Source organism: Chenopodium album, chromosome 15 (genome assembly GCF_948465745.1).
Source record: "Chenopodium album chromosome 15, dcCheAlbu1.1, whole genome shotgun sequence".
Lineage (NCBI taxonomy): Eukaryota > Viridiplantae > Streptophyta > Magnoliopsida > Caryophyllales > Amaranthaceae > Chenopodium > Chenopodium album.
In genome coordinates this window covers 9,347,519-9,419,607 of record NC_137848.1, presented here as the reverse complement: position 1 = coordinate 9,419,607, position 72,089 = coordinate 9,347,519, and the positions used below count along the sequence as shown (strand labels likewise).

The window sequence follows — 72,089 nt, the reverse complement described above, 5'->3', positions numbered from 1 at the left end:
TATAAAATGTTTATAAAAAGAAATTGTTATTATTATTATTTATTTTTTTTGAAAGAATTGTTATAATTATTAGAAATTATTAATTAATAATATTATTAAATATTAATTTTTAATATTTTGAATTATTAAATATTAGTATTGATAATTATTATTATTATGATTAATAAATATTAATAAATATTAATATTAATAATTATTATAATTATTTAAAATAATAAATTATTATCATCAATACAATATTAATTATTATTATTGAATATTAATTATTATTGAATATTAATTATTATTTGAAAATAGAGCAGATCAGATAAGATTTATTTTGAGCAGGGCAGAGTAGAGCAGATTTGATTTGAGCAGAGCAAAGAAAAGCAGGGCACAGTAGAGCAGCTCTAAAAAACGTGGCCTAAGAGTAAGATGAAAAATGAATAAGAGGAGGGAGAGAGGTAGGTAATGGCTTTTATACAATTTTAATATAGGGATTTATATTTGGGCTTAAATGATAGGTTCCGGTTTTGTGTACCCTACAGGGCCTGTACTAACAGGATACCCTACAGATTCTGGGTCTAAAATTATATTACCTGGAACCGGAACCTGTTGCAACATGTTTCCAATTTTATTACTCGGAACCAGAACCTGATGTACAGGTTCCGGGTATGAAACCCGCGATTCCGAACAGGTTCCGATTTCAAATCAGGGTACCCTGAATTTTTGCTAACCCCCATTCCCTACATATTATGAATGTGCCTAATTGACTAACCACGTAAATTCTTATGTTTTATTTGGTTATTATTATCTATCTATTTAATTATTCATTTATTATTTCATTTATGTATTATATATAGCTTCAATTGTTATACTATGTATTATTGACTACTTTTTCATCGGCACTATGCAAACACAACAACGCTTATTTCATTACAATCGGTACACTAGCAACATTTATGATTATAAATATCAGGTATTCCGGCCTACGTGCTGATAGTGATATGAATAACAATTGGCCTAGGAGCAACACTTATGATTATAAATAACAATAAGGATTGATCAAGTCAAGGTCGATCGTTGATCATAGCTTGCTGATGATATCATGAAAATCGTACATGATATTCTCCTCTAACTAATTGAATTGATACCAGATATTCTCTCCTTGATTCTAACCTCGTATAACCTTTGTTACAATTATTATAGTCGTTTAATCTTACTCTCTGAGATATGTAACGTAAGGATATTTAATTTTCCATTAAGGATATTATATTATAACACATATGATTTACAAGATGTTAAGCAAACTATGATCAAGGCTTGACCTTGACTTGATTGAATTTTTTTTTTTCTATATACATCCAGGTACAAGATGCATCGATCATTTGTTACAAATAAAAGCAATTTTATTGGAAAAAAATTATAAGAATTATTTTTTATGTTGTGACCCAACTTGAACTCCATATATGATGTATCCGCCACTGCCTTCGAGTATCTGGTCTAGATTGGGTCTCAAGTCGGATACTCGAATATGGATCAGTTTTTTCCAGATCTCAATATGTACTTTTCAAATACGTAGTATGTGAGAATGCCATAATGTTTATTCATATATAACTAATGATCGATGTTTGTTCACATATAAACAAAAATTAAAACTTTCATCAAATGATCAAAAAAATATTTTTCTTTTATTCTGATTCAGACAAGAATTAGTAAATTATTGCAATATTAGAAGATCCTTCGATAACAAGATATCAAAACTATTCTACCACTTGGGGGAAAAACCCCTAATTAAAAAGTTGAGCTGGGTCACATGACACATGATTTATTGACTAAGTAGTATCACATGAATCACGTCCTACTATACAAAATTCATCATTAATTCTATAATTAAGAGTCTAAAAATTACAGTAATTAGCATAATTCAAATCATAGAGACAATGTATGTAAGCTAGGCCAAATGCTGACGCAGCGGCAGTCATATAGCACCATGCCACCATGTAAGTTAATAGAGTAATACAAAATTAATTATATATTTCATATCATCAGATGCCTTTTAGGTGGGAAATGACAAAATGTGGTTTCGGATAAGACATTTCATAAACCAAATCTTAGCGTAAACCATAATATTATTGAAATAATAAGATTAAACTAAAACAAGATTTTAGCTGGAACTCCCGGAAGTAAATTCTATATTTGTATTTGTAAACTTTTTTTATTTTATTTTATTTATTTTTTGCATTTGTGTGTATGCGCGCAAATTATATGCCGAAGATGTTCATACAAAACCTACAATGTATTAGCATATCACAACATAGCCGCACAATCTACATATTTATAAATGTCAACTAGTTTAATTAGCAAAATCCTAACGTCACGAAAACCCTTAAAGCTAAATGAATTCTAGATTTTTTTTTTCACTTTTATCTCAACATATATAATTTAAATTATGAATTTTGGTGATAACATGTAGCAAATTTTAATTTGTTATTGGCATGAATTTCTACACTGTAATTACTTCGTAGCACATAAGCAACTCTCCATAATGCTTCTACCACCCGAGAAAGTACAATTACACCATGATAAGTTCTTGAAACTAACAAAAATTTCATCAAAAATTTATTTTAGATAAAATAAGTTTAGATATGATCAACTGAGTAAATTTGATTAAAATAAATAAATTGTACTAATAAGAAATGAGTCTATTTGATTAAAGTGGGCCAGCCAAACCCTTTTTTCTTACCTACTAATTAAAAAAACGAATTAATTTGGCAAACGCAGATTGGTCGTACATTAATATAAACAAAATTAAATAATGTGACTATGTAAGTACTCGTAATATGTTGCCCTTGCTTATATTGGAAATTCCTCTATAAATTGGCACCTTATTATATTGCACAATCAATTTACTCATCAAAAATATTACTTCCTCTACACTGAAGTTAGTGAGCATATCTATCCAACAAAAAAATTAAGTGAGCATCTTAAAATGGGTATTAAAGGGAAGTTGGAAGTTGAAGTAGATATAAAATGTCATGGTGATATATTTCATGAACTATTTAGTAGCAAGCCACACCATGTCTCCAACATAACACCCTCAAAAATTCATGGTTGTGATGTGCATCACGGTGAATTTGGCAAGCCTGGCTCTATTATTTTCTGGAATTATACCCTCGGTATTTCTTCACCATCATCATTACAATTATATATATATGTTGTCTAACCATTATATAGACCTAGCTATTTTCTTCGTAACTAATTTACTCCTTGTTATTTATCTATTGAAGAAATAATCATTAAAACATTGTGATAGTCATATACAATCGACCATTATTATAAATTTTCACTTTGAAGTAGGTTATTGTGCATTTGATTTTTTCATATATATTAAATTTGTCCCAATGATTATTAATTTTTTTTGTCAAAATCGACTTTTGATAATACAACCACGAAATGTATAAAAATTTGTTTTTTATTTGTGATGGTGGTTTAATACCTTTACTATTTTTCTATTGTTCAATAAAGTAATAAACTAGCTCATACTGTATATGGTATTAATCAGTCAGCACACATCACGGTCATTAAAGATAATCAGCCCATGCTTGAACATGTGTGAATAGTTTATCTTGTAAAAAAAAAAAAAAAAAATGGTGTGAATAATGTATAATTTAAAATAAAAATGTAGCAACTAAATATAAACAAAGTAACCTAGTGCGAGTATTACATTGTGTATCTCGATAAATTCATTGTCTCACTTTAATTTTTACACTATATATGCACTCTTTATTCAAGATGCTCACTTTATAATTACAGATGGTAAAAAGTGTGTTGCAAAGGAGCTAGTGGAAGCAATTGACGAGAAGAACAAGTTAGTGAGATTCAAAATCATTGAAGGAGATCTTCTAAATGAGTTTAATAGCTTCACTATCATTGTACAAGTGATTCCAAAGGATCAAATAACTGCGGTTATGTGGGCTATCGAGTTTGAGAAGAAGCACGATGAAGGACACTACCCTACTAGAGTAATGGACTTTTGCGTTGAGGTCACTCGAGATATCGAGGCTCATCACCTCAAAGCATGATTAGCAGCCGATGGGGCGCTCACATACATCTGCTTAAGTGCGTGTCATGAACGTGTGTATGAGTATGTATCATCTTCATCTATTGTATGCAATAAAATGGTACATTTTCGATTGTAGAAAATATGATGTGTTTCGATGGGACTCGTGTGTCTACTTAAGAGTGTGCGATAAATGTATGATATGAATGTATATCTTTATCGATCTATTGTTTGCAATAAACTTCCGAGTGTAGAAATTTTGATGTATTGAATAACGTTGTTTAAATTGCTGTTTATTGTAAGTACTTGTTAAGCAATAATAAGTCAATAAGAAGTCAATTATGCATGAATATGGACCATTGAGTATATAATTTTGATGTGATCTATAATAATTCAAAAACCTTATAACACTCTTTTATGCCATGTGTGATATAATATAATTATTCTAAGTAATAAAAATGAACTGAGAGAGCTAGAATCATTTTAGATTAGAAAAAAATAAAATCAATTGAGCAGGGTAAAAATTTATTTAACTGAAATAATGAATAAAATCAAGAATGTTGAATGATAATACTATATTAGACAGTAAACGTTATATTTTAGTTTGTTCTCAACTCTCATATACTACACATTTTTTCCAAAGTCTCTTGAAATCGGGAGGAAAGCTCTAACCACTTGAGCTGCTATCCCTCACTCTCTCATACACTAGACATTGAAATAACGAATCTTAAATTTTGGTCTTTGGACAATGAGTCTCAAATATTGGATCACAAATTTACATCACACCGAATACATGGTAGTAAGTCCATCTCATCCAATAATTGCGGAGTATAATTATTTCTATTATGCATTTAATATACAAAAATTATACGCGTAGTGTACATGAGCTTTTTTTTTATTATTTGTATATTTATTGTTTGCAATTTGTGACCATTGGACATGATCAGCGCTTAATAGGTCTAAATTTGTTTTCTTTTGAGTTTGATAAGTGTTTAATAATGAATCGATATTGATTTGTCAATGATTATAAATTAATAATGAATGATTGTTAGACAAGTGATTAATTAGGACATTAATTTTTTTTTCTTTTAACTCCAATATAAAATAATAACTCCAATACCTTGTTTTGAAACAGTAACATTATTCAATTGAATGTAACGTGTTCATGTTCAAAAAAAAAAAAAAAAAAAAAGGTGGGAGGGGGGGGGGGGGGGGTTTCGGGTAATTGCTATACCAAAGCAACATCAAACTTCTTTTTACCTACAATGCTATTGATCAAAGTACTTTTAAATGGATTTGCTAATTTGTTAAAGTAACTATATTTGACAATTAGTTACAATCATTCAATTTAATTAAATATTAGGTGAATAATAATGTTAATTTGATGGTAATTAGGGCTGCAAACGATCCGAGTTGAGCCGAGTTCTAGTCTGTTAGAGCTAAGCTTGATAAGAACTATTCATGTTCGAACTATCTCGAGCATGAACGAGCTTTTAAAAATCTTGTTCGTGCTGGGCTCGTTAAGAATTTGGCTTGTTCGAGCTTTGTTCACGAACGTACTCGTTTGCATTTCGAGTTTAAGTTCGAGCTTGAACGGGTCTAAATCGGGTTGATTAAATAAACGAGCCTTAATTTATCATTTAAAAAAATGGTTTCTTACTTTCTTTCAAATTTTAACACATCCATTTAATTTTATAAAAAATGTTTATATTCTTTCTATAAAAAAAGGTAATGATGGAGTTTTCATGCTTTTACATGATGAAATAATTAGTACTTTTTACAAATATGTATGAATAAAAAATATATAAATTTTTCAAATTTTAATTGGGCGTGAAAAAACTTATAAATTGACTTAAACGAGCTGTTCATGAACATTACCGAGTCGAACATGTTGTTCGAGCTTTGTTCATTTATTTGACGAGCTTAAGATTTTTGTTCAAGTTTGTTTGTTAGCTTAACAAACGAGTTTTGACCAAGCTTTGACCGAGCTTGTTCGCGAGTAGTTCACAAACGTATCGGCTCATTTACACCCCTAATGGTAATACCTCTAGCTGAATCTTCTTCAGTAGTGAATGAATATGACGGTTGAGCATTAATAATGTAAATAGGTAATAAATAAGTTTTTATAAAGTACTATATATGGTTTGTAGAGGTGGCAAAAATTGACATGACACGACAACACGATATGAATCGAACACAAATATATTAGGTTTGTGTTAAGGGTTTTCGACATGTGTTTAATTAATTAAATGAGTCAACATGACACGACACATTTTCTTTAGTACGTGTTAAGATTTCCAACACGAAATTAACATAACTTAACCCACTTAAGAAAAAAAAACCCTAATAAATTATGGAAATTTTGATAAATTTATTGAATTGGATGAGGCTAATATTTTTTTCATATTTAATTCTAAAATCAAAAAAATTATGGGAGCCAAACACGGAAAAAGCGAATTATTGTCAAGAGTTTTCGATAAGATTAATTAAAGTGATCAACACAACATGACACTGCCAGCAAGAATCAAACATGGTTGATGGTACCACTAATTTCAATAGAGTGTTTGGACAATATAGTGAAAACCAACTTAGCCAACACAATTTCATGGTATTTAGTGCAGTAATATAAGTATTTATATTTAATATATTTATTTCCTCAAAATTTTTTAAATATATTTCTATTCATGGGGCGGGGCTGTGGCCTAGGTAGGCCGCAGCCCGCCCCTAATTCCGTCTATGGATGTAGTACAACCAAAATTTTTCAAAAGTTTGTGAAAAACAATATAAGAAGAGAGCCACAAGGGTGAGTGATAAAAATCAATTCCGGATTCCCTGAAATAGAGAGGAAAGCTCTACCACCTGAGCTATGTATCTATCACATATGTTCTTCATCAAAATATAATAAGAAATCATTTTAGTTTGATCCTAAATATATAGCATAATTAGTGTGGTCGACAAAAGAAGATATTAGTTGTTGCCGATAATCAGCCATATCATAGAATAAAAACATAAATATATAATTAATATATATAAATATTTGGCCTTTCAGAATAAAATATGCTAGGTAATATTTAATGCGCTTATAAAAGGGAGCTATTAACACAAATAATTGGTCAACAAATCTCTAATTTTGTTTGCACTACTCTACTCTCTCAAAAATGGGCATCAAAGGGAAATTGGAAGTGGAAGTTGATATAAATTGTCATGGTGATATTTTTCATGAAATTTTTAGCACGAGGCCTCACCATGTCTCAGACATGTCACCCTCAAATATTCATGCTTGTGATGTGCACGACGGTGAATTTGGCAAGCTTGGCTCTATCATTAACTGGGACTATACCCTCGGTAATTTTCAAAATTCATTATTACAATTATATGATGTTTGTACGTAGTATATGAATTTCTTTGACTAGTTTAGCATAATTATGTGAAATTTTGTTATAATTATATAATTATAGCTGTCAATTATTAAGCTTATGCGTTGACAAACATGATAAACATGTGCATGCTAAAAAAGAGTGGAGGAAGTACTATTAACCCTTCCTCTTATTCAAATTAACTAGCTATTGGACCCGTTCTACGCACGGGTTATGCTTAAATTATAAATTTATTTGAAACTTTACAAATTATCTTGTCACCAAAAAATAAAAAAAAACCCCTTTACAAATTATTTGAATGAATTTATTTTATCGTCTTTTGACATATTATAATATTTTATGAATTAGTGGTAATAGACTAATAGTTGTAGAAAAAATGGCTTAAAATCGTAAAATCATATCTCTATCGCATGATATATTAATCAACAATTTGTATAAAAAACTACTTTGTAAATACCAAACACTTAATATAATTTTACAATTTTTACATCAAATGTGAAGGCATGATATTCTTCTTTAGTCTTTACCAATATATGTCTCTTATATTGCGCTTAATATCTTCAAAATTAAAGCCCCATGACACGCAAAAAATGTCATCCTATGGAATTTCCATAGTATTCTTGCCACCTCAATATTTTCCTTTTCAATCATCATCCTCATTGTTGTAGAAATTTCACATAGAATTTTGAGAGACGTTTCTCTAATTTTTTAGTTTTTGAAACTTAATGAGTGTGAAAAAATCTTTATTGAAAATTTGTATTTATATAAGAAGAGGGGGAAGATAAGGGGTCAAATTAAAGAAATGAATTATGAATGTAAATAAATTGAATTGATAGATGGAATAATGAGAAGAGGAGAAGGTTTAGGAAATTTAATTTGTTATTGAATTAAAATAAAGATTACAAAATATAAAAGTTATTGAGAAATAAAGGGGGAGATGAAGAGAGAATTTCTTTGAAAACATAAGAAGGGGGAGATGAAGAGAGAAAGGTGAGAAAGAATGATGACATGTGTCAATTTTGGTTTGTGTTTTTAAATACTAAGTATAGATTAATTGATTCAACTCCTTAATCAGGGCTATGTGTAATTAAGTAATTTAAAAACGTCTTGCCTACCCTCCCATCTTATTACGATTTAATTATTAGCAAGTTAAAAAGGCTTATAATTAAAGTTCGTTGAAAGGCTTGACTAGCTACGAAAATCAAACCTACTTCGCGTTATTTTAAAATTTAATTCGCGTTCACATGAATCAATCTCAATAATGGTGGTGGTTCCATGAATTGCAGATGGAAAAAAATGCGTCGCAAAGGAGCTTGTGGAAGTCATCGACGAAGAGAATAAGCTAGTGAGATTCAAAATCATCGAAGGAGATCTCCTAAACGAGTTTAAGACCTTCACTCTCACAGTCCAAGTGATTCCAATGGGTGACATAACGGGAGTGAAATGGACTGCCGAGTTTGAGACAATAGATGATAAAGGACACTATCCTACCAAGCTAATTGACTTTTGCATTGCAGTCTCTAGAGACATCGAGGCTCATCACCTCAAAGACGACAAGTAATCGACTAGCTCTACGTCGAAAACTACCGATCGATTGATGGCCTAAGGACTTATAGCCGGGTGTGTTATTATCGTTTGTTGTATGCAATATCGTTTGTTATAGCTAGGCTGTTTATTTGCTGTTGTTTTATGTTTGATTGTGTGTATCTTTATAAAGTAATAAGTAATTGTACTTTATGTATGCAATATGAATATATCACTCGGTGACTCCGATTCGTATTATTTATGAATTGATAATGGACTTATCAGTTATGTTTCACGGAAACAAGAGATGTAACGCACTTGAAAATGCAAAAGTTTTACGTTTTTTAGAGATTTATTTGGAAGAAAATGATTTTTTTTTTCTTTTTTTGTTTTTAAATGTTTAGAGAGCCATAAAGGCAAATGATGAGAATTGACTCCAAGATCTCTTGGAATTTTATCAACGACTACCATTAAAATAACCACTTTTGATAAGAGAAGTTTAATGACTCATTTTCAATCATTTTTTCTCCTTTTTCCACCCAATATTTCCATACCCCCTTATAACCCTTAATTTCCCTTCTCTTTCACTGTTAAATTAAGCACATGGTAGCAACTTACAACATTTAGTTTTTATAAGGTAGTTTCTTACAACAATTTTTTATAAGGTAGTTTTTTTAAAAATTTTGATGTATATAAGGTAATTTTTCACAAAAAGTCCCTTTTTTTTTTGTTTTTTTTTTGAAAAGAACTACCACAAGAATACAAAAAGTTTAAGTAACACTACCATATTTAATTTTCCAACAACAATCTCCGGTTGGTGGGGTTTACTTTACTCCGTATAGTATTTCAATCAATTGCGGTAGAGACAACAATGAAATTCAATGCTTAAACACAAGTATAGGTAAATTATCTTTAATTTCGCATTGTAGATGATTAAGTTTCTCAATTGAATATTAAAATTAGGGTTTATGTCAAAAAAAAAATTAAATTTAAGGTTCTACAAAATTAGGGCGGGAATTTGGTGCAATTAAATTGTACTTCCAATTTAGGGTTAATGTAGAGACAATTTTGTTAGTTCATATAGGTTTTTCGGGCAGAAATTTTATAAATTGGGTCTGTTTAATCGGAGAGACTCTTATCGGAAAACCAAAAATGATAGTGCTACTCAAACTTTTTGTATTTTTATGTTAGTTTTTTTTTCAAAAATAAAATAAATTAATTAGTAGTTTTACCCAAAAGTGATCATTTAAATAATAGTTATTGACAAAATTTCCTAAAACGCAATTAATTAGTAGTTTTTGTATCAATTTTGTGAGTTTTCAAGTTTCAGAAACCAAAAAACAACTTCAAAAGTTGATCTACATTAAAGTAAAGGACTACCGACTTACCGTAGAGGGTAGATAGATATAGCAATGTCTTATTAAGCATTATTAATTTGACTTTAGCATTACGCGGCAAAAAAGGCGAGGCTTGTCACCAAAAATCATGGTCAACAAGGTGGATCTGATCTGATAGGGGCTAACATATCATTTAGAAGTACAATGCATGCATGAATTCAGATGTAGCATGTGTGTATTACTGCATATTTTTCTTGCAATTAATGTCATTGCACAGAAATATGGAATTATGGAAGATATGGCTTGCAGAATATGGCTGATTTACGATCCACAAATTAAGATTTAGAATCATGCATAATATCATAAATGTAACTGGACGATTTTATGGTAGCCATGTTACTTGAATTCCCTTTTTTTTTTCGGAAAATCTTTGACGGATTCCGACATGATTTTTCCAAGACAATAAAAGCCACTTCCAAGGCAAATCTTCTACATATATCCATTACTTGTAATCTTTAAGTATCCAAATATAATTTATTATATCTTGAAGAAAAAAAAATTCGTCAAAGATATTTTAAAAAAATACAAACTATATAAACTTACAAACTTACAAATCACTATATATTTTAAGTAAAATACTCCAAAATAATCCAATTAAAATCTTCTAATTATTCTTGGTTCGTAATGATATACTCCCTCCATTTTTTTTTTAAATGCATCACTTGAGAATTTGCACTATTCATATGTTACATTTGACTTAATTTTTTCACTACTATATAATTTATAAACATGGTCATGTAATATATTGTTGGATTTGTTACAATATCTACTATCATAATATAATTTTGTTATAATTTTTACTAATATCTAATTAAAGATATTAATGGTCAAAGTTGTGTCTCGACAAGTGTGAAAACTCAAGTAATGCATTTAAAAAAAAAATAAAGGGAGTAGTCAATCCACCATTATTATTCACCACCATAACATTAAGGCTCTGTCCACTTCATCTTCTTTTTGTTGAACTGAAATTATTATTTGCTAAACTTAAATTATTTTTATTGAATTGAAATTAATTTTATTGAACTGTAATTATTTTTGTTGAACTGAAATTATTTTTACTGATTTTCTATTATATTTCTTCTTTATTAGGAAAATGAAAGTGATGAAACTAATTTATAACTTCCTTATTAGGAAAGGGATGCAACAAATAAAAAGAGGAAGTATTAAATTTGTAATTGAAAAAAAGTTTTTATGATTTTTAAAATCAAAGAAGACTAACCTTGGTAATTTAAATCATAGGTTTTAGTTGAAACAATTTACTGTTTGTCGACATTGTCATTTTCTTTTATGGTAAATAATACTTGTAGGAAAAAGAAAAAAAAAAGTAGAACACAAAATAGTCTTTCAACAAAAATATGGAACTGCATTACAGGAACAAAATAAACAGTAAAAGATAAATGATGACAGCATAAAAAAATTTGGATGAAGATTAATGTTTGATATAGTATATTTACAATAATGCATTAATCAAGCAATTATGTTTTTGTTTTTTTTTTTTTTTTTTCGCCTTGGCAAAATCAGCAACCTTATTTTAAACCACAGTACAAACAACTAAATAAGTTAATTGGATAATGATGGATGTTTAAACAACTTGAGTATTCTCATTGATTGATATAGATAGTAAGGAGTCAAGATTTCTTAGGTTGGTGGTATCTTTACAAACAAACCTAGGAATAAACAATAGAAAAATTAATTACCAAAATTAAAATAAAATAATTTCCAAACCTAATAAAGAGATGTTTTTATAACGATCTTTTGAAATATGACCACAATAAAAATTAGGATATTTTGATTTTTACCACCTTCCAATAACGACTTTGTCGAATTTACCACCTCCATAAAAAAAAGATTTACTTTACCACCTCATAAAAAAATAAAACATCAGTTTTACCACCAATCACCTCCAACTAACAGATTCCGTCCATAAATCCGTTAGTGGGGCCTACTTTGCACACGTGTCGCTATATTATTGGGTAAGTTTTAAAAAAATTAAAAAAAAAAAACAAAAAAAAATTAAAAACAAAAAAAAAATAAAAATAAAAAAAAATTAAATCCGGCAGCCCCACCTCCCCTACCCAATTCCGGCAGCCCCACCTCCCTTACCCAATTCCGGCAGCCCCACCTCCCCTACCCAATTCCGGCCACCATCTCTGATTCCGACCACCCCCTCCCTCTCCCTCCCCGTTTCCGACCAGCCCTTCCCTCTCCCTCCCCGATTCGGACCACCCCATCCCTTTCCCTCCCCGATTCCGACCACCCCTTCCCTCTCCCTCCCCGATTCGGACCACCCAATCCCTCTCCCTCCCCGATTCCGACCAGCCCTTCCCTCTCCCTCCCCGATTCCGACCAGCCCTTCCCTCTCCCTCCCCGATTCGGACCACCCCATCCCTCTCCCTCCCCGATTCCGACCACCCCTTCCCTCTCCCTCCCCGATTCGGACCACCCAATCCCTCTCCCTCCCCGATTCCGACCAGCCCTTCCCTCTCCCTCCCCGATTCCGACCAGCCCTTCCCTCTCCCTCCCCGATTTGGACCACCCCATCCCTCTCCCTCCCCGATTCCGACCACCCCTTCCCTCTCCCTTCCCGATTCGGACCACCCCATCCCTCTCCCTCCCCGTTTCCGACCAGCCCCTCCCTTCCCCTACCCGTTTACGACCAGCCCCTCCCTTCCCCTTCCCGTTTACGACCAGCCCCTCCCTTCCCCTAGCCACCACCTAACAGCTACGACCAACCCCACCACCATCCAAACCCAGACTCGAAACCACCGCGACCCGAAACCACCACCACCCAGACGCGAAACCCACACGAAATTTCGACCAACCGAGGTAGTTGATTTCGTTGCTGGTTGGTTGACATGGAAGATCGGGGAAGATGAAGAAGAAACGTTCAAAATGTGGGCCCTACTAACGGATTCATGGATGGAATCCGTTAGTTGGTGGTAAAATCGATTTTTTGGAAATTTTGATGGTGGTAAAGTAAATCTTTTTTTTATGGAGGTGGTAAATTCGACAAAGTCGTTATTGAAAGGTGGTAAAAATCAAAATATCCTAAAAATTAATATGCAATTAGCATGCAACTGCTTCATTCATGTATCTTTCTTTCAAAAACAAAACAAAATTAGCAATTATTGCTTCCACTATTATTCCATCATATCGGCACTTGGCCGACCTGCTGATAGAATTGATCAAGTCAAGGCCGATCATTGATCATAGCATGCTGATATCATACAAATCAATCATACGTGATATTCATACTATCCTTAATTAATTGATCCCGGATATTCTCTCCTAGTTTATACTAGCCTTGATAAGTTGATATTAGTCTTGCATAACCTTTGTTACTATTGTTTAATTAACCATTAAGGATATCATCACATATAGGATTTGCAGTCAAGGTATCTGTTGGGGTTATTCATCCCAAGTCTCACATGGAAAAATTAAGGAAGTGAAGAGCTCTTTATAAGTCAATGTACACTTTATTAGTATGAGGTTTTTGAAAAGGTGCTCCAAAAACAAACAAAAAAAAAACGTGCAGACTAGTTTCAAAGCGTATAATAGCATACTAATGTGAAGTGTAGTATGTGTGTGGCCCAACAAAGTGGGTGACGCGGACCCAATAATATCAACAACCAATAGAAATGTGCACCAAAACTTAGGATATTTGGATAGCATTGCGGTATAAACACAAAAAAAAAAAAAAAAAAAAAAAAAAAAAAAAAAAGAAAAAAAAATAGCATTGCGGTATATGTATTGGCGTATTGCACTAATATATAAAAATGACTATATTATTATGGCCTGTGACTTCTTCTTTTTTTTTTTTTTTTTTTTTTTTTTTTTCAAATCAAATTTCCAACCATTTTTTAAAAAGAAGATAATTTCAATTATTTATGAATCAAATACTCTGATAAATAAATGTAGCAATCATTCTCTAATTACCTAAAAGCAAGATGATTTGGCCTAATTAAATTTATTAAGGTTTAATCTGATCTAATGTATTGATTTGATTAATAATCGAAATTTAAATTTTTATAACCGGATCCTAATATATGAATAGTCTGATTTTAACAAAAATAAGTAGTGTGAAATAAATTTTTGCAGTAAGTAGAAGACCCTTATAACAAGTTCTAACTATCCAACCACTAAAGAAAAAGAAATTAAAAAACCCCTAAATAATAAGGTGTGATGGATCACATGACACTTAATAGTTGATACATTGACTAAGTAGTATCACATGAATCACGTCCTAATGTACATTATTCATCGTTAATTCTATAATTGAGAATATAATACTACAAATCATAGAGACAATGTAGTGGGGTCGGTTCATTAACCATCTTTATTTCAAAAAAATATTTTTGCAAAGTTTGTATTTATCCACGTATACAACAAAGGAAATCAACATAAATTTTCCTCTTTTTTTTTTTTTTTTTTTTTTTTTTTTTTTTTTTTTGACAAAAACAGGGGAAAGCTTTTATTCAATCAAAGAAAAATCAGCCAATACAGCAGAGTTAGCACAAGTCCTTTTAACCCCTTAGGTAATTCTAGAATAAACAAAATTAGAATGTGGTGACTATGTGAGTAACATATAACCCTTGCTTAAAATGTAAAAAAGTTATAAATCTTCTTCCGTCTAGAACTATAATCAATGCATCTATAAATTGGCAACTTATTACACAGTACAATCAATTTACGTACTCAACACATACGGAGTACATGCTATAATCTAAAGTTAGCGAGCATTTGAAAATGGGCTTAAAAGGGAAAATAGAAGTTGAAGTAAATGTAAAATGTCACGGTGATACATTTAGCAAGCTGTTTCTACCAGGATCCGACAACCCGATTCCGAGATCCAAAGCCCGAGCCTAAAACCCGTTGAGCTCTTATCGTCCAGACGAGAATCTACACAAGGAACAGAGATTAGCTAACCCCGGGGTGGATCCGGGGATAACCATTCCGATGACAAAGTCAGAAAGTGTCTAAAAAGATAAGAAGAAAGAGAAAGTAAGAGAGAGAGAGAGAGAGTAATCAATATCCCCTTATTATGGGTAAAACTTTGATTATTTATAACCCTACTAGATGACAGGTAGCTGCATGACATGCAATCTATCATGTGCCAAGTGTCCATTTGCTGCTGCCACGTGCCGATCGTTGTCGGGCCGACATGTCTGCCTTTTACCTAAGTGCCGATATGGTTCTAAATTGCTACGGATCTGTATCAGATTGAGATATCGGCCTATTACGTTCTTGAGATATCGGCCTATTACGTTCAGTCGGCCCGTTTTCCATATCTTCCCATACAACTAGCCCCCCAAGTGAGGACGTTGAGGTCGAGGTCGACGTTCTCACTTTACGTGGTGTAGTCTAATTTGTTAAATGTTATTTCTTGCACTCTGTCGAGCGCTTTTTATTCTGTGATGTGCGATGATATTTAAGATGACTTCTGGCATAATTTGGTGATTACAGTAGCTTTAAATTCATTGTATGTATGGGCACGATCGCAGACAAGGTCTACCTAAGAAAAAGTAAATGGCAGCGAAAAAATTTCGTTTTCCCCCCAAAGTGACCTTGTGTGCCGACAGCAGACAAGGTCTACTTAAAAAAATGAATGGGAGCGAAAAAACTCCGTTTCCCCCCCCAAGTGACCTTGTGTGCCGACAGCAGATAAGGCGTACTTAAAAAAAAAATAAATGGGAGCGAAAAAACTCCGTTTCCCCCCCCCCAAGTGACCTTGTGTGCGTACAGCAGACAAGGTCTACTTAAGAAAAAATAAATGGGAGCCAAAAAACTCCGTTTTTCCCCCCAAGTGACCTTGTGTGGCGACATCAAACAAGGTCTATTTAAGAAAAAATAAATGGGAGCGAAAAAACTTCGTTTTCCCCCCCAAGTGACCTTGTGTGCCAACAGCAGACAAGGTCTACTTAAGAAAAAATAAATGGGAGCGAAAAAACTCCATTTCCCCCCCCCAAGTGACCTTGTGTGCCGACAGCAGACAAGGTCTACTTAAAAAAAATAGATGGGACCGAAAAAACTCCATTTCCCCCCCCCAAGTGACCTTGTGTGACGATAGCAGACAAGGTCTACTTATTTGGTGAGCACCGATTGTAAACTGGAAAGTCAAACGTTTGTGTAATAACCGCTCAAATTAATGAACGGGAAAATTGCAAGGTTGTGTGACACGTGTCGCTAATCCGACAGTTTAACTTTCAAATTTCAAAATTTCCCCAACCGTTGGATTTCTGACTTTGTGTCACATCAAACGTCACCTTTTTAAAGGCCCTTTTTGCTTCATTTTCTCATTTACTCTCGTTTCTTCCACAAAAAATCGAGGTTTTTAGCGAATTTTTGAGAGATTCTTAATCCCCGCCACTACTAAAAATTAAGGTTTTTGCGACCGCCACAAACGGTCGTAAAAATAGCAAAAACGGTTGCAAAAACTAATTGCGACCGTCAACGGTCGTAAAGCGGTAGTTGTTATTCCCTTAGTCGCAAAAAAACAATATTACGACTGGTTGACGGTCGCAATTTTATTGCAAACGTTTCTTTTATTTTCAACGACCGGTACCAAAACGGTCGCAAATAAAATTAATTGCGACAAGTATTTAAGCGGTCGCAAAAATTGCCATTTGCGATGGCTTTAGGCGGTCGCTAAAAGTTTTTAGGAAAATTAAAAAAAAAACAGAAACCCAGCAGCACCCACCCTAAACAACCCTGACCCACCATCGTCGCCCACCCAAACAACCCTTAACCCAAAAAATAGATCCAAAAATTAACCAACAAATTTATCAAAATCAAACTAAAATTACCAAAAAAACCAAATCAAAATTAACAAAATTCAAAGTTAACAAAAAAATATCAACAAAATATGAACAAATATCATGAAAATTCGAAAAAATGAGACAATTCACGAAAATTCGAGCAAAATCAACCAAAACTTAAAAACAAACCGAAAATAAACGAAACCCAAACAAAACAAAAATCGAAAAAAAAATATCAGACAATTCGTATGAATATAGACAAAGAAATTCGAAAACTAAAATCAAACCCAAAAACAAAGAAATTTGGATTTTCATGAAATCAAACCCAATAATAAAGAAATTTGAAATTTCATAAAAACAAAGAAATTCGAAAACTAAAAATCAAACCCGAAACTCAAACAAAAATCGAAAAAAAAAAATCAAACTTAACCAAATAAACATGGAAATTCGATTAGATAACAAAATAAATCCATGAAAATCGAAAATAAACCAAAATAAACAAAATTTTCAAACAAAACAACATACCTTATCCAATAATTCTTCCTGTTTAGGTTTATATGGTCAAATTCGACCATAAAAACTCCAGATCTAGAATTTTTATGATCGAATTTAACCATGAAAACCACAATTTGTTTATTGTTAACAAAAATCCACACACCATAATTTGTTTGATGATGAAAATCTTAAGAAAAAGCAAGAATGGAGAAGAATATGAGAGTGAAAATGTAGAAAATCAGAAGAAAGAGAAAGCAAAGAGAAGAAGAAGGAGAAAGGAAAGAGAAGGAGATGGAGAGGCGTGAGATAAGAAAGAGAAGAGAGAGAAATAGAAGAGGAAACGCGGCGTGTGAGTTAATAGGGTTAGGGTCCGTTTGTTTTATACCCAATTTTTTAAAGAAAATTAATCTACTGCGACGGCTAAAGGCAGTCGCAAATCTGCGACTGGTCTATAATCGGTCGTAATAAATTTATTTATTTCAAATTATTTTTGCCAAGTATTTTATTAAAAAAATGTTAAAATATCCTCGCGACAGTTCTATAGCTTAAAAACGATCGCAAATCTGCGACAGCTTTTTAAAACGGTCGCAAATCTGCGACCGCATAAAAATCGATCGCAAAATTTATATTTTGCGACTTTTTTCTTGACTGTCGTAGAAAAAATGTAGCAATTTTACTGAATTCTAGTAGTGCGCGCAACAATCGTCGTTCTTTGAAGCAGTTACCTATGTTGGAATTACTAAATTTTTGAAGCGCCACCAAGTTTTCTTCACGTGTCCACTGCAGGCGAGTAGTTTAAGGTACTTAAAAACTTTCAATTTCAATTTGCATGCTTTCGGCTATATATATATATATATATATATATATATATATATATATATATATATATATATATTTATTTATTTTAGTTCTTAAGTTGGTATATTAGATGTCCGATAGTAGTATTGAGGAAGAACAACCTACCCTTAGCATTGTTAGGCGCCGCCTTATTAGGAAATCTTTGGGGAAAGATCTCGGCCGAAACAAAGGTGGTACTTCTCTATCTGATAACATTGACGACCCTTTTCAGCCGTTATCTGCGGAAGAACAACGAAAGGCTTTCCATCGTCATAAGATATTGGCGGACTGTGAGAGGGCAGTTTGTCCTACCAACCCTAATATTCATGAGGACGTCGTTATTTTTGACGTTGAACCAGTTAGTGTTCGGTACCATTTACGAAGTTTTGCCGATAAGCCCGATATCGATCAATACGGTACCAACGTTGGAAATATTCAAGTTAATACTGCAACCATGCCAAGGGTAAAATGAACCAGTTATTAGCCTGAAGTTGCTGCCGGCATAGCTGAGCCTAGCACAAGGGCCGAGCCTAGCACAAGGGCTGAGCCTAGCAAAAAAGCCTGGACATGCGCAAGTTATTAGTTCCTCTAGTTCTGAATCCGAGAGGGGTTCTAAATCCCCTGTTCATGATTCGGCCGTCAGGTCTGTATTAAATGACGAATACGACACTGGGGAAGAGGTTAACCAAGGGGGAAATGTCGAAAGTCCAGAGAGGGCTGAAATGATTGAACTCATGGCCCAGGTTACCCATGAGGAGAATTTAGATGAGGAGTACAACTCCGAGACCAATGATATTGATTATCAGGACGCTCTGATCCTTCCGTCCAACAGCAAGGTCGTTGAGGCTAAAATCAGTGATAGTTGGCTGCTACTGGCAGAGGAAAAAGAATACTGCCGAAAAGCCAAAAGGTTTTACCGTTTACCTGATAATTACGAGCTCAAGCTTCCTCCGTCATCTTCCACTGTCCTTGACTGCCCTAAAGGCCATGTGGCCATCTATGCGAAGCACTTTGAGTTCGGCCTCCGCTTTCCTCTTCATTCCTTTATTGCAAAAATTTTTAGGGCCTAGAACGTATGTCTTGTTCAGCTTACCCCCCCTACAATTCGCGCTGTTGTTGCTCTTGTCTAGGTTTTATTGTACAAAAATTTCCCGTTAACCCTGAACCTATTCAGGAGGCTGATAACTCTAAAGCGTGATGGACAATCTGAAGGTTGGTGGTCTCTATATACGGCCTCCCACAAGTTCACTGTAAACCCAAAGTTGTCTAGCTGCAAAGGCTGGCAGGAAAAATTCTTTTTTATGAGCGTCCCAAAAGATTTCCCCATTAGGAGGACATTTTTTCGGCCCTACCCCCGTTTCGGCCATATTGCTGAGAGAGAACTTGGTATTCAAGAGCGTAAGGCTTTTGATTATTTTGATGCCGTAAGGGTGAATATCGGTGGTGGAAAAGGCCGGGTTGTACCTAAGGTGTGGCTACCTAATGTGAAATACATTCTGGGCAACGCACCGTTATCTCATGTCGGTCTGTGCTAGACTGACGATTATGGTACTTACCTTGCATTTTGAGTTTTTTTTTTCTTTTTTATTATTATTTCTCAGTTATAGTCTGAAGGATATTTTGTACTTGTTGCTTAGTGCGTTCCTATACATATGCTTATCAGTTTTAACTTGTTCACTAGTTACCATCTCAGTATTATTTATTTATTTATTTACTTTTTTTTTAAAAAAAAAATTTCCAATACTTCTCGGTATGTGCAGGCCCCAAAAGGTTAGACAACAAAGCTCTTGGGTTGTCAGCCGACGGCAAGAGGGTAATCTCACGCTGCCCTCCATCTCCCAAACCTGCCTTGGATACCCTTGTGTCCTTTTGCGCTCGTGCTCCTACTCGGAATCTAAAAAGAAGTGCTGAAGAAATGGCCGACGAGAACACAAGAAGAAACCGGCGTCTGGTATCTCTTGCCAACACACGTGGCGGTGGTACAACAGCCGTATCTTCAAGGATGGAGAATGAGCAGTCCTCTAAACGGGCTAGGGCTGACTCTCAAGAACAGAGGCCCCCTTCCCCCGTTAAAAGCACCAATCCTGTGATGCAGGGCAACAATGCTGCGCCGAAAACTAATGTCAGCATGGGCAGTATGGTGATTGAAGATCTTACACACTCTCCACCCTTGGCTCAAGTCACGGCCGCGGCCTCCGTCGAACTTTAACAAGTTAGACCAGTTGGTTCCGACATCAGCATTCCCGGCATCACCTATCGTGCCAATCAATGGATTGAGCACCCTCAGGGGAAGATTCCGGACGAAGTTCTGAAGAGGGTGGCTGCCCCAAAAGGCTGTTCTCGGGACCGATGGCAGCCCGAAATGGACGTGTACCAAAACAAGTCCATCTTTACCGATGATCCACTTCGTGGTGGGAACCTGGGGTATCGGCTTCTTCGAAACGTGGCCACCCCAGTTGACAGGACATCTGGCCTTATCGGCCCTGTTGCTGCCCAGCACATGCATGATTTAATGAAGGTATGTTTTTAGGCGTCATGTTGCTATTTTTACCTTCTCAGCTTATGTATTTGCATTTTTTTTAGTGTCATCATCATCATTTTTTTTATATGGTAAACAAGTTGTCGCTTCTGGGATAGAGTTGGTTGAGCTGTACATGTATTATCAAGAACAACATCACCTAAGCTCCTCAAACTAACAATCCTTGGAAACGACCTTGAAGAATGCCGAGATGGCTCTTAACAGCATCAAGTTGATAAAGGCTAAGGATGACGCAGAGCTGAAAACTCTACGTGAGAAAGTTGGTAAAGTTACCAACCTCGAGGAAGAGGTGAAACAGCTTAAGACTCAGCTAGCCGAGAAGAGTACTACTGTTGATCAGCTTCCAGCAGTGCGAAATGAGCTCTCCAATGCTAACACAACCATCAGCAACTTGGAAGCTAAGATTCAGAAGATGGAAGCCGATAAGCCAGGTATTCGTCAAAGAGCAGTAGGCCACTACATGACCTCCAAGGAGTTCTGCACCAGGCTCCAAGACCGTTTTGATGGAGGATGGACTACTGCCCAGAGATGTGCAGTTCAGGCTGTTAGCTTGAAGAAGGACGACTGGGCCAAGGTTGAGAAGGCTTTTGAGAATGAAGCCCATAAAATCCCTTCCGGCTTTGAGCAACAAGAATTTTCTGATGAGGACCTTCTCAACCTCGCGTCGTCTGCTGATGCCGGCCTTTCTGATCCCAGCATTCTGAACTCTCCTGAGTCTGAGAATAAACAAGCCTGAAGGGGCGGGCAGTCATCACCGGCGTCATCCTGCGGTTCTTGCGTAATAGGGCCTTATCTGCTTTGATTTCTATCTTTTGAACTTTTAGTTTGTGTTTTTGACAATGTTGTGTTTTCGGCATATACCCTTTTTGTGGTGGTGCCCGTCGATTGTCTTTGTCTAAGTTTACTACTTTCTTTAACATTTTTCTTTCTGCTTCAATATGCAATGTATATGTGGTTTCAGTAGATGTTATGTTTATATCAGACCCAACCTTTTCATGTTTGCATATGCACCTATTTCATATTAGATATACCAGTGACTTGCAAACAACAACCTTAATTCTTAGCAGTTAGCAAATTCTACTCTTGTCAGATAACAGGACATAATTCTTAGCTTATGCTCTCTTGCCCCCGTAGTACATGTATCTTATCTGTCGGATACATGTACTAAGGACATTGATTATATTTCAGCTTGTTAATTACCGCTTCAACGCATAATGTTGGTCACTTGCTGAGCTATTTTAGTAGCCAGAAAAGTACCCTTATCAGCGATCACTGTCATGGCTACGCCTCAAACCGCCATATACCATGTGGTGATTTTGCCGGTATTATATGTTGAACCAACAACCTCATGAGATAACGAGTACAACTGATCAGGTTACAGGTGCCTTAACTTCACGGAAGTGGTTTTGAGCTGTCCGTCCCACTTAAAGATGGTCTGTTAAGTGGAGGATGCCTTATACTTGTACACATGATATAGTTTGCTAAGAGGTTTTCTACTTTCATTCATAGCCGATATTATATACATGATTACATATTAGCATTTCTGCTTACTGTATAAGATAGATAATTTTTCAAACAAAATACTTCTTAAGCACCGCTGTATTCCAGACATTTTTTAATGGTTTCCCTTCCGTTGTTTCCAAATAATATGACCCCTGCATTACCATATCTTTGATTCGATATGGTCCTTCCCAGTTGGCCGTTAGCTTTCCTTCTTCACTTCCTTTTCCTGTTGCGGCTGTTCTACGCAGCACCAAATCTCCAACACCCAAAGGCCGATGATTGACTCTTTTGTTGTATGCCCTTGACATTCTATCCTTGTAGGCAGTAGACTTAACTGCCGCCTTTTCTCGTAACTCTGGCAGGAAATCCAGTTGTCTTAACAACAAATCATTCTATTCTTCACAGTAATGCTGTACCCTGAATGTGGGCAGCCCTACTTTTGCCGGAATAACTGCTTCCGTCCCAAAAACTAGGTTGAAAGGGGATTCTCCTGTTACCTCTCTAACCGTTGTTTGGTTCGCCCATAATATTTCTGGAATTAAATCTGCCCATAATTCCTTTGCATCTTCGATTTTCTTTTTAATGGCCGTTATGATTTGTTTATTTGCCGCTTCTGCTTGGTTGTTTGATTGGGGATGACATACTGCTACGTACGCAAACTTTTCCTTATACATTGCCAGCAGATCCTTTACCGGCTTACAATCAAACTGTGATCCATGATCGAAGACCATCTCCATAGGTAGGCCAAACCTAGCAAAATATTCTTCCAGATAAAATTTTTGACCTCCGCTGCCGATAGGAATTTTTGACCTCCGCTGCCGATATTTTTGCTACCGGCTCCGCTTCTATCCACTTAGTGAAATAATCTATGCCAACCAGTAGGAATTTCCTCCCACCTGTTGCCGATGAAAAAGGCCCCACTATATCCATCCCCCATTGTGCAAACGAAACTAGATTGAATATTGGCATCAAGTCATTCGGTGGCTGGTTCAGCGCAGGCGCAAACTTTTGACATTTCTCACACTTCTTTACATACCGAGAAGCATCTTCATTCATTGTCGGCCAGTAATATCCCCTTCTCATTGCTTCCCGTGACAAAGCTCGGGCACAGGGATGATTCCCACAAGTCCCTTCATGAATTTCTTCAATCAACCTTGCAGATTCGTAATCTGTTATGCACCTTTGTAACGGCAATGAGAAACCCCTTTTGTACAGCTGCCCTTGATACATGATGAACCACACACTATCTTTTCTCAATTTTCTAGATTCCTCCCTATCAATCGGTAGTGCTCCATATAGAAGATACGCCAGTATCTTATCGTACAATTGACTGCCGTTATCAACACACAGTATTTCTTTCGATGTTTCATCTATACTTATCTGCTTCAAAACTTCGACCATTACTGTTCTCTCCAGGTCATTGAAACTTGAGCTGGCTAACTTTGCTAAAGCGTCAGCTTGCGCATTTTGTGCTCTCGGCACCAGCTTCACCTCAAAATACTGCAACTGTGTCGTTAATTGATTAATCTTTTCAAGATATTTTACCATTGTCGACTCTCGTGCTTCATACTCCCCACTAAATTGGCTGGACACCAACTGAGAGTCAGTCGTAAGGATCAACCGCAGTGCTTCTGTCGCTATCGACAACTGAATGCCGACTATGGCCGCCTCATACTCAGCTTCGTTATTTGTAGCTTTGAACTTGAACTTGAACTTTAAAGCATACTCAAAAGTTTTCCCATCCGGGGCTGTTATCACAACACCCGCCCCAGATCCAGTTGTTGTAGCTGAACCATCCACTGATACTTGCCATGTTCCCAATTCCTCCTCTTCATCATTATATGAAGTTTCCACAATGAAATCCGACAAGGCCTGTGCTTTAATCGATACTCTTGGTTTATAATGCAACTCGTACTCCAACAACTCTACAGCCCATTTCAATAACCGGCCTAACGTATCCATCTTTTGCAGCGCCTTCTCCAATGGATGATTTGTTAATACCTCTATCGGGTGAGCATCAAAGTAAGGCCTCAGCTTCCTGGCTGCAATTACCACTGCTAGTGCCATCTTTTCTATTACAAGATATCTACGCTCTGCAGCATTGAGGACATGACTGACAAAGTATATCGGCGCCTGTTGCTTTTTCCTTTCTAATAACAATACTGCCGCCACGGTTTTCGGTGAGGCCTATATATAGAGCTGCAGCCACTCACCTCGTTCTGGCCTTGCGACCGTTGGAAGGGATCTCAAATGATTTCTCACTATCTCCAACGCTTCAACCTGATCCTTTCCCCATTCGAAAGTTTTATTTTGCCGTAAAACTACAAAGAACGGAAGTGCTTTATCTGCTGATTTACTAATGAAGCGAGTCAACCCTGCCATTCTGCCCATAAGCCTCTGTATATCCCGAATTGTTTTCGGCTGTTTCATTTCAAGGATTGCATTCACCTTATCAGAATTTGCATCGATATCTCGTTCTCTCACCATAAAGCCCAAAAACTTCCCCGATCTGACCCCAAAAACACACTTTTCGGGATTCAACTTCATCTGATATCTTCGCAAGGTCTCAAACGTTTCCTTCAAGACAGCTAAATGATCTTCTTTCAACCTACTCTTCACAATTGTGTCATCTACATACACTTCTACATTTCGCCCCTTTTGCTTCTCAAAAATCTTATCAACCAGCTTCTGATAAGTTGCCCCTGCATTTTTCAACCCAAACGACATAGCTTTATAACAATACACTCCAGCATCCGTTATAATTGCCGTTTTCGCTCTATCTGACTTGTGAAGGCTGACCTGGTGATATCCAGAAAATGCATCCAAGAAACTGAGCATCGCATGGCTGGAAGTGGAGTCTACCAGCCTGTCTATCCGCGGCAACGGATAGCAATCTTTGGGGCAAGCCTTATTCAGGTCCGTGAAATCCACACACATTCGCCATTTTCCCTTTGGCTTTTTAACCATTACGACATTTGCCAACCACTCCGGATATGTGCATGGTTCTATAAATCCTGCCGCCAAGATTTTGTTAACCTCAGCTTGTATTGCTTCAATCTTTTCTGTTGAGAAATTACGCTTCTTTTGTCTTATCGGTCTGAATTTTCTGTCAACATTCAGCTTATGCTCCATAACCTCAGGATGTATCCCGGGCATCTCATCCGCCGAGAAGGCAAATACATCCGCATTTTCTCACAACAGACTGATCAGGTGACATCTCATGTCGATATCCATGTCGGACCCAACCTTTACTGTCCGACTCGGATCACCCGGTTGGAGTTCGACCTGCACCGTTTCTCCTCCTAGAGACGTCCTTGGCGCAGTTTCCGGCCTTGCATCAAAATTCTCCATAGACAAGTCCCGCACAGTTGCTTCTCTTTCCCTTTTTGGATTGCTTGGTATCTGGCCTTTCTGTAGTGGATTTTTCAAAGCCGTCACATAATTCGCCATCACTTGCCTACCGTGTACCTTTTCTACCTTTCCCAAATTTGACACATAGGCAATGGTTAGATGGTAGGTTGATACCACTGCCTGTATGTCATGAATTACTGGTCTTCCAATAATACCATTATATGCTGACGACACATCCACCACTAGAAATTCGGTCATGACATCTCTAACGGCCACTCCATCTCCAAATCTATCCGGGAGAACTATACTTTCCTCCGGCCTCACTGTTGAACCATTAAACCCAATCACAGGATAAGATACCGGTGTTAAATACTGCCTCCCTATCATCAGTTCGTTAAACGCTTGTATGAAAAAGACATTAGCTGAGCTGCCTCCATCCACCAAGACTCTTTTAACATCAGCCCCATTGATTGTTGTTATCAGCACCAAGGGGTCATCATGCGGGAAAACTATTCCCCTCGCATCTTCCTTTGTGAACACCACATCAGGTATTTCAGCCGATCGGGGGTGACTATCAACATCCAGGGCATTCACTATATGTCGGTGTTCTGACAGGTGCTTTTGTGCTCCACTTATCGTCCCTCGGTGCACTGGTCCACCAGTTATCACATCCACTTTCTTTCCAATCGACGAGGGTGATTTCCCATCATCCCCTTGCTGATTTATTTGCCCCTGCCTTTCCGGAATTCCTTCTATTTGCTGACGTTCCAGCTGCCAATACGGTGGTGGCTGACTTCCCCCCACATGCAGTCGGTACTGAGCCAAATGACCCTTTCTTATCAACTCTTCAATATTATCTTTCAGTTGTGTGCAATCTTCAGTATAGTGCCCAACATCTCGGTGGAACATACAATACTTCTTTGCATCCCTTCTTTTTGCCTTCACAGGTGTGGGTCTCACCCATCCTTCTCGGTTCTGATTAACAGAAAATATTGCAACCCTTGGCGTATTCAATGGGGTGTACGAACTGTATCGCATAGGTGCCTTGGCACCTTTAGTTTCCTGCCAACTTCCTCCTCCCCTCATTGGGGCCGGATTCCTCGGCCTTCCTCCTCCTGAAGATCCTCCTTCCGATATTGGTTGAGCCCTATCGGGCGAACCAACTCGACTGCTTGTTTTCATCAACTCTTCACTCTTTATGTAATCATGAGCTTTATTAAAAGCTGCTGCCAGTGTCGGCAAATTCTTTCTGGTCAAGTATCTCTTAAACTCTGAGTCATTAAGGCCATTCATCAATGCCATCACCGCTATCTCTTGTTGCAATTTCGGGATTGTATTTGCCTCATTGTTAAACCTCCTAATGTAGTCCCTTAGAGACTCATCTGCTTTCTGCCCGATGGCCATTAGCTCTCTCGAAGTTCTCTGTCGTACACTATTGCTGATATACTACCCCACAAACATTTCGGTTAACTTCTCAAAGCTATCAACCGTTCCATTCCCAAGATTATTAAACTAATCTGCCGCTGCCCTGGTTAGGGTGGTGGGAAAGACCTTGCACCAAACGGCATCCGAGTTGGTATACAGGATCATATGCCCCTTGTATGAGGTTATATATCTACTTGGATCTCCCCTTCCATCATACCGACATGTCGGCATTTTGATCTTCTCCATAGGCTGATCCAAGACACTCTACGCAAACGGTGATGCCCTTAACTGGACCACTGTCCGCACCATATCCTGCCTTACAATCTGCGAACCTCCCCCGCCGATGAACTCTTGTACTGGCAGCATGACCTGAGGACTGAATCTCAGACTCCACGGAGTCACTTGCGTTCTTACCGGCGATTCCTCCTGCTGGCGTCTCTGCGAACTAACAGCTTGGTTGAACTAGTTGCCAAGATTTGCAATCGGCACCCCTCCTCCATCTTAGGCTGCCTCAGCTTCTTTCCTTTTCTTACACATTGCGCACATCACCCTTGCTGCCATCTCCAGATCCTTCGGGGTGAATTCAGCCATAGGGTCAGGGACCCCCCTTGTCTGTCCTTCTGGGGTTAACGGCATGTTAAACCGATTACCCTCCAGAGTATGGGTCTCATCCTGAATCACAACTTCCGGATCCGGTATGCTTGACCCTACTGTTATCCTCTGATTTACAACTTTACAGGTTACCGGAGTGTTTTGATTTTCAGCCCTTTTTTTTTTTAGAGAATGTTAGGTTCTTAGGCGATAGAAGCAATTACTTAGCTCCCCTCCTTCTAGCGCCAAATTGTTCCTACCAGGATCCGACAACCCGATTCCAAGATCCAAAGCCCAAGCTTAAAACCCGTTGAGCTCCTATCGTCCAGACGAGAACCTACACAAGGAACAGAGATTAGCTAACCTCGGGGTGGCTCCGGGGATAACCACTCCGATGATAAAGTCAGAAAGTGTCTAAGAAGATAAGAAGAAAATAGAGAGAGAGAGAGAGAGAGAGAGAGAGAGAGAGAGAGAGAGAGAGAGAGAGTAATCAATATCCCCTTATTATGGGTAAAACTTTGATTATTTATAACCCTACTAGATGACAGGTGGCTGCATGGCATGCAATCCCAAGTGTCCATTTGCTGCTGCCACGTGCCGATCGTTGTCGGGCCGACATGTCTGCCTTTTACCTAAGTGCCGATATGGTTCTAAATTGCTACGGATCAATCGGCCTATTACGTTCAGTCGGCCCGTTTTCCATATCTTCCCATACACAAGCTACACCATATCATGTCTCCAACATAACACCCTCAAAAATTCGTGGTTGTGATGTGCATCACGGTGAACTAGGCAAGCCTGGCTCTATTATTCTCTGAAATTATACTTTCGGTATGTAATTGTTAACATTAAATTAAAATTATGTCGTTTTAACAATTATATGGACCTTGCTAGTTATCTTCTTCATAGACTAATTTACTCCCTAGTCTTTTTATTTGTTGAAGATATAATATAATGTCATTCTTTGAAGTAGGTTGTGCATTTGCTTCATATACGTAGTGTTTATGAAGGAGCACACGAAATTTGTACCAATGTTTTTTTTTTTTTTGCATTTTCAATGGAGGTTAAAATTGACTACTAATAATATAAAATATGAATGTGGAGTACTGTAAAATAATTCGGATAGAGTATACAAAAAATATCATTTTAATTAGTTACAATAAAAAAAATGAATAAAAAAATTCAATTAACAATTACATATAATCTCATTATTAAATATTTGACATGTGACAAAATCATTAATGAATAACTCCCTCCCTTTCATAATATTGACATATTTAAACTTTTTTTTTTTGACAAAAATTGACACATTTAAACTTAATATACATGTCGATGAACTAATTAGACCTTAAATATATATAGATGGTAAGAAGCGTGTTACGAAGGTGCTAGTGGAAGCAATTGATGAAAAGAACAAATTAGTGAGATTCAAAACCTTAGAGGGAGATCTTCTAAATGAGTTTAAGAGCTTCATTGTGATTCTAGAAGTAATTCCAAAGGATCAAATAAGTGCGGTCAATTGGACGATTTGAGATCGAGAAGATACACAAGGAAGGAAACTACCCTACAAAAGTAATGGACCATCGTATTGAAGTCACCCGAGACATCGAGGCCCATCACCTCAAAGCATGATCAGCTCAGCAGCCGGTAGGGCGCGCGCATCTACTTAATTAAGAGTGCGCAATGAATGTGTGTATGAACGGTATATGATGTGTGTAGGACCTTATATATAATGGTATGCAATTAACTTCCGTTGTTTATTTTTGCTGTTTTTGCACGTGTTCAGCAATAATATAAAAGAAGTTATTATGAATAATAAGTTGGTGATAATTTATGATGTGATATAATTTAATCAAGGACCTTATAAATGCAATACTAACTTTATCAACTTTTTATTAGCTAGATAGTAGACAGTGTAGACAGTAAAGAACATGTATATGTCTAACGATAGTTGTGATTTTTCTTTAACATTTACCTAAAAGGTGATTTCGTCGTAGCATATACTTGTATGTGCAAAGTTGGACAACCGACCACATCCTCTAAGATTAGCACATCGTTGGACGTTGGCATTGTATGTGCGCTCACCGTAAAATCAGATGGAGTGATTAATTGAACTAGACTAATATAATGAAGAAAAAAAATGTATATTATACTTCTATATAACATTGATGCGTAATTCCACACATGGAGACGCTATTGCGATGATTGAGATAGATCGAACAAAACTAACACATCATGATCAGTCTTTCTTAGAAAATTGTCATCAAGTTATGGTTCGTAAATTTTTTGTAATTAGATGATTAAACTAACACCAAATCGAAAATTTTAATAACACTAGCTTATGCTAGGCTAGACTAGCCTAGAGTACTAGACCAAACCCGAGTTTGATAAATTTACGCCAAAGCACTTTATATGGCTGAATATATAGAACATAAGTTTAACTAGTCAGCCGATGCATCATGACGTGTATAACGTGTCACTAACTCTAACTTAGATCACAAAAAAAGTTAACTATCTTTTTTTATTGATAGCAATATTAAGTTAATATCTATTTTTTAAAAATCCAATTATTAAGCGAAATTAGTTCAATAATCATTTTTAAAAACATGATATCTTCCATTCATCAATAACTTTTAATTAGGTGAAATACAGTTTATTCTCATCATACATAACTTTTATAAAACACATACATGTATTTCATAAATAAAAAAAAAAAAAAAAAAAAAAAAAAAAAAAAAAAAAAAAATTTAGAATTATGTCTCCCAAAAAGATAAGTCTATCAAGATAGCGTAAGTAGTATGCAGTGAGCCATGCCGATCGCTAGAAAAACTATTTCTCAATCTCATGCATTGTTGACCTAAATTATTCTTGATTTTACTCTCATAACTCAAAGGCAATCCTATTCGCTCTTGATTTGACTCTGATCATTAACTCCATGCAATCAATTCAATCTACCACCTACACTATCTTAAATGGTTTGTTTATTAATTAATTAGTGAACACTTGCAACTAAAGGGGGACATTGCAGATAAAAAATTGAATTGAGATGGAGGGAATAAGATATGACTACGGTTATGTTCAATTCACATAATCTCGTATGAATTGTTCTAGTTTGATTTTATCTAATTTTTAAATTTAAACAAACTTCAACCTAATAATTTGTATACTAAGGTAAAAGAATACCAGCAATAAGGCTATACATAGTGCTATACATAATCATTATTAAATAGAGTTCTTTAAATGGAACAAAGTTGGGAATTCATGAAAAAATCATGCGCAAATCGTTGTTGTAATTAGGAGTGTTCAAAACTCTATCTGAACCGGTAGGGTTGAGAAATTTATTTTTCCGATCTTCGCTCCGGCCCAGTATAATACGGTAAAAAACCCTATATATCCGGACCAATTTTTTTGCTTAAAATTATGCATAAAAACTTCCTAAAAACTTAAATAATGATTAAGATTATCCTTAATAAGCTTAGAAGACTTTAATTGTATGAGCTATTTTGTACTAAATATACATAAAAGACGTGAAAATATTCTTTTTCCTTTATTTTTTTTGAGTCTTCCATAAAATTATTGAAAGAATTTTTTTTATAAAAAATTTGAAAATCGGTCCAAAGCGGTCTGGTATGGATCTTGGACCGATTTTTTCGGTCGGATTCGGGTTCGGTCCAAACTTAATCGATCTGGTTTTCAGTCTTAGAAATTCGGGTTCGGTCCAAACTTAATCGGTCTAGTTTTCAGTCTTTGAAATTGAAATTTTCAATCTTTGGTCTGATTCGAGTCGATCCGCTCTTCGACCAATGACCAACCCTATCTAGTTGTAATTATTGTTTATCTATCTTTAATAATCATTTCTTTTGTAGCTTCTTATACATAGCCCGTCTTTTATCATATTCCAAAAGATATATTATTAATTAATAATTTCCATTTAATTTTTTCTATCATATAAGCTAAGGCATTGGGTTGTGGTATCCCAAATTCCCAACTCGGCTGCCTTTAGTCCGCGCTGAACCAGGTGCTCCACTCTTTCTTTTGCGATTAAAAAATCAATTATTCAATTCAACAAAAAAAGGAAATTAAAGATCAATCAATCATAAAAGAATTTTTTTATAAAATAGCAATCAGCTACTTGAAAATACGTCCAAAAATAAATTAATTACATTATTTTATTTATTTTTGTGATCAATAAAATTATTCAATTTATTTATTTATTTTTGTCAATCAATACAATCAATCGATTTATTTATTTTTGTCAATCAAATCAATCAATCAATTTATCAATTCAAAATAAGAGAGTAGGGCTATATTTTAGTAAAATTTTAAAATAAAAATTGTACGGAGTATTAGATAGTTAAAATCTATACCTTTTGAAATTATTTCATGCATCTCATGACTATAGTGCTAGTTTAATTATAATTTATGTTTTTTAAAAACAATATTACTCCCTCTCTTTTTTTAAGGGTTACACTTACAAAATGCACCCCCTTTTTTTTTTTGTAGCGTTACACTTAATTATACTTTTGGGAAACTACTACATTTTCATATTGTATATTTCTACTCTCTTATGGTCCCACTCAAATCCACCACTACTTTTTAATTATAATATATTTCTTTCGTTCTCACATGTCTTTACTTTTTAATAAAATAAATATCATTCACATAAATTCCTTAATTGTGATCACCGTCTTTTGTGATACACGTATATGTTCGTTAGGAAAAATATAGTCATGTGCAATCTTGTAAAATTTGTCAAGATATATATATACTTTTAAACGTCATTTGGTAGATGTATGAAATTAATTCTTGTGAGAATTTCTAAAGCATGGAAAGTTAATTTCTATACGAAATTCCTAAAATTACAATATTGTGTTCGGTTGTCAACTTATCATGTAAAAATTTGTAAATCATAGGAATTTTGAATGATCAAGGGTGAGGTTATTGAATAACTTCTCATGTTTTATGAAAAATTGTAAATCACGTGAATCATATATGACTTCCTCCATTTTTACTTTTTAAATATTAATGTCAACCACACAGCATGGCCAAAAGAAAATTCATTGAAAATATGAGTGCCTGTGAAAATTAAGGGCAACCAAACAAAACCTTAAAATTTAACTTTTAATAATTATTACATAAATCCCTACCTTATAAAAAGTACAAGATTACTCTTATGAATATTGTTATGCCAATTATGCCCTTCAAAATGTGTATTTACATATATACCCTCATTAATGTGTATAAGTTTGTGTAATGAATAGTGTTTGGACAATTATACCATTTAGACTATTTATTCACTCTCATTAATAATGATCACTTGTAAAAAAAAAAAAATTATTAAGAATAGTGCATGGAATAGTGCATGGAATTTATACCTCTTAATATATTTGTTTATATATTTTTCTCATTAATAAGTTGTCAAGAACTAAATTTGTGATGTAAGGTTATCGAAAGAGATTATGGATATGACTAGCTATTGTGCGCGCGTTAGCTGCCCTAATATAATTAAAAATACTAACAGTGTAAAATGTGCATCAACAATGGTGAAAATCTCAACATTTTAATCAAAAAATACCTAAGGTGGTGTGAATTTGTTACTTTTGTAGTAGTGAAAAACCACTATATAAATGTAATGATTTTTTTTTATCCAATTACAATAAGAAATTATTCTGTAGCTATTTTAACCCTAAATGAATATGGAGTACAGTAGCATAATTAATGTGGTCGACAAAGGAAGATATCCAACCCTACATATGATGATAGAAAACAGTTGTGGCTGCATCATAGAATTAAAATTACGTATAGGCCTTTTAAAGATACACTTTTGATGCGCTTATAAAAGGGGCATCTAGCACAACTACTTGATCACCACATCCATTTTTTTTTTGGCTCTACTCTACTCTCTCAAAAATGGGCATCAAAGGGAAATTGGAAGTTGAAGTTGATATAAAATGTCATGGTGATATTTTTCATGAAATTTTTAGCACAAGGCCTCACCATGTTGCCGATATGTCTCCCTCAAATATTCATGCTTGTGAGGTTCACGACGGTGCATTTGGCAAGCCTGGCTCTATCATTAACTGGAACTATACTCTCGGTAATTTTCAAAATCCATTATTATCTTAGGGTTAGGCATAATCTATACGTCTCCCCCCCCCCAATTATTATTATAATAGGGAAATTTTGACTTTTACCACCTCCAAAAAAACCACTTATTTGCTTTTACCACCTACATAAAAAAAAGAGTTTAATTTACCACCACATAAAAAAAATAAAAGTTGGCTTTTACCACTAATCACCTCCAACTAACGGATTCTGTCCATAAATCCGTTAGTGGGGCCTATCATGTATACGTGCCATCATATTATTGGGTAAAATTTTTAAAAAAATTAAAAAAAATTTTAAAAATTTTAAAAAATAAAATAAAAACCCAATCACCAACTGACTCCCAGTCACCGTCGGGCCGACTATTAGCCCCGCCGCTGGACTTGCTACCAGCCACATCGCCGGACCGTCTACCAACCCTCCGCCATACTAGCTACCATCCCCACCACCAACTAGCCACACCGCAACCACCACCACACAATGCACCAGCCACAACCATGGATTCCGACCCCCTTTCTACCAATTTTCGACCTCAAAGCCCTAGCCACCGAATTCCGACTACCCATAAAGCTCCCTCTGACCGAATTCCGATCACTCCTAAACCCTAGCCACCACCAAATTTCTCATTCTTAAAACCCTAGCCAACACCAAATTCCGACCCCTCTCTAGCCCCACTCAAAATTCCGACAATCGAGGTGAGTTGATTTCGTTGCCGGGTGGTTAACATGGAAGATCGGGGAAGATGAAGAGGAAACATCAAAAAGGTGGGTCCTACTAACGGATTCATGGACGGAATCCGTTAGTTGGTGATGAAATCCAATTTTTGGAAATTTTGTTGGTGGTAAAATAAAACTTTTTTTTATGTAGGTGGTAAAAGTAAATAAGTGGTATTTTGGAGGTGATAAAAGTCAAAATATCCTTATAATAATCATAGTTGAAAGGCTCGGCCAATAACAAAATTCAAATGAAACCTAATATTTTGAAAAATCACGTTCACATGAATCAATCTTAATAACAATATGTGGTTCCATTAAATTATTGCAGATGGAAAAAAATGTGTAGCAAAGGAGTTAGTGGAAGTAATCGACGAAGAGAACAAGCTAGTGAGATTCAAAATCATCGAAGGAGATCTTCTAAAGGAGTTTAAGTCCTTCACTCTCACAGTCCAAGTGATTCCAATGGGTGACATAACCGGAGTGAAATGGACTGCCGAGTTTGAGACAATTGATGATAAAGGACACTATCCTACCAAATTAATCGATTTTTGCATTACAGTCTCTAGAGATATCGAGGCTCATCACCTTAAAGATGACAAGTGATCGGTTAGCTCGATCAGCTCCTACGTTGGAAGTATTGATCGACGGCCTAGGGAGCAAATAACAACGTATATATAGCCGTGTGTCGTATGTTATCGTTGTTGTATACAATAATATGTTTACATGAATGTGTGAAATGTACCGGTACAATATGATGTGCTACATACAAAGCTGTCATCTATCTAGCAAATATTCTTTGTCGTTTTATCTTTTGTTGGGATTACTTTGGTGGTTGTTGTTGTTTCGATTTATGTTACAATATGGTGTGCTACGTTACAATGTTTTTTTTTTTTTTTTGACGTTACAATGTTATTGTTGTTGTTGTTTCGATTTATGTTACAATATGGTGTGCTACGTTACGATGTTGTTGTTGTTGTTTTGATCGATGTTACAATATGGTGTGCTACAATTTATGAATATTGTATGATTTGTGAGTTTACTATAGGTGTTTCGTGGAATGGATCAAAGATAGAATTGAAGAACAAAAATCTATATCTATCTATACTTAGTATTTAAAAATACAAACCACAATCACTCACATACATGTTACATGTCATCACAAATCACTTACATGCCACATGTCACTTGTCTCTTAATATTTCCTTTTTATATTTTCTTTTTAATATATTTTTTTTCAAAAAAAAAATTTAATGTTCAGCTCTTTATGCATTCCATAACTTGCAAATTTAAGTAAGAAATTGAAATGTTTCATTTCCACCATAATAAAATAAAGTAATAGTTTTTTCATATCCTAAACTTAATAAGTAATATGAGTATTTTTTTAAAAAAAAATGTTGAACTCAATAGTGCACATTACATAAATGTACGAAGTATAATGTAAGTTTTTCATCTCCTAAACTTAAAATATAACTTTAAATAATAATTACTATGTCATTTTTTTTCCCTATAGTTCCATCCTCACTATTTTTTTTCTTTTTTTTTATTAATGAACTTAATATTTTACTTTTATATTCTCTTTGTTAGCCATGTATCATTTAAAAAAACAACAAAAACATAGGGAGTACAAAACAACACTGATGCATACAACACAAATAAGCAACACATTACAAAAAAAATAATCTAAGTAATAGCCCGTGCATCGAACGGGCCAAAAGGCTAGTCATTGTTAATACATTAAAAAGCGGAGTTAAATAACGATATATGCAATACTTTTTTTTTTTTTAAATCATAAGCTCAATCATACATTCATAATAAAAAAAAAATGTTCACGGTTTCCTCAAAAAAAAATTTCACAGAGCACAACAAGCTAACAATAGTATTAAAGGGGTTACATACTCTGGTTAGTAGGGGGTGGATGAGATTGAATCTCTGTATTCTACTTGAAAGTAAGGGGTGGATGAGATTAAACCCGTAATCTTTGTGTCACGTTAACTCTAATATCATGTTAAAAGATCAACTAAACTAAAAGTTTAATTTAATTAACCCGATGGTTGAGCCCAAGTTAGAATCGGTTTGTATATTCGATAATTTTATATGTATACTTGAATATTCTTAATGATTGATGTGTATTTGTAAGCTTAAGGAGCCAAGATGTTACAACCTAGCTAACAACCTATACATTGATTGGTGGTATCTTTAAAAATATACTACAAATTTTTTTTTTTATTTTTTTGGAGGAAATACTAGGATTAATAATTAAAAATGAATTAACTGGAAATTGTACAATAGTCAGCCTTAATTTTTATTTTTATTTTTATTTTAAAAAAAAATCAAGTAACAAAACAAATGATCAAGCCAATTAATCACATAAAGAGTTTTAAGAACAACACAACTCAAAATATACAATCCATTTTAATTCTAAGTGATTTAATTAGGAATTTATACTATATGGCCACGATAATTTTGCATGACTTAAAATCTAAAGGGAGTGAAACTCACTGTATTGAGAAGGGAGAGTTAGTAAAAAGGTTAACAATCAATGGAGTCAAATTTTAGATGAAAGCATAAAATGCATAAGTTATAACATTGATAAAAATAAAATATTTTAACTTTTGGACGGCGACATCATATGATTTGTCCATATGTCAATATTTCATGTTTCCCTAGCCTTTCCCATCCTAAAAAAAAATAATCAATTATTGAGAACCCAATTGATTTGGTTGGTATTTGGTTTGATCGATTAGCCCTTATTTAAAATATACTAGAAGAAAAAAAAAATCTTCAAAGTCAAACAAACATATTATTGTAAAATGTTAATAAATTTTTTCTAACAGCATTAATAAATTATAGCCATATCATAAAATATTATTACGGAGTATATTCGTGTGTGTATGAATCTATATATATAGAAGAGGCATTTAGTAGTCATTGAATTACTCACCGAATTAATTATATTTTTCTGCATCTATAAAATGGGAATTAAAGGAAAATTAGAAGTTGAAGTTGATATTAATTGTCATGGTGATATATTGCATGAGATAATTACCATAAGGCCGCACCATGTCACGGAAATGTCACCTGCACATATTCATGGATGTGATGGCACGATGGTGAATTCGGCAGGCCTGGCTCTATTATTTTCTGGAATTATACCCTCGGTAATTATTTTACAAAATTAATGTTTTTTTTAGTAAATTTTACAAAATTATTAATTAATCACAATTATGTTTTATTTATCTCCCAACCCATCTTATTGTTTAAGAAGCAATTTACTAGCTTCCATTTTTTTTTTTTTTTTTGAATTTTTGACAAATTAGTACAGTATTTAATTTACTTTTGAATTGAACCAAATTAAGCACAACTAACATTCCTAGGTTTTTTTTATGGTTTTTTTGTGTTAATATTAGTTGAAAAGGGTTGGATAGCAAAATTATATGAAACCTAGCTAGCTATTCTTTATTTAATTTAAACCCAAGTTTATGTAATTAATTAGTACATATAAATCGATCTAAATGTTCGTTGTCCATGGCTCTCGGACTGCAGATGGTAAACAATGCGTTGCGAAGGAGCTATTGGAAGAAGTAGATGAGGTGAAGAGGTTAGCATTCTTAGCAAGGTACAAAGTCATAGAAGGAGATGTTTTAAATGAGTTCAAGAGCTTGACTGTTGTAGTCCAAGTTATTCCAAAGGATGAAAAAACTGGGGTGAAATGGACCGTTGAGTTTGAGAAATTACATGATGAAGGGCATTACCCTACCAAATTTGTTGATTTTTTTATTGGAGTAACCAAAGATATTGAGGCACATCATCTTAAATAAGATTTCTAGATTGATGGAGAAGAATAATTGAGCATCTTCTAAATCAATTTATTTGAATTATGAATGGGTGTACTATTTACGTTATGTATTGTAAAATATGGTTTGTTGATGAAATAGAATCATTTGGTCAAGGAATACTACTCAATCAACACCACATGATTATGTTGGTTTATCGATTGATTTTAACAACCGCCTTTAATAAAATCACTAGTTTGGAGCCCGGGCGATACCCCATGTTATGTTTAAATACAAAATGAAAAAAATTACCTTGAGTTTTGTTTTTGTTTTTTTTTTTTTTTTTTTGAAAGAACCTTGAGTTAAAAATATTTTGGAACCAATACCTTAAATTTAAATAATAAAATAAATATGGTAAAATTAATTGGGGATAGAAAGAGAGTTGCAGTAGTATTTGTTTTACAATTAAGTAGGGAATTACTTATATAATATTTAATGAAAAGTTACAATTTATATATGAATGTTATTAAGTAATAAAGTGATCCATTAATAGTGGTAATGAAAAGTTGGGAATTTCAAGGGATGTAATGGTTCAAATCTAATCCAAATAGTATTGTATTGTCATGTCATTATCTATGTGGCGTTATGTCATAAATGTTATGATGACGAAATATGACACGTGTCATCAACATGTTAATCCCTTAGGTTTTAATAATATTATTATAAATAAATTATAGATTATAGATTTAGGTATAATATGGAAACAATTCGATATGTTCCTTAAAAGTATGGCAAATAAACACTATATATATATATATATATATATATATATATATATATATATATATAGTAATTAATGGGCCAAGGTTTAGGCCCTTGTTTAGGTTGTACACAAACACCTTACACAGTAATATGAATCAATGATTCACATTCTTGACACATATAATAGACATATATTACAACTCATTATAATTGATTTAGTTTAAGTTTTGTTGAATAAAATACATCAATTATTCTCATATACGGGGTGGTAGTTAGCATTAATAAAAGCTATATTTCGAAACTGATTTTAAAAATTTGATTTATATGATTGTTGTTCATTTTATTTTATCAAAAAAAAAAGTATAGGAAAAAATTGGCTAAAGAAAATCAAATTGATTTAAAAGTAAAGAAACAAGAATGAAATTAGTTCAAAAAGTTGCAATACTAGGAAGATCAAAGATGTCATTTTGGAACAAAAACAGAATACTCACTTGATTATTGATGTAATTTTAAATTACCGGTTTATCTAACATGTTTTCATGGACAGGTGTTAAGAATAAAAATAAAAAGTTTTGACAACTTCTCTATTAAAAAAAGGTAAATGCCATAATATGTCAATTATTATTAACAAGGATCTTGTAATACATCTTATTGTATACCCATGAACATACGACTTTAATCCCTTAATTTATAGAATGAAGATGAATGAATGATATTCATTAGAGTGATAAAGAACTTGTCAATATTGCCAAAAGTTTGAGGGGAGGATCTCCAAATAAAATAAGGGCCTTCTGACTTTGTCTTGTAGTTGACTTTTAAATGATGGCTCTTTGTTCATGTAAAAGGGTCAAATGGCCCAAAATTATATTGTCGAGGGATATATTTAGCTGCATCATTTAGCACAACATTTATTTCTCGACAAAATTGATTGCTTCGAAAATGGGCATAAAAGGGAAATTAGAAGTTGAAGTTGATTTCAATTGTCATGAAGATGTATTGCACGAAATAATTAATGTCAAGCCACACCATATTTCGGACATATCACCCTCAAATATTAATAGTTGTGATGTGCATGAAGGTGAATTTGGCAAGTCCGACTCTATCATTGTCTGGAATTATACCCTCCGTAATTCTTTTTGTTGGACTTAATGACTTTGATGATGACACAACCTTACTTACTTACATACTAATAAAGGCTTGATTGTTTAAGTGTGTGATCAGTGCAAAGACTAGGAGAATTAAGTGTCGAGCAAAGATACCATGAGGAACAGGAAGGCCAGAAACAAAGTTATCCAAAAAGAAGAGTTCCCTCACAGGAACTGGCATTTCAGAAATGAAGACTTGAGAAGAGAAGGTTCCCTCAGGGAACAGAAGCTTCAGAGAAGAAGCATCACCAGAGAAGAGAAGTTCCTTACAAGGAACAGAAGCCTCGGAGTAGAAGCTTCATCAGAGAAACATGAAGACTAAATATTTTATATATTTTAGGATTTATGTAAGTATAAGGAAGTTAGTTACACTCGAAAATTCTGTGTGGAATTGGTCTTAGGATAAAAAATTGTGCATGCTAGTTTTTAGGAAAACTGTTGATATTTAAATGTTTATCTTTTCTTTAATTAAAAAGATTTTATTTTCTTTTCTTTTTCTGATTTTCGGAAAATGATTTTTAACAAAAATAAAATCTTTCACGTTTTCTCTAAACTTGCGGCCTACTCTCCCATGTTCTTCTTCTAGACATGGTCTTGCACATTGAGGAGTTCATGGTCCCTTAATTTTAGGGACATGATCTTCTTAGTGGGTTGGAGTAGTGGCGTTGTGGATTTGCTGCACAAAGAAGTTTTTCCTAAACGAATTTTGGTCTATAAATAGCTGTTGATTTCTGTTGGAAAAACTCACCCTTGCTCACATAAGTTTTCAAGCTTCAAATCGAGTCAAGTGTCAATTCCACACAAGCTCATTAGAGTGTTCTTAATGTTCTTATACTAGAGTTTGTTTTTCTTTCGAGTTGTAATTGGGGAATGGGGAAGTTCGAATGAACGTTTGTGTATGAGAAAGAGAAGAGAGAGAGAGAAGAGAAAGAGAAGAGAAAGAGAAGAGAGAATAGAGAAGTGAGAAGAGAGAAAGAGAAGAGAAGAGTAACAAGTTGGGTGACTTGTTCCTCAGGGTCTCAAGTTCGTAGAGGAACTTGAGTTTGAGTCTTTAGCTTGTAATAGGATCATTTGCCCTATTATAGTGAAGATTCTTTTCCCAAAATCCCAAGTGGTCGTGGTTTTTCTCCTTGTTAGGGCCAAGGAGTTTTCCACGTAAAATCTCTCTTGCATTCTTTAGTTCCTTTAGTTAATCTCTCAGTTCCTTTAGCTTACTTAGTTTTAATTCCGCAAAAAGTTTGGCTAAACTCTCATACTACAATTCAACCCCCCCTTCTTGTAGTATTCATTGAAACAACACTTTTACACCTCTAATAATTACAATTATGTTGGTACTTATCATTTAGATTATTCCTAAACATTGATCTTGTTCATGGATTTATTTTTAGTCCATGATTTTTAAAAAGGAAAATTTTTAAATTACCACCCAAAAATGTATCTATTTTCAAAATAATCACCCATTTAATTTTTATTTTTTTTTTACCACCCCTTAAATTAAAAAAACTACTCAGATTACCACCCATTTCAAAATTTCGGTGGATTTCCGTTACATGGACCCACTCAACGGCTATGTCTACGCATTACAATCAGCCATGTCTTCACTCCACCTCCCTCTTAAACCAGTTTATTGAGTACAAGTATTAGAATATATGATAATATATTCTTGTATATATCTCTTTTTTATATTAGTTAAGTGTATATTTAGGATTTATCCTAACCTAGTTTGTTACCTTAATTATAGCATTAGATTGCTATTGTATTTTGTATATAAACTTTACACAGCTAATGAAATGATCCAACGATCAAATCACTTTCATGGTATCAGTAGCGTTTCGATCCTAATCACGACCCATCTTCTTCTCCTGTTCTCCATCTTCTTCCCCTGTTCTTTCGCTGCAACATTCCATGGCTGACAATCCCAAATATCACCCTGCTTTGGCAAACACTAATGTCAAATCCCTTATCCCGATCACTTTGGATGCCAACCAAGGCATGTATCACTCTTGGGCCGCCCTCTTCAAGGTGTTGTGTACGGTTCACGACCTTACAGCGCACATCATCCCTCCTACGGAAGCCACTGAACTCGAAGCATATGAGAAATCCAAGAAGGCAGACTTGGCTTTTTGGAGAAGACTCGATGCCGCGGTCCTTAATTGGATATACTGTTCCATCTCTTCCGATCTTCTTACTACCATCCTTCTCAAGGATGACACAACTCAAGGTGCCTGGACTCGCCTAGAATTTATGTTCCAGGACAATAAGGCATCACGGGCATCCCATCTCGAACAAGAACTTGTTGACCTTGATTTCGAGAATTTTTCCTCAATTGATGGCTATTGCAATCACATCAAATCCCTTGCCGATCGTCTTATGGATGTTGATGCTCCGATTCCCGATACCTGTCTCATTCTCAAGCTCACAGCTAGACTCCCTGAGGCATATGCCGGCACGGTCGATTTCATTCAAAATCAAGAGCCGCTGCCATCATTCGAAAGCTGCCGATCCCGTTTGAAATTAGCCGAACGCACTATCAAAAATCGTCTGGCTAAAGAAGGGGGGGCCACCAGCCGTTCTCCGACTGCTCTCTTCTCCGGCCAGCAACCGTCCGAGTCGTCTGTGAACTCTTCACGGTCGAACAAGAAGACCAGCAATTCAAAGAAGTCTGCCTCTAAGTCTTCGAATAAGCCGCGCAATTTTAGCCCAGCCCAGCAGCAATCCGGCCCAATGCAACAACAGTGGCAGTTTCAGCAGGCTCCATGGCTTGCACCCTGGGCTCCGTATTGGGCTAATCCTCCATGCCCATACCCAGCCCAGTCTTAGGCTCCAAGGCCAGCATCTTCTTCAACAGGGTCACAGCCTGGTGGGCCTGGTATCTTAGGCCATGCTCCGCAAGCTTACCATGCCACGGATAATGGTCCTAATCCGACTCCGACGCACATTGAAGCTGCAATGCAGATGCTAGCTAATCTAAATCGCCCGGATAATAATTATTATATGGATACTGGAGCAACATCTCATATGACGGCCGACCAAGGTATTCTTTCCTCCTATATTAATTCGAGCATTAAAAATCATAACATTGTTGTTGGTAGTGGTGATTTAATTCCAATTATTGGTCATGGTAGTGCTACTTTGCCTTCCTCGTACCCTCCATTTACCCTTAACCATGTCTTACATGCTCCCAAATTAATAAAGAACTTGATATCCGTCCGTAAATTCACAACTAACAATATGGTTTCTATTGCTTTTGATCCTTATGGATTTTCTGTGACTGATTTACAGACAGGAGCCCACCTAATGAGATGTGACAGTTCCGGTGACCTATATCCAATCTCTCCGCCTAATCAAGCCAACCCTTCAGTCCACCATTCTAATTTTACTACTCTCTCTTCCGATCTATGGCATAATCGACTTGGACACCCGGGAGATGTTGTTCTTAGATCCTTATGTAGTAAAAATTTTATTGAATGTAATAAGGCTTGTAATTCTTTTTGTTCTTCGTGTCCATTAGGGAAACATGTTAAGTTACCTTTTTATGATTCTATGTCGCACACTGCTTTACCTTTTGATATAATTCATAGTGATCTATGAACTTCTCCTGTTGTTAGTTCTTCTGGTCATTGTTATTATCTCTTATTTCTTTATGATTACAGCAAATTCTTATGGACTTATCCAATTGCGAAAAAATCCCAAGTCAAACATCTTTTTCAATCTTTTCACAAAATAGTCCAAACTCAATTTGAACGTAACATTAAGACTTTTCAATGTGATAATGGCACCGAGTATGTTAATGGAACTCTTAAAGATTTTTTTGATAAACATGGCATGCTCTATCGTCTCTCTTGTCCTCACACATCTCCTCAAAATGGTAAAGCTAAACGCCACATAAAAGCCATCAATAATATTATTCGGACCCTTCTTGCACATGCATCATTGCCCCTTTCTTTTTGGCACCATGCATTATCTATGGCCACCTATCTCCTCAACATTTTACCAACTAAAGTCTTAGGTTATAACTCTCCAACACAAGTTTTATACCAACGTGATCCAATCTATTCGGCATTACGTGTCTTTGGTTGTCTATGTTTTCCACTCTTTCCGTCTACCACCATAAATAAATTGCAAGACCGGTCCACTCCTTGTGTCTATCTTGGCCTCGTACCTAATCATCGTGGTTCGAAGTGCTATAATCTATCAAATGGAAAAATCATCATTTGTAGGCATGTGAAGTTTATTGAAAACGAATTTCCATTCTCAAAAGGTTCACAAACCGAAATTAGATGATTATGATTTCTTGGACTACTCTCCACCAAATCACATTCCCCATATGCGCACCACTAAACCTCACCCACCTTCATCTCCAGTCCAGCCCACATCTCCAGCTGGGCCACCTCCCTCTCCAATCCAGCCCGCATCTCCACCTGGGCCGAATCCCACTCACATTCAGCCTACGCTCCCTAATAGTCCACAGTCAGTTCGGTCCACTCCTTCTCCTGGACCGACTGATCAGTCCTCTTTTGGGTCGGCTGGTAACTCCAACCCAACTCCACCATCTTCTGTCACCCATTCGCAAGTGGGCTCCCCACATCCTGGAGCCCAGTACACCCCTCTCCTTACTCCCCCTCTATGTGACAGCCCACTCTTCACTTCCTCACGAACTGAAGATCACTCTCATCCCATGACTGCCAGCACCACACCGTCTGCCACCGCCAGCAGCCATGCCCTACCTCGGCCACCTTTCCGCAAGAAACCGCACCTCACCCGATGACCACTAGAGCTAAGGACGACATTATTAAGCCCAACCCAAAGTATTTTTCCAACCTAAACACTGTAGACACCCAAATGTGTCTCCCCAAAACCAAACCCAGTGATGAATACCTTTTGCGTCGAATGAGGTTAAAGTGTGAAAGGTCAAGTGTTGTGGTTGGTTTTTATTTAAATTCATTCTTCGAAAACAACTCTATTTTATGAAAAACAGCCAATCCAGTTTAGTTTGGTCCACGACAAGGGTCCAATAATAGTGTAGTTGGATGGAGCTTGTAAAGAGCTTTCCAATGATATATTATAAGCCCAATTTCGATGAATAATGAGGAAGTTATGGCCAAAACACTAAACTGGGCCCGGTTTGATCTTTACATGCGGCCCAATGATCTAGGGGAGGGCCCAATGTTAATTATTATTTCTAAAGTTATTAGAACTTTATAGTATTCTAGAATTCTCTAGAAGGTTCTCTTTAATCCTAATAAGATTAGAATTAATAATTAGAGTTTGATAAAGTTATATTTGGAATAAAATATTATTTTATGAAAGATACGATTTCGGTTTTCATACGGACTTTACAATTCGATTTTAATTGATAAGTGGACTCCGTGTTTGAAAGCGCGTAGGAATCCAGGCTGTCGCCAAATGACAGGCTTGTCGCCACGCGACAGACCCTGTCGCCTGGCGACAAGGTCGGTTTGCAGCGACAGCGTGGAGTTTTATTCCTTATCAAATTCTACTTATTTCCGGACTGTTTTCTTATAAATAAGGTTCTAAACCTCCGTTTTTAATCATCTACAATCTACAATCATCAATTCTCATCATCAACAATCATCATCTCTCTAAAGCTAGAAGCTTTCTCTCTCTCTTTTTCTAAACCTTCCCTCTTACAAAATTCCGCATTCACGAGATCTAGAAACACCTAGCCAATTTCAAAGTTGCCTTCGCCCTAGACGTGAAAGGTTATAATTTCTGAGGGTTTGGTCCCTAATCTCTATTTCAATTATTTGATTTAATTGTTTAATTTTATATTTTCCTTAAAGTTACTAACGCGTGTATTTTGTTATTAGAAAGAGGTACGAGGCATCGAAGTAAGTACTTTAATTGTTTAATTGATATTATGATATAGAAATCATGCTTAGATTGTTATTTTGGTTCCTAGTATCATGATTAGGATGCTTTCCTTAGTAGGATATTTAAGGTGATTTGCTTATATCAATTATGATTCCTGCGATGCTTCCTATTTTCTTTCCTAATAGCATGTTAGTACCATGTTAGGTTTAAAGCTTTGATCTTTAATGCTTAGTGACATGCTAGGGTTTGTTATTAATCTTGTTAGTATCATGCCTAGGATCTTGCTATTAATATTATGCTTTAACATGATTATGATAATTATGATTTTAATTGTTATGATTATGATTATGATTGTTATTATGTTGCTTGATATATATTATTGTTATTGCTTGATCACACCCTCTCTTGCAGGTTTAAAGGGAATTTGTACTTGTAATCACGCTTAATAAGATAATTAATAATCTTGTTTAGGTTAATATGATTATAATTCAAGTGATCGCCAATAATAGTTTATTTGTGCATTAAGTTCAACCAACATAGATAAACAGGTTTAGGATTAATCTGTTGATTGCATGCTAGTCAGATTGCGCATATGAATACGAGAAGAATGAAGTAGAGGCCTATTTAGGGCAGGCTCAATCTCTTTTAGGTTGGATTTGTACCTTCATCCCCGAACCCTGTTTGGTTCAAGACCTTTTGGAGTTGACGATCTCCTGGATCGTTAAGGGGTGTAATCTTCACCTTGTGAACGGTTTACAAGTTCCTAAAACTTGTTGGCGACTCTTTTGCTCTTGCTTCCTTCCCTTTGGACGCCACCATGTTTAAGTGTATGATCACAGTGGGGTTCAAGCTTGGGGTTAATGGCTTGAAATATTCCCTACAAACACAATGACCACTACCACCATTTCCCCTATACCAAAGGACCCGGTTAGTGCTATTCATGACCTTAATTGGAAAAATGCAATGTTAGATGAATATAATGCTCTTATTGATAATCATACATGTGATTTAGTTCCTCGGCCTCCTAATGTGAATGTTATTCGTTCTATGTGGATATTTTGTCATAAACGAAATTCTGATGGTTCTTTTGAGCGGTATAAGGCTCGTCTTGTGGCTGATGGCAAGACTCAGCAGCAGGGTATTGATTGTGATGAGACTTTCAGTCCAGTTGTCAAAACGGCTACTATTCGTACTGTTTTTAGCATTGCTATTTCACACTCTTAGCCGATCCATCAGTTGGATGTCAAGAATGCTTTTCTGCATGGTAAGCTCAATGAAACAGTTTATATGCATCAGCCCATGGGTTTTCGCGACAAAAGTTGCCCTGATCATGTGTGTCTACTACGAGGCTCTCTCTATGGTCTCAAACAGGCTCCTCGAGCCTAGTATCAGCGGTTTGAAGATTTTGTCACCTCTATTGGATTTGCTAACTGTAAATTTGATAATTCTCTGTTTATTTTTAGGTAGCGATCTGATACTGCTTATATTCTGTTATATGTTGATGATATCATTCTTACAACTTCCTCTGACCGTCTACGAACACAAATTATGGATCTTTTGGGCTCCGAATTTGCAATGAAGGATTTAGGTCCTTTGAGTTTCTTTTTGGGCATTGCTGTGACTCGTGATGCTAATGGTATGTTCTTGTCTCAAAAACAGTATGCTTCTTCTATCATTGATAAGGCCGGCATGTCAAACTGTAGTCCTTGTCCGACACCTGTTGACACGAAATCCAAGCTTAGTGCTTCTCATGATGCTCCATATGAGGATCCTACTAAGTACAGGAGTCTTACAGGTGCCGTTCAGTATTTGACTTTTACTAGACCTGACATTTCTTATGCAGTTCAGCAGGTCTGTCTCCATATGCATGATCCGCGCAATGCGCACATGGGAGCTTTGAAGCGTATCATACGCTACTTACAGGGTACTTTATCTTATGGTTTGCATCTGTATCAGTCCTCTGTTAATTAGCTTGTTTCTTATACTGATGCGGATTGGGGGGGATGCCCCGACACCAGGCGATCTACTGCAGGTTATTGTGTATTCTTAGGAGATAATTTGATTTCCTGGTCTTCTAAACGGCAACCTACATTATCTAAGTCTAGTGCAGAAGCCGAATATCGTTAGGTTGCTAATGTGGTATCCGATTCATGTTGGATTAGAAATTTGTTGCTTGAGCTCTATTTTCCTATTTGTACAACAACTATTGTTTATTGTGACAATGTGAGTGTGTAGACACCAAATTGTGTCTCCCCAAAACCAAACCCAGTGATGAATGCCTTTCACGTTGTGTTATTATCGAATTAGGTGAAAGTGGTTTGAAAGTCGAGTGTTGCGGTTTAGTTTTAATTAAATTCTCTTCTCTCTCTGTTTTTGAAAACGACTCTATTTTATGAAAACGTCCAATTCAGTTTATTTTGGTCCATGATAAGGGTCCAATAATGGTGTAGATGGATGGGGCTTTAAAAGACCTTTCCAACGATATATTATAAGCCCGATTCCGATGAATATTGAGGAAGTTATGGCCAAAATACTAAACTGGGCCCGATTATTTATTTTAATACGGCCCAATGATCTAGAGGAGGGCCCAATATTAATTATTATTCCTAAAATTATTAGGATTAATTATAGTTTTCTAGAAGTTTGTAGAAAGTTCCTTTTAATTCTAATATTGTTAGATTTAATAATTAATTATCTTTAAATGATTTTTATTTGGAATAAAATATTGTTTTGTTATCTTAAAAATACGTATTTTATCTTCTGTACGGATTCCGTAGATCAAGTTGATTAAAGATCGGATTCCGCGTGAAGAAAACGCGCTAGTACAGGCTGTCGCCAAACGACAACTCTGTCGCCGCGCGACAGACATTGTCGCGTCGCGACAGAGTTAATTCCTGGCGACAGCGTGAAGTTTTATTCCTTATCAAATTCTATGATTTTCCGGACTGTTTTCTTATAAATAGGGTCCGAACCTCTGTTTTTATTCATCAATTATCAATCTAAAATCAACTACTATCATCTCTCATCAATTCTTACTCAATTCTCTCTATCAACTCTCATCAAGAATTACTTAATTCTTATTCTTTCTCTCTCTCTCTTTCTAAACTAGCTTTTTACAAACAATATTCCGCATTCACAAGACTTAGAGTCTCTTAGCCAAGTTCGAAGTTGCCTTTGCCCAAGACGTGCAAGGTTGATAATTTCTGAGGGTTTGGTCCAAAACTAGTCAAAACTTTACTTAATTTGATTTCAATTTAATTCTTTAATTCTTTAATTATTTAATTATTGTTTATTATTTTTATTGAAGTTACTAACTTGTGTATTTTGTTATTAGAAAGAGGTACGAGGCTTCAAAGTAAGTAGATTAGCTTACTCCCTATTTCTTTCACAATGTAGATTGCATGCTTATTATTGTATTTAATTCCTAGTATCATGTTAGGATGTATTTAATTCCTAGTATCATGTTAGGATGTTATTTTATGCTTTCTAGTATCATGTTTAGGGTGCCTTTAATCTTTTCTAATATCATATTAGTACCATGTTAGGTTTAAAGCTTTGATCTTTATTGTTTAGTGACATGCTAGGATTGTTATTAATCTTGTTAGTATCATGCCTAGGATCTTGCTATTATTGTTAAGCTTTATTATGCCTTATCATGCTATTATCATTATTGTTATTGCTTTATTTATTATGTTGCTTGATATTATATTATATTTTGTTATTGCTTGATCACACCTTTTATAATTGTTAAAGGGAATTTGTACTTGAAATCACGCTTAATAAGATAATTAATAATTTGGTTTAGGCTAATGTGATTTTAACTCAAGTGATCGCCAATAATAGTATTATTTGTGCATTAATATTCAACCAACATAGATAAACAGGGTAGGTTTAATATAATGTTTGTATGTTATTCGAAAAACGCACATGAATACGAGTAGAACAAAGTAGAGGCCTATTTTTATAGGGCGGGTCCTTTCTTTTGTAGATTGGATTCGTACCTTCATCCCCGGACCCTGTTTGGTTCAAGACCTTATGGAGTAGTTGATGGTCCTTTTGGATTGTCTTTTGGGTTTACAAGTTCCTAAAACTTGTTGGCGACTCTTTTTGCTCTTTGTCTTTCCCTTTGGAACGCCACCGTACTTTAGTGTATGATCACAGTGGGGTTCAAGTTTGGGGTTATCATGATGCTTGAAATATTCCCTACAGTTTTTGGCGACTCCACTGGGGAGGATTTCTATTTATATTCCTGAAATTTATTTAATTTTGGCAATTATTTAGAATGAGCGGATGAGACTCGAAAAATTCTAAGTATTTCATGTGCGTGATTTGATTAACATTATTGTCATATGCATTAAAAGGTCCTCATGGGAGCACCCCATGAGTCAATCCATAGGAATTTTACACGTAGGAAATTTGAGAAATATCTTTCATGACTAGAATCGAAAAGATGATGCGAAACCTGGAAAATTCGAAGAACACAGAAACTTGCCAAGGCATGTAGGAACTAGCGTCTAGAAAACAGGGCTTGTCGCCCGTAAAAAGTTTCTGTCGCCTGGCGACAGTTCTGTCGCTTAGCGACAGAAGCTTTTTTGCGGCGACAGTCCCTGTAGTCTGGCGCCAAGTTCTTCCAATACCGAGCCAGGGGTCTGCCTTCTTGCTTTGACCATTTCTAGTGTTGTTGGCTCGATTTTGCTTATTGATTGAGTCATTTTCTCACTTTTCTGAACCCATATGTGTTCTACATATGGATATAACCCTCTGGGGGTTCCTGCTTCACCTGCCCAATGGAATATCCCACTATCATGTGCAAAGTTCAGATTTGGGTACGTGTAATGTTTGTGAATCCACCAAACCATGGAGTCGAGTCCAATTTCATCTCGCACTCGCGGAATCCTGTCCATTCGCTCCAACCCTCCCGGTAGGCTTGTGTGCAATGCATATGGATTCTTAACCATGGACCTTTTTGACTTAACCCATATCCTCGAACTTTAGAGAACTAGAGCCATGGTTAGGTTGCAAACTCATCTTGTGACTATGTGAACTACTTGTGCACCCTTTCTTGTATTTATATATGTGCTAACCGTTTGTTTGACCTGTGATTAAGACTAAATAAATTGACTAATGACTAAAAGGACTTTGTCTAATTAATTAATTAATTTTGAATTAATTAAAGGCTAATAATTTAATCAATTCGACTTAGTACGACTTTAGGCATGTCCATTTAGAGTAAAATTACTGGAAACAGTCCAGATTAATGTTCCAGCAATGGCGCAGGAATTTGGACTGTGGCGCTGCAGTCTAGTGTCTGTCGCCTGGCGACAATTTTGTCGTCTGGCGACAGGCTCTAAACTGTGGCGACAGTCCTGTTGTTTTAGCGACAGTCCAGTTTCTTTTGCTCGAGTCATCACGACGAGTCTAATTAACAGTCTACTAATCGGATTAATCAGTTTGTTAATGGTTCAAACCATGTTTAAGTCTTTAATTGAGTTTAGGCACTTAAAGTCCCATGGTCATACACTAGTAGTCAAAGCATGTCATTCACATACACATAAAGCACACACATAATATGTTTGTCACATTATGACCATGTCTAGAGAGTCTTGAATGCGTGTTTTCCGTCATTTTTTTTAGGGGGGTAAGTCGGATATTAATCCTCCAATTTTTAAATTCCCTTAAAATATATACCCCATTTTTAAACTTTTTCTTTTAAGTCTTTCAAACATAAAGTCAAGTCAATTAGAGTCAAATATTAAAACAAATATGGTTTAAATTACAGCGCGTGGTTAAGAAAGGAAGGGCGTTTAATCAAAGACAACACTTTTGTTCAAGTTTTACTTTTCGACAAACCAGTCGGTAGGAAAAGGAAAGCTAAGAAGGCAATGGCTAGTCAAGAAGAACTTAATGAAGTCAAGGGACAGGTAGCCAACTTGGCTGAGATGTTGCAAAACTTATCGCTGCAAATAAGTAATCCTGAAAAACAAAAACAAATGGACCTAATCCAGGAAAGCTTGGGCAAATTGTCCAGCGACTTTAGATTTCAAGAGATTAGCTCCCAAGGGGTCTCGGTGGATAAGGACCTTCTTCCACAAAAGTTCAATCCCAATGACATCCCTAAGTTCAAGGCTATGGACAATCCTTATTTTCATTTAAGAGCTTTTGAAACTGTAATGGGTATTAAGGGGATAGATAGAAAGGCATTTCATTCTGTATTTTCATTATCCTTAGAAGCTGTATGTCAACAGTGGTACTTTTCACTTGATAAAGAAAAGACCTCTAGTTGGGAATCTATTGTGAGCGCTTTCATTGAAAGATATAAATGCAATATACAAGTTGAAATCGATCATAGAGAATTAGAAATGCTGAAACAAAAAGAAAACGAGGGTTTCACCTCCTTCTTCAATAAATGGAGGGAAACCACTGCAAAAATGGTTGAAGTGCCTAGTGAAAAGGAATCCGTCAGGATGTTCATTAAAAACCTCCAAGAAAAATATTCTAAGCATCTCAAATATCAAAGCAACTTAAATACTTTCAAAGCGGTATATGACATTGGAATTAACATTGAAGATGACCTTGCTAAATAGAAAATTGCTAATAACAACTCAAGTAGTGGCTGGAAAAATAAGAAGAACGACAATCCTTCTTCATCCAAATCTACCCACTCAAATAATGTTAGCACTTTTCCTCTTAATGAAGTATTGGCAATGAATAATAATCAAGGACAAAAGAAACCATTTAGGAAGAATTATACTCCTATTGGTATGAGTTATGACACCGCATTTGATCGCTTACATGCAAAAGGTCTTATAACTCCTATTGGACCATTTGGGGACCCACCTGTCGAAAGGAGAACGGCTAGCTGGAACCCAAATGAACATTGCAAATATCACCAAGGTAGGGGTCATCCTACAGAGAATTGTTGGAGATTAAAGGAAGCCATTCAAGATTTGATTGACAGTAACAAGCTCCCATTACCTTCTGCAAGTAAGAAACCAAGTATCAATACCGCACCGCTGTCGGATTCCTTGGCTATTTCCGACGAAGAAAACCAAGAGGATCCATCTAGTCTCATAGAACCTATCGAAACCATTGAAGAAGAAATCTTTGAAGATGCTCTCGAATTCCATGGCCAGGAACCTGCAACCAAGCAAGAAGTAGTGGCATTGACATTAATATTGACAGAATTGAAAAAATTAATCTCACAAACCTTCGAGGCCATAAAAGAGGAAAATGAGTTGCTTAAAAATAAACCTCCTCTTAAGCAAAAGAAACCATTTTCTCTCCAAGTAATTGACACTCCCAAAAAGAACAATAGGAAATATACTCCAATTGGGACATCATACACAAACATGTTCAAAATGCTCTTCGAGAATGGAAAAGTTCAACCTCTCGAACCAAGACCATTTGAATCGCTGAAAAGGACAGACAAATATTATTGTGCATATCATCAATCAGGAGGACATACAATAGAGCAATGCTTCAAGTTTAAGGACTTGGTTCAACGTTTGATTGATGAGAAAAAGTTAGTTCGACTTCCACAAGATGCCATGATTAATGGAGTATGGGACAGTGACGATGAGGATGTTTACCTTAAAGACATTGAAGAAACTCCTCTATCAACGATATACCCAGTAAGTGACATTTGGGACGAAGAGGATTCACCCATAGATGTCCTCATTAGGTCCGGGAGAATACAACCTCCCATTTCAACACAACCCATACCTTCTATTCAGCAAATTCCCGTGCCTATTATAGAAGACAACGATATTGTCAAACAGCTAAAAAAGACTAAAGTGGAAATGAATGTATGGAAACTTTTAGCCACATCTCGAGAACATAGAGTCGCAGTCATGGATGCACTGGCTAAGGTAGGCATAGATTCGGACACCACTCCTGAGGGACTTGCAAACTTCCTCATGAGCGATCTCCCAAGTCCAATTAATTTGGTCACTTTTTTGGATAAAGATCTACCACCGGAAGGTGACAAACACAATAAAGCTCTAAACCTCACAGTCATATGCAAAAGAATGAATGTCCCTATGACTCTTGTGGATAACGGTTCAGCAATTAATGTGTGCCCATTTAGAACCGCAAGAATGTTAGGAATAAGAGATGAGGATTTATCCCCGTCAGCCCAAGGAATAAGAGCCTATGATAATTCACGTCGTCAAGCATTAGGGACGATGACTATGAATGTAACGGCAGGCGCAATTGAACATGCTACCACATTTCAAGTAGTAGATATCAAAGCATCTTTTAACTTGCTATTAGGACGCCCTTGGCTTCATGATTTAAAGGCCGTCCCTTCATCTCTTCATCAACAAGTAAAGGCTATAGTTGGAGGCATTCCAATAACCATTGATGCTTCATCTATGAGGATTAAAACAGTAGAAAATCCACTAATTAATGTGGAACACGATGAAAACGATGAAGATTTGTGGGGCTTTAGCGAAGAGGTCTCCTTAGTAGAGGAAGATGAAAGGACCCCTCTTCATTATGACCTCCACTCAAACATGATAACAAATGCTATCCTAAGAAAACAAGGACACTTTCCTGGAATGACTCTAGGAAAGAAGAAAGGAGTAGCTAAACACATGGGCTTACCTGGCCTCCCTAAATTGGATACTTTCGGACTTGGTTTTGAACCAACCCGCGAAGACCTTAAACGAGCCCAGGAAAAATCAAAAGCACGAAGAAATGCCCGCATACAAAAAAAGGAAATACCCATGGATCAATATCCTCTCACTTTAAACGGGCAATTTATAAGAGAAGGAGAGGATTACCCCTGTCATGAATTTCCTGAACCTTTTGTTGTGAATGGTATAAGGCAGCCTGGGTTCGAAATCTTTTTGGATTGTTACTTCCTAGACGAGATTCCAACTCCGATCTATAAGGAAAAGGCACCTCCTTGTTTCGACTTTAATGTCATGGGACTCCTCTTTGGAAGGGAAAAGAATGAATCAAGATACTCGGAAGATGATTCTTCACTTATCCAAGCGGTTCTCCAAAGTGAAAATTTCGATCCCTCCGAACTTATCACTCCAATAGAAGATCAAGAGCGTGGATGGCGCAAGACAGTGAAGATAGTTACTATAAATGGAAAGAAGATTTCAATAACTACAGGGCAAGGACCAATATTCGAAGAGTCGTCTGAGTCAGAGTCTGAGTTAGAGTCTTCCCTCATCGAGTCTTCTAAGTCTTTAGTTGTAGCACCCTCACCTTCTTTTTCTACTCCTAGGATAGTTAGCAATCAAGTCCCGACGGACATCTCTTTATTTGATGTAATGACTTCTGAGTTTAATAATATGTCTTCTTCCCCTTATTCCTCTTGTTTTTCTTTATCTAAAGATGACGAGCATTGCTTAACTAATGATGAAAATGACAAAGAAATAATTAAAGCAATGGAAACACTTGAAAATAAGACACCAATAATTGAGGATACAGAAACGGTTGATATCTCAAAAGATTCAACCATTAAAAGAGAAGTTAAAATCGGACTGACGCTAAACAAAGAAGAAAGAACCGATTTAATTAATCTACTTAAAGAATTTATCGATGTATTTGCTTGGTCATACGAAGATATGCCAGGCATTAATAGAGAAATAGCTCAACACACTATACCGTTAATTCCAGGAATGAAACCGGTAAAACAAAAGTTACGTCGAATGAAACCCGACGTGGCCCTTAAAATAAAAGAAGAAGTACAAAAACAAATAACCGCAGGTTTTATCCGGGTATCCAAATACCCCGAATGGGTCGCCAATGTTGTCCCGGTTCCGAAAAAAGATGGTAGAGTTCGAATGTGTGTCGACTATCGAGATTTAAATAAGGCAAGTCCAAAGGACGACTTCCCTTTGCCACACATCGATATTTTGGTAGATAACACAGCAAACCATGCACTTCTCTCATTTATGGATGGATACGCAGGATACAATCAAATCCTCATGGCCGAAGAAGATATGGAGAAAACAACATTCATAACGCCTTGGGGTACTTATTGCTATACGGTAATGCCATTCGGGTTAAAAAACGCGGGTGCTACTTACCAACGAGCAGCAACTGCCCTACTCCATGATATGATGCATAAAGAAGTGGAGGTCTATGTGGATGACATGATTGTAAAATCAAAAGACCGCCAAGGACACCCAATAGCCTTAAAGAAATTCTTTGAAAGATTAAGAAAATACAACATGAGGTTAAACCCCTCTAAATGTGCTTTTGGAGTTACCTCAGGGAAACTCTTGGGTTATGTCATAAGCTCTAGAGGAATAGAGATAGATCCCACCAAAATTAAAGCAATCATGTCCATGCCACCGCCCAAAAACAAAAAGCAAATTCAAGGATTTATTGGCCGGTTGCAATACATAAGTAGGTTCATATCCAAGTTAACCACGATATGCGAACCAATATTCAAAAAGCTCAAGAAAAATTTACCAATCATATGGGACGATGAGTGTCAAAAAGCCTTTGAGAAGATCAAAGCCTATCTTTCGAATCCTCCCGTATTAGCCCCAGCACTCCCCGGAATACCCTTAAGACTATACTTAACCGTCACAAAGGAAACAATGGGAGCTATGCTCGCACAAGAGGTAGAAAGCAAAGAAAATGCTATTTACTACTTAAGTAAGAAAATGCTCGAATACGAAACACGCTACACACCATTGGAAAAGCTGTGCCTCGCGTTGGTGTGGGCCACAACTAAATTGAGACATTACATGCTCGTGCATACCGTTTACGTAGTCTCACGAATGGATCCCCTAAAATACCTATTCGAAAGATCTACACTTAATGGACGAATCTCAAGATGGATAGTAAATTTGGCCCAATTCGACATAAGGTTTATGCCTCAAAAAGCAATTAAAGGATCAGTGGTCTCGGATTTTCTAGCAGATTTCCCAATAGAAGATTCAACACCCTTAGAAGAGAATGAATTCCCGGACGAAAATTTAATGATGACAGAGGATGATACATGGACTCTATATTTTGATGGAGCCTCAAACCAAAAGGGGTGCGGCGTAGGAGTCTTATTAGTATCACCTAAGGAAGAACATGTCCCTATATCCATCAAATTAGATTTCGACGTCAGCAATAACGCAGCTGAATATGAAGCGTGCGTGGTAGGCCTCGAAACCGCTTTAGCCCTAGGCGTAAAGAAACTCCGGATATTTGGAGATTCATCCCTAATTATTAATCAAATCTCCAAAAGATGGAAGGTTAGGAGTGAAAGTTTAGCTCCTTACCAAACATATTTGGAAACTCTCACCGATCAATTGGAAAAAGTGGAATACACTTACCTACCTAGAGAGGAAAACCAATTCGCCGACGCCTTGGCAAGGCTAGCCTCAATGGTTAGAATACCTAAGGAAATTGAGAAAATGCCTTTAACCATAGAAAAAAGGCATAAACCAGCATACATTCAGGCCATAGAAGACGACGAAGTAATTCAAGAAGAAGAACCAGAGGAGGAACCATGGTTCGTAGATATATTGAATTATGTCACCAAAGGAGAATATCCTCCTCACGCTGACAAAAGAGCAGAAAGAGCATTAAGACTCTTAGCTTCCCAGTTTGTACTCATAGGAAATGAACTACACAAAAGGGTACCTAAGGGACGAGCTCTATTATGTGTAGACAAAAAAGATGCTCAAAGGGCTATGAGAGTAATCCATGAGGGTATATGCGGAACACATGTTAACGGCAAAATGCTAGTCCAAAAGATAATGCGAGAAGGATATTACTGGACTACCATGAATAAAGATTGTCATCAATATGTAAAAATATGCCCAAAATGCCAAATTTACGCAAATTTGCAACATATCCCACCATCTCTTCTCTACACTTACACTTCACCATGGCCTTTCTCTACATGGGGAATAGACATAATTGGAAAGATTACACCTCCCGGAACAGGAGGCCATGAATACATCTTGGTTGCAATAGATTACTTCACAAAGTGGGTAGAAGCACAATCATATGCTAAACTCACTGCCAAGCATGTAGCACTCTTTATCGAAAGAAACATAATTTGTCGATAAGGAGTCCCACATGAAATGATAAGTGACAATGGAACTCACTTTCAAGCAGAATGTGAAGAATTGCTACAAAAGTATGGTATTCAACATCACCATTCTTCCCCGTATAGACCTCAAGAAAATGGAGCAGTTGAGGCCGCTAATAAGAATTTGAAAACGATCATTGAGAAAATGACTGAAAATTATAAAGATTGGCCTGACAAACTTCACTTCGCACTGTGGGGTTATCGCACGTCAATCCGAACATCAACAGGAAATACGCCATTCAATTTAGTATATGGAATGGATGCCGTACAACCTGTAGAGTTAGAAATACCTTCTTTACGCATTGCGTTAGAAAGCAAACTCGATGAAGTTGAGTGGACTAGAGCACGATATGAAGAGCTAATCCTACTCGATGAAAAACGACTAGAAGCTCTACATCATACCCAATGTTATCAAACCCGCATGGCTAGACATTTCAACAAAAAGGTCAAGACTAGAAATATCAAGGTTGGGGACTTGGTATTAAAAGCATTAAGGAAAAATGTCTTAGATCCAAGAGGCAAATTCCGGCCTAATTGGTCTGGACCATATATTGTCAAAACAATCCTGTCAGGAGGCGCGGCTAAATTAACTGATATGGATGGCAATGAATTTTCAAACATGACAAACCTTGACCAACTTAAGAAATACTACCCATAAGTACTTGAGTGAAACGCTCAAGAGAGCTACGTTCGGCTTGATTCCTTAAATAAAGGATACGTAGGCAACCCGTACAGGATGAGGCCACTTTAATTCCTTCAAATTCTGTATCCCTGAAGTAAAAAATGCACGTCCGCAAAATTTCAAGACTGGCGCCAGAAAAGGGGTTCTGTCGCCAGACGACAATTTTGTCGCCAGGCGACAGAACTAAATCGTCAGCGACAGTGCATCAGATAGCAGCGCCAGTCTTCTGCAAGTGTCTAGACCAGTTTCGCATGTTCTGGAAATTTATTCGACTTCCGTACTCGAATTAATTCTTCGAAAAATAAATGTTGTAATTGTTTTCATTGCTCTAATTGAAAGTTAATTAAAATAAAAGCTGAAATTTTATTGATTAATAAAGAAAGTACATTATTGATAAAATAAAAGCTGAAAAATTAACTAACACAAATTAACTTTGTCTAATAAATCAAAAGAAAAGCAATGTTCTAATCTTTTTTCTCCTTCTTCATTCTTTTCCAATTTGTGTCTTCATTCTCTTCCTCTTGATCCATAACCTTCGCTAGGAGACAACCGTTAGAAGATCTACACTCTATTTTAGTATAGATAGTTTCTCCTTCCGCTAGCACTCCATGTTTCTTCTCTACCCAAGCTTCCTTCTTAGTAGAGTCGACTTTTCTTTTTCCTTGATTCTTCTTGGCACTCTTCTTTCTAGGCATAATAGGAGTCTTGAATTCAATTCTTTCCCCTAGGCGTTCTTTAGCAGGGACCTTCTTGTCTCCTAGACGATCCTTCACATTGGTCCTTTCAATTGTAACTTGAGGTTTTTGGAATCTTCCATCAAGCCATTGCTTCATTTTATTCGACAAGCAAGGTGGTTCCTTATGAGTAATCACCTCCCATAAGGGCCTACCACTCCAGTATCCATCAAAGCGCTCAATCTCTTGTGACACAGGAAATTCATAAGGACGGCGAAGATCTCCTGTAGGGATGGTTTGTGCGAGACCATATTGTCTCATAACTCTACAAGGAAAATAAAAGGTTAATCTCGACAAGCTCGGGAGACGACAATATGCTTGGTTACTACAACCAATCATCGCCTCAATCTTCCACCAAGGAACAATCCAGTTTATGGTAAAGTCATCGGCAGCGAACACCTTGCTCCACTCACGGCGACCGATTTTCAGAAATCGTTTCTTTCGCCGGACTATGCAATTTGGAACATACGTGTGTATATCATCAGGAGGATTAATAAGCTTCAACCTCTCCATGAGCCATATCTACAAATATATATTTAAATTAATAATACAGTGTAAAATAATATTCTTTAATTCTTGATAATAACATTATTTTATACCTGTAATAGAATTGGAGAACCTCTTAAAGGTGCTCCTGAATTCTTTCTTAGTGCATCTAACCACAGCATAGTCTCTCCAACAATTAATGGCATTGGATTTCTCCCAGATTCAACTTGTTCTATAACAGATATAATTATCGATTGCCCTTCATTATCTTTACCACTCACTAAGAGCAATTGGTTAAATAAGCAATAAAGAAAAGCCCTTCTCTTATAGACACGGAAATCGGGATTGGGATTATCATAAAAATAATGTGCAAATTCTGTCAAATTAACTATGTTACCATGCACTATGTGTTTCAAAGCCGTCCCCCTCAAATAAAAAAAGTGTTCGAAATCTTTATAGTAATATTCATTGATTCTAGGCATTACCGCAAGGTCTGTGGAATACTAACCTATGATGGCCCCAAATTCTTCCGGTAAAGGACATATTTCATCATGAAAAAATCTAAAACAATGAGTATCAATATTCCAATAGTCTATGGCAGAATAAATGAAGTCAATATCAAGACTCATCCCCTTGACTCCAAACATACCCCCCATATGAGAAAGATCTAATGCTTTTTTATCTTTAGCAGTTAAGTGACGACACCATTCATCCACGTACCCACAAAAGGTTCTTTTAGCTAAAGGCATGATTACTAGTTAATTAACTATTTAATAAGCTGGTTAAATTATGCAGTAAACGGATGATTCGGGGGCTATTTATAACTTTTTTTGCACGACAGACTTCAATTCCTGTAGGAAACAGGAAAGCGCGTCTGTCACCAGGCGACAAAATTGTCGCGTGGCGACAGAGCCTGTCGCGTGGCGACAGGATGGTTTACACGGCGCCAGTTTATTCCTTAGCAGCGTCACCTATTGCGCGTAGGAAACCGTGTTTTTACGTATTTGATTTCGACTTTGACTTAACTTACTGTTCTATCCCTCTTCTCATACCCTCAATATTATTACTCCTATTATTATTATTATTTTTATTATTATTATTTCTATTATTATTATTACTATTATTATTATTATTATTATCATTATAGTAACGCTTAATTAATTTTAAGCTTGCCTTCATTTTCTTTTTTCTTTTTTTGGGGGAGAGAGTCGGTACCCTCCATTAATATTAAAAATGGCGGAAAAATTTTGCGCAAAAATTACACTTTCTCACACACTTACATACACAATGCATTCATTATAAAGTAACAAACTAAGTAAATAAAATGTTCAATAAATAATAAAATGCATATATATATATACAAGTGTCTGGTACATGAGTCATATAAATACGATAGGCAAAGTCCTACAAAAGTCAAACATAAAAACAAACACAAGTACAACTATGGCGCTGGAGGTCGCAAGTCGCGAGGAATGCCAAATGTATCGAAAAATGCCCTACTCCGCGGAGTATGTCCATCATCGTTCCCCGGACCACCAGACGGCGCAAACTGCAGCTCAGGACCAGGCCATCTAACCTCACCCTGAAACCCGACGGAAAGAGGCTGGGGCTGCAAAGGCTGCTGCGACGACGAGCCAAACTCGTATGTCCCACCACCCATCCCACCTCGAACGGTCGGCCCGGTCGGAATGTCCTTAGGTGATGACGCCGAATCCTCTACAGCGGCGGCCTCATAACGACCACCTCGACCACCAGAAGTAGTCCGGCGACGCCTCGAGTCGGACCTAGTAGTCTCCCTCCTAGGCTCGGGCCTCGATCGAGTGCGTGGAGAAGGAATAGGCTGCCCCTGCAAAAGTAAATCAAAGTTAGCAAATGCAACGAAAATAAAGCCAAAAGCAGTAAAAGTAAAAGTAATACCTCCTCAGTGTCGTTGCTACGACAGGTAGCACGGTTCCGCAACCTCACAAGCTGGCTGCGAAAGTCGTCAATGCACCTGGCCATAGCCGTCACTACCTCACGAGAGAACTGCCAAAATAGCCAAAGTCAATAACAATTATAAAGCCAACATAAGGATGGTATAAAAAAATTACTTACTCGAGTCTGGTGACGAGGAATAGACCGCTCAACAAACTGCTCTCCCTCTAGAGCTGGCGGAATAAGCTCCTCGATCGGTCCATACATACCCTGGTAGCGTATAGACATCCTCGGAGGGATGAACTCCCTAGGACCAGCCTGCTAAAAGTAAAAGTTAGAAAGATACTTGGGGGCTACCTAAGAAAGATAAACTAATAAAAGCATACCGCTGCCTCCTCTGAAGGGACAGGAGCCGGCGCTAACAACGGTAGCAGGTCCTCCTCATAGCTTTGCTCGAGGAGAACGTGTGACCTCCAAAGGAGTACCTCGCGAAGGCTCACCAGCACGATCCCGCTGCAAGGCATCGTGGAACATATGCCGAGGTGGAGGAGCAGGAACAACGAAAGTATCCGAGGAGTGCTGGATGGCCACCCTCTCCCCTAGGTAGACCACCGCGCCATATGTCCCCAGAAAGTAACGACGCTCAGCTGTATATTGCGCCGCCAGCACAGAGATAGGAAAAGCAGCCCAAGGTCGATATACCGGGCTAGGCTCCTGAAACATCACTAAGTAAGATACTAACGCTAAAAGGCGATAAAAGAGAAAGTAAGAATTAAAGAAAAACCCACCGTGAGGATCATCTCTCGAAGGCGTAGTACCTCCGGCGGACCTCTGCGGCCTCCCCAACTAGCAGCAATGGGGAGCACGCGAGGAGAAGGCCTCGCAGGCGCAAGAGAAGGAAAGTACTCGTAGAACCAGATCTATACGAAACAAATGAAAATTAGTAAAAATTGTGCTTCTAAATTTAGAGTTTAAACCTCAAAAAGGAAAGGAGATGTACCTCTACGACCCTCCAAAAACTGGAAAGGGCTATCTCTCCAGACAAGGCCTTGTGACGACAAGAACGCCGCAAGCCTAGTAAAAAATCAGCATAGGCCATGCTGGCCCAGTCATATGTCCCGACCAACTGGAGGTCGCGAACGGCGGAAAGGTAGTATAGAAGTACTCTACTACCTCGATCAGGGGAAAATGTCCCTAATAGCAGAATCAGCACAAAGATGCGCACCCGCTGCTCTCGGGTAGTCGCATCATCCTCGAAAGCTGCAGCCAGCGTGCCGCGACGGATACATCGGGAACTCAGCTGTCCCGACTGAGCCTCAGCCTGGGCCCGAATAACGATCGGCCCCAATAACTCCAAAACCTCCGGCGAGTAAACAGTAACGCCCACATCGAAAGGTAGAGGAGTAGACTGGAACTCTAGCCCCGTAATGAGACTAAAGTCAGTTGGAGTGACTGTCATCTCACCCCAGGGAAAATGAAAAGTGTTAGTGGTGTCCCAAAAGAACTCCACCAAAGCTCGGACGACGAGGTTACCCCCATCGTATGAAAACATGGCCCGGGTGGCCTGCAGCAGAGAAGTCAACCCACATGACTCCCAAAGACGACGAAGCCCCTCATCGCGGCAGATGAAGTTGTCGTACAGGGAGATGATGGTGGAATTACCCGAGCCATGGCTACGGGTCCTCCCACTCGCTAGACCTCGTCGGATTCTCTCCGACAGAGATGAACCGGCGCGTGAAATAGAGTGCGCTCGTCCCAATCAGGCATGATACCCAGCCCGGAAGTAGAAGGCACGTCCTCGCCCTCACTGGTGGGCTCGTCCTCTCGACGTGTGTCCCTCGACCGAGAACCGGAACCACGTCGTCTAGCCATGCTAAAGTATGTAAAAGTAATTAAACGTAAATTTCTGCAGTATCTAAAGTTCGCCTAAGCCGCATGATACTATGTTAAAAAAAAACAGAGTACGTAGTACTAAAACAGAGCAAAATCTCAAATAAGCATGGAAGTGTTCTTTGAGCAAATAAATAATTTCTTGCAAACATATGATGAATATTGTGACAAATTGTACAAATAAAAGCAGTCGAAATGCAAAGAACGACCCACATTGTTCTTCACGACTTTAAGAGGTCCTACAATGGTGAATTGTTTATTTCTTCACCAAATTGAGTCAAACAAGTCTCAAAATTCTCCCAAAGTAATATACAAGCATAATTAAACAAATTCAACGAGCAAAGCAAATTAAGCAGAATGAGTTTCGAATTTCCGGAAAAAACGCAAATAAGAACGCGTAATCCATCAAAAACCGAGTAGAGTTTGAGCAAAACTTACATAGATCGGGAAAATAGATAAGAAAAGCTTCGATTTGCAACAAGTTTGAGCGAATTTGGTTGAGAAACGAGCAAGAACGAGTAGATTGAAGTTTTCGCGAAATTTGTGAAGCAGAGCAGCGAAATGAGAAAGAAGAAGAAGATGGGTTTAAAACCCCGATTCTGTCGCCAAACGACAGAATTGTCGCGAGGCGACAGACTCTGTCGCGTGGCGACAGATGCAAAAGATAGCGACAGGCACTTCTGGTCAGCGCTGGAGCGGCGACAGAGTGCTGGGCTCTTCCTTATGGTTTTTTGGGTCCATTTTAGTAATTTGGGTTCCTTGGTACGCCAGTTAGCCCCTTTGAGCAATTGACATGATTTAGTCAGCTTGATCAAAATGCACTGAGTGATCGACTTGATGAAAGATCGTCTCACTTTAGCTTAAAGCGCCTGCGTATTGGCTCGTAATAAGGCACCGAAATAATGGTTCAAGGCACCAAAATAATGGTTCAAGGCACCGAAATATTGGTTCAGTAAACGCGCCAAAGTAATGGTTTACAAAGGCAAAAGCACCAAAGTACCGGCAAGCAATGATGAATAATGATATTAAAGGTCGATAGGTAAAGTGATTCTTTGGCAATGTCTCAACATAAAGGGAAATTGTTTAGCGGCGAAGTACGGTCGTGACGAGGTAGTGTCACAAATGGTGGGGATGGCAAAGCAAGGCCACCTTCGGCGGTCCCTCAAGGTAAAGAAGAGATTGTCTATAGCGGCGACATACTGCTGTGGCAACGTACGGCCACACCCAGGAGATGACGACATACAGTTATTTTCGACGATGTTCCCGAAATACTGTGGAGGATTGTCACCAAGAATATTGAAGGCGACGACATATGGTTATCTTCAACGATGGCGTTCACGAGGCACTGTGGAGGTTGTCACAAACAACAAATGAAGCAACAGCAAAATGGTTACGTTCAGAGACGTGTGCTCGACGGTGCAAGATACGCGTTTCTTAACTCTTTTATCTGTTTTAACTAATGATTGGTTTGCAGGTATCGGCGTTATAAGAATGATTTGGAATCGCAGAACGTTTTGAATCATTCTCCGTCCCTATCGCTACTTTGACTTTCGTTTTTCGAAACATAAGTTTCTTCAAACTCAGTCAAAGTGGGGGCTTCTGTAGACACCAAATTGTGTCTCCCCAAAACCAAACCCAGTGATGAATGCCTTTCACGTTGTGTTATTATCGAATTAGGTGAAAGTGGTTTGAAAGTCGAGTGTTGCGGTTTAGTTTTAATTAAATTCTCTTCTCTCTCTGTTTTTGAAAACGACTCTATTTTATGAAAACGTCCAATTCAGTTTATTTTGGTCCATGATAAGGGTCCAATAATGGTGTAGATGGATGGGGCTTTAAAAGACCTTTCCAACGATATATTATAAGCCCGATTCCGATGAATATTGAGGAAGTTATGGCCAAAATACTAAACTGGGCCCGGTTATTTATTTTAATACGGCCCAATGATCTAGAGGAGGGCCCAATATTAATTATTATTCCTAAAATTATTAGGATTAATTATAGTTTTCTAGAAGTTTCTAGAAAGTTCCTTTTAATTCTAATATTGTTAGATTTAATAATTAATTATCTTTAAAAGATTTTTATTTGGAATAAAATATTGTTTTGTTATCTTAAAAATACGTATTTTATCTTCTGTACGGATTCCGTAGATCAAGTTGATTAAAGATCAGATTCCGCGTGAAGAAAACGCGCTAGTACAGGCTGTCGCCAAACGACAACTCTGTCGCCGCGCGACAGACATTGTCGCGTCGCGACAGAGTTAATTCCTGGCGACAGCGTGGAGTTTTATTCCTTATCAAATTCTATGATTTTCCGGACTGTTTTCTTATAAATAGGGTCCGAACCTCTGTTTTTATTCATCAATTATCAATCTAAAATCAACTACTATCATCTCTCATCAATTCTTACTCAATTCTCTCTATCAACTCTCATCAAGAATTACTTAATTCTTATTCTTTCTCTCTCTCTTTCTAAACTAGCTTTTTACAAACAATATTCCGCATTCACAAGACTTAGAGTCTCTTAGCCAAGTTCGAAGTTGCCTTTGCCCAAGACGTGCAAGGTTGATAATTTCTGAGGGTTTGGTCCAAAACTAGTCAAAACTTTACTTAATTTGATTTCAATTTAATTCTTTAATTCTTTAATTATTTAATTATTGTTTATTATTTTCATTGAAGTTACTAACTTGTGTATTTTGTTATTAGAAAGAGGTACGAGGCTTCAAAGTAAGTAGATTAGCTTACTCCCTATTTCTTTCACAATGTAGATTGCATGCTTATTATTGTATTTAATTCCTAGTATCATGTTAGGATGTATTTAATTCCTAGTATCATGTTAGGATGTTATTTTATGCTTTCTAGTATCATGTTTAGGGTGCCTTTAATCTTTTCTAATATCATATTAGTACCATGTTAGGTTTAAAGCTTTGATCTTTATTGTTTAGTGACATGCTAGGATTGTTATTAATCTTGTTAGTATCATGCCTAGGATCTTGCTATTATTGTTAAGCTTTATTATGCCTTATCATGCTATTATCATTATTGTTATTGCTTTATTTATTATGTTGCTTGATATTATATTATATTTTGTTATTGCTTGATCACACCTTTTATGATTGTTAAAGGGAATTTGTACTTGAAATCACGCTTAATAAGATAATTAATAATTTGGTTTAGGCTAATGTGATTTTAACTCAAGTGATCGCCAATAATATTATTATTTGTGCATTAATATTCAACCAACATAGATAAACAGGGTAGGTTTAATATAATGTTTGTATGTTATTCGAAAAACGCACATGAATACGAGTAGAACAAAGTAGAGGCCTATTTTTATAGGGCGGGTCCTTTCTTTTGTAGATTGGATTCGTACCTTCATCCCCGGACCCTGTTTGGTTCAAGACCTTATGGAGTAGTTGATGGTCCTTTTGGATTGTCTTTTGGGTTTACAAGTTCCTAAAACTTGTTGGCGACTCTTTTTGCTCTTTGTCTTTCCCTTTGGAACGCCACCGTACTTTAGTGTATGATCACAGTGGGGTTCAAGTTTGGGGTTATCATGATGCTTGAAATATTCCCTACAGAGTGCCATCTACCTCTCTGGAAATCCTGTGCAGCACCAATGCACGAAACACATTGAGATGGACATTCATTTTGTTCGTGAGAAAGTCGCTAAGGGCAAGGTACGAGTTTTACATGTTCCCTCTCGGTATCAGATTGCAGATATTTTTACGAAGGGACTTCCCCGGGTTCACTTTGATGACTTCCGTGCCAGTCTTAGTGTCCGTGAGTCTCCCGCTACGACTGCGGGGGTGTGTTAGAATATATGATAATATATTCTTGTATATATCTCTTGTTTATATTAGTTAAGTGTATATTTAGGATTTATCCTTTCCTAGTTTGTTACCTTAATTATAGCATTAGATTGCTATTGTATGTTGTATATAAACTTTACACGGCTAATGAAATGATCCAACGATCAAATCACTTTCAACAAGACAGCCTAAAACCAAAAGAAAACAACTAAATAAACCAAGAGCTTACTGTCTGAATTGCCACTACTACTGATCTTCTTCTTCCTGTCACCACTAAGAGTTGTTGGGTGAGGCCCACGTAAGAGAAATCCACCGGAATTTTGAAATGAGTGGTACCTGAGTAATTTTTGAATTTAAGGGGTGGTTAAGTAAAATAAAAATTTTAATGGGTGGTTATTTTGAAAATGGATACATTTTTTGGTGGTAATTTTAAAATTTTCCTTTTAAAAAGTCATCGACCAAATTGTATCATGTACACATGTTTTTGTTTTAAAAAAATTTCCAAAAATAAGTTTTCAATCTCTAAAGATGTAAATATGTGATTAGTTTGGAGAAATATCATAATTTGATAATATAATTTAATTAAAACTAGCTCCTATATCCCTTCAATCAACAATTTGGTTTGTAATCTCTACATGCCTTAAAATGATTCATACATGGTATGAACTTTGAAGGGGTGGATGCATAGGAGTTTTGAACCCATATATGATTTCCTTGTCGGATTTCTTTTGATTCTTATAACAAATGACTAAATCAATTACAAGTTTAAACTCATAGTTTAAGTCTATTATTGACTTATATATTCTACTGAGTATTATGATATACTTACATGACAACAAATTTCAAGAGATCTTAAACATTATATTTCTAATTGTCGTAGTTTGATTACAATCCTATGATTCATATTGAATTTGCAGATGGTAAAGAATGTGTCGCAAAGGAGCTAGTTGAAGAAGTTGATGAGGAGAACAAGTTAGTAAGATATAAAGTGATAGAGGGAGATCTTCTAAATGAATTCAACAACTTTAATCTTGTTGGGGAAAATGTTTTACCGGGTCATAAAAATGACACGAAATTGGACAATTAACACTTCGAGGCCTGAACAAGATCAGTTTCCCAAAGTAATATTTCGACTCTTATATACACACTGGATATCACGAAATTACTAAGAGATACTACCAAGACAATCACAACATTGTGTAGTGTGTTTGTGATCAAATGTAATCAAACTTTGAATGATTTATGATGATGATAATTAAAACAAGCAAAACTAAGAAAATGAAAAATAAAAGTCACAAAATGAAACTGACCCCCATTTTCCTTACTTTCATCATGTGTATTTACAACATATTTATAAGAAGCAAAAAACCAGCCAAAAGTCACCAAGTAACCGTCAAGTATACTCAGGCAAAGCCACACACCCTTATTTCCTCAATAACCATCAAAGAGCATGCCTTTACCAGGCTTTTTATATTCCTCAATATTGAGGTAAACATTTTGCTTCTAATTCTTTGCTATACTTAATCAAAACTCCTTCACCTATATTAGCACCTTCACCTATATTAATTAAGCAAAGCAAACATGAAATTTGTCTACATACTCTAAATTACTCAACAAATCTCACTGTCCAAGTAATTCCAAAGGGTGACACAATTACTGCAGTGAAATGGACTGCTGAGTTTGAGACAATAGGTGATGAAGGGCATTATGCAACCAAATTTATCGACTTTTGCATCGGAGTGATTAGAGATATTAGGCCCATCACCTTATTAAAGATTGATCATTGGCATAATTATATACTCTCTTTGTTCCTTTTAGATTTTTGTACTTTGACTTTATTTTATTTGTTTTTAAAAAATAAGTATTTTAAATAAATAAAAAAAAAACAGAGACAGTATAATTATTAAGACCAATGATGCATGGGTGTGTTGTATTATCATGTATGTTTATCAAGAAGAACTTTTAATTAGTACTAATATATTATCATGTATATTGATCAATCATTTACACTGATTCAAATTTTTAAATTTTCCCTTATTAGTAAGGAAAATTTGTTGAAAACCATCTTATAAAATCCAAATTTTGTTAAAAACCATCTTATAAGATTTTTTTTGTCAAAACACACCTGTTTTAAATTTTTTTTTGTTAAGTCCCACCTCTTCCCGGATTCCAAACATTGACTCATATTTCCGGCGTTGACTTGCATATGACCCACTAAATCCACTTTTTCCTTTATTTTTTTCCCCTTCTCCCTCCATTCCACTCTCCTTCTTCATTACTCTGCTTCAATTCTACAACAATTAAATCTGATGAACTATGCTATAAAACAAATCGCCAAAACGAATTCTCTTTCAAAACGCAAAATGCATCCCCAAATTTCGAAATTCAGTTCATCTAATTGGTTATGAACCCTAATTTTTGAATTACTTAAATTAATTGTTCAAACTTTAAAAAATAAAGAAATTTGTATAAATACTTGCTTGAATTGCGTTTTCCCTTTGTGTTTGATGCAATTTTGATGGAGCTTCAATTGGTATTGGCAGAAAGGAGAAACCCCAATTCCTTGTGAAATAGAAGCAGCGTAATAGAAGCAGCGAAATAGCAGCAGCGAAGGAGTAAGGGAAGTGAATGGAGGGAAAAGGGGGAATGATGGAGCTTCAATTGGAAGCTCAAAGGAGAATACCCAATTGCTGTAGAATTGAAGTAGAGTAATGGAGGGAGAAGGGGAAAAAATAAAGGAAAAAGTGGGTTTAGTGGGTCATGTGACTTGCACATGCAAGTCAACGCCGCAAATATGAGTCAATGGTCGGAATTCGGGAAGGGGTGGGACTTAACAAAAAAAGTTTTAAAATAGGTGTGTTTTGACAAAAACAATAATTTATAAGTTAGTTTTCAACAAAATTTGGTTTTTATAAGATGGTTTTCAACAAATTTTCCTATTAGTAAATCTAAATTTTAAGGCCTTTCACGGATATAGTTAAATTTGGGTAGGCAAATTGCAACCCGTTCATAAGTAGTATTTGATGATAAGTCCTAACCCTAATATCAAAATGATGCATTTATATCAAAATGATGCATTTATATCAAAATGATAAGTCCTCACACGTTTGTCTACCCTCACATCGTAGGGGAAGAATTCTGTAATCTTCCACCTATGGATGAAGAAAAGGATATTGATTGGGATTGTTGTGTGATAGGGCGCGTTTGGGATGATCGTGACTTTAATTTAGACATGTTTCAGCGCTTTGTCTTGCGGTTCTTGTAATACTCCGTATTTTTAATGTATTTTATATATTATTTATTTGAGGCAAAAGCTAACGAACGCCCCGGGAGCGTTGGATAAGCTAGCTAAAAGTAGAAATATTAAATTAAAATGAACATTAATTACACCGATCGACGCGTGAATTTGTCATGCTTTCCCAAATTAATACCATTTTAGGCAATATTTTAAATGTTTATCTAACGCAACGCCCCGGGGGCGCTCGTTAGCAAGATCCTTTATTTAATTACAAAATATATTTTGGGTCAAACTATTTTAATTATTAGATTATAAATAAGACAAGTATTAATATTTGGGTCAATAAATATTTAATCCATACGTAGCCCATCTTCATAATAAAATCAATCATCCTATTTTTATAATTGGGCTAACTTTTTCATCATCCAAGTCTATAATTTGTATAAGCCCAAAATTTACCCTAACCTACTCTACACTATAAATACTTCTTCAATCCCCAAAATTTTCCACACAAAAAGTCAATATGTCAAGGTAATTATTTCTCCTCCTTATTTCTCTTTTCTTATTCTTTTTCCTTATTCCTTTTTTTTCCTTTCTTTTGCTTGTTCTTTCACATGGGATTCCATGAGTTCCAAATTGCTATTACTCCCAACAACACCTATTGCCGACTGCCACTGCTGCTCGTCGACTCCACCGCCGGTTTGCCACCACCTGCCACGCCGCCGGCGGCCAGCCACCACCCACGGTGGTTCTTCCCTTCTCTCTCCTCTTTTATTTTGTTTTAATTATTATTCTTATACTTTATATTTTGGGTATTACTTTTAATTGTTTAAACATGAATAATACATTTTATAATTGTGTTTTAATGATTAAAGATTGTAAATTTTATATTATAAGGTGTTTAATTTTCAGATTTTATAAAATATTAAAAGTTAAGGTTTTTATTATAAAGTGTTGATTTTTAGGGTTCTAACTTGCAATTGATTTGAGAGTTTTATATACCCATTGATTGTAAGTGATAATAAAGCTTAAAGATTGTATCTTTGTAGAGTTTTGATGAAGTTTTAATGGGTTTTTAATTAAATTAAAATGCTGGAATTTTGCCCA

At 36.3% G+C, this 72,089-nt stretch overlaps 4 protein-coding genes and 2 pseudogenes across 4 annotated transcripts; 4 read left to right on the top strand and 2 right to left on the bottom strand.

Annotated features, from left to right (window-relative positions):
- Positions 1–2,949: 2,949 nt before the first annotated feature.
- Positions 2,950–4,107, top strand: LOC145581833 (MLP-like protein 31). Its single transcript, XM_081638862.1, has 2 exons — positions 2,950–3,158; positions 3,796–4,107. The coding sequence occupies exons 1-2, from the start codon at positions 2,972–2,974 to the stop codon at positions 4,062–4,064; spliced, it is 456 nt and encodes a 151-aa protein (XP_081494988.1). The 5' UTR covers positions 2,950–2,971; the 3' UTR covers positions 4,065–4,107.
- A 3,093-nt stretch (positions 4,108–7,200) lies between these two features.
- LOC145580755 (MLP-like protein 31 pseudogene) lies at positions 7,201–8,980 on the top strand (annotated as a pseudogene).
- A 13,557-nt stretch (positions 8,981–22,537) lies between these two features.
- Positions 22,538–25,625, bottom strand: LOC145580754 (uncharacterized). Its single transcript, XM_081637866.1, has 3 exons — positions 24,683–25,625; positions 23,366–24,562; positions 22,538–22,824 (listed from the first exon to the last, which is right to left on the bottom strand). The coding sequence occupies exons 1-3, from the start codon at positions 25,623–25,625 to the stop codon at positions 22,538–22,540; spliced, it is 2,427 nt and encodes an 808-aa protein (XP_081493992.1).
- A 36-nt stretch (positions 25,626–25,661) lies between these two features.
- Positions 25,662–27,224, bottom strand: LOC145580753 (uncharacterized). The gene has a single exon (XM_081637865.1). It carries the CDS (start codon positions 27,222–27,224, stop codon positions 25,662–25,664), a length of 1,563 nt encoding a protein of 520 aa, XP_081493991.1.
- Positions 27,225–33,721: 6,497 nt separating this feature from the next.
- On the top strand, positions 33,722–35,280 carry LOC145581832 (MLP-like protein 31). The gene is made up of 2 exons (XM_081638861.1): positions 33,722–33,933; positions 34,986–35,280. Exons 1-2 carry the CDS (start codon positions 33,747–33,749, stop codon positions 35,258–35,260), a joined length of 462 nt encoding a protein of 153 aa, XP_081494987.1. The 5' UTR covers positions 33,722–33,746; the 3' UTR covers positions 35,261–35,280.
- Positions 35,281–37,629: 2,349 nt separating this feature from the next.
- LOC145581831 (MLP-like protein 31) lies at positions 37,630–38,475 on the top strand (annotated as a pseudogene).
- Positions 38,476–72,089: the final 33,614 nt, after the last annotated feature.

Bases quoted from the DNA above. Each gene is read 5' to 3' on its own strand.
- LOC145581833 (XM_081638862.1), top strand. From the start codon at position 2,972: ATGGGTATTAAAGGGAAGTTGGAAGTTGAAGTAGATATAAAATGTCAT. The intron at 3,159-3,795 runs GTATTTCTTCAC...TTATAATTACAG, and splicing joins TTTCTGGAATTATACCCTCG to ATGGTAAAAAGTGTGTTGCA.
- LOC145580754 (XM_081637866.1), bottom strand. From the start codon at position 25,625: ATGCCCGGGATACATCCTGAGGTTATGGAGCATAAGCTGAATGTTGAC. The intron at 24,563-24,682 runs GTGAGTGGCTGC...TCAATGCTGCAG, and splicing joins GGTCGCAAGGCCAGAACGAG to AGCGTAGATATCTTGTAATA. The intron at 22,825-23,365 runs GTGGGAGGAAAT...ATTTCCTGCCAG, and splicing joins GCCTTTTTCATCGGCAACAG to AGTTACGAGAAAAGGCGGCA.
- LOC145580753 (XM_081637865.1), bottom strand. From the start codon at position 27,224: ATGGCCATCGGGCAGAAAGCAGATGAGTCTCTAAGGGACTACATTAGG.
- LOC145581832 (XM_081638861.1), top strand. From the start codon at position 33,747: ATGGGCATCAAAGGGAAATTGGAAGTTGAAGTTGATATAAAATGTCAT. The intron at 33,934-34,985 runs GTAATTTTCAAA...AAATTATTGCAG, and splicing joins TAACTGGAACTATACTCTCG to ATGGAAAAAAATGTGTAGCA.